A 72,089-nucleotide genomic window follows, 5' to 3' on the forward strand; every position below is an offset into this window, starting at 1 on the left:
GCGGAATTGGCTGATGTTCACTGCATCCTTCTCCTTAGGGATCAGGACCCCGCCTGCCCTACGCCACACTTTGGGTATTATCTTCTTCTGCCAAGCTGTTCTCATAAGCCTCCAGAGGAACCTCAGGACGTCTGGTGTGTTCTTATACACTTTGTACGGGACTCCATTTGGCCCCGGGCCTGATGCTGTTCTTGCCCGTCGAACTGTGTCTTCCACCTCTTTCCATGTCGGAGGGCTGGTCTCAATATGATGTTCCGGGGTTCAATGGGTGGGATATCTGATGGGATGGCCAGATGTTCATGTCGCTTTGAGTCAACGTTTGTTATTCTCAGGTGCTCCTCTAGGTCTTTCTTTGTTGTTTTTAGAGCTCCACTTTTTCTTTTGTGAAGAGACTTTTAAGGAACTTGAAGGGATCTTTATAGAATCGAGTTCTAGTTTGTTCTTTTTTTCCTTCTGCGTTTCCGTAGGTTCTCTGCTCTACGGAGGGATGCCAACCGGGTTTTGATGTCAGCTTGAAGTGCCTCTATGCCCTCCTTTTCCACTTCCGAGGCCTTCTTCCACTGTTTCTTAAGCTGCCGCCTTTCTTGAACGAGGCGCTTGATTTCTTGTTGCCTTCTGGAAACTGGTGGGGTTGGAACCTTTCTCCCGCCTTTTGCCTCTTCCACTCCAAATCTTTCTGTCCCGTACTCATAGATGATGTCCCCCATCCTCTCCAACTTCTTCTCCACTGTGCCTCGAAGTTTCTCGAGGGTCAAGGTAAGGTCAGTATTCACTGTTTCCCACAACTTCTTGTCACTGGCGCCAGGCCACTTCACATACGGTCTGTGCCCTGGTAGTCTCCTCTCGACTGCAGGTCTGGGAGGCTGGGTGAGTTCCACTCCTGTTGTTGGTTCCACCTCAGTTGCTACTTCGGTGCTTGAGTTTACGTCCTCCATGACAGTGGTACTGATGCACTGCAAACTATGGTTTGCGTCCAGTTGCTGTGCTTCATTCGACTGATTTGATCGCTTTCGCAGAAAGTAATCAATGCGAGTTCTCTGTCTCTCTTTACCCAAACACCCCTTCTTCCCCTGGTGGATCCTCAACCCATGGTGTGATGTAACTTTCCTCCAGTCGGCTCGCAGTCGGCATTCCAATTAATCCCAAAGGTGTTCGATGGGATTGAGGTCAGGGCCCTGTGCATGCCAGTCAAGTTCTTCCACACCGATCTCGACATAGCATTTCTGTATGGACGTTGCTTTGTGCACGGGGGCATTGTCATGCTGAAACAGGAAAGGACCTTCCCCAAACTGTTGCAATCAAGTCGGAAGCACAGAATTGTTTAGAATGTAATTTTATGCTGTACAGTTAAGATTTCCCTTTATTGGAACTAAGGGGACTAGCCTGAACCATGAAAAACATCCCCAAACCATTATTCTTCCTCCACTAAACTTTACAGTTGGCACTATGCATTGGGGCAGGGAGCATTTTCCTGGCATCTGTCAAACCCAGATTTTTCTGGCGAGTTTCCACTGCTCCAGAGCCCAATGGCTGCAAGCTTTACACCACTCCAGCCGACGCTTGGCATTGCACATGGTGATCTTAGGCTTGTGTGTGGCTGCTCAGCCATAGAAACCCATTTCATGAAGATCCCGACAAAGAGTTATTGTGCTGACGTTGCTTCCAGAGGCAGTTTGGAACTCGGAAGTGAGTGTTGCAACAGAGGACAGACAATTTTTTACGCGCTACGCGCTTCAGCACTCGGCAGTCCCGCTCTGTAAACTTGTGTGACTTACCACTATGCGGCTGCTCCTAGATGTTTCCACTTCACAATAAACACACATACAGTTGTCCGGGGCAGCTCTAAAAGGGCAGAAATTTGACAAAGTGACTTGTTGGAAAGGTGGCATCCTATGACGGTGCCACATTGAAAGTCTCTAAGCTCTTCAGTAAGGCCATCCTACTGCTAATGTTTTCCTATGGAGATTGCATGGCTGTGTGCTCAACTTTATACACCTGTCAGCAACGGGTGTGGCTGAAATAGCCGAATCCACTAATTTGACTTTTGCATATATAGTGTATGTATTTTTTTAACTGACAAATAAAATCAATTAATCAATCCAAACTGTGCAGCGGCCAATTGATTAATGCAAAGGGACTGTTAAGCACAACGAGCACTTGTCTCTCAAATACATCGTTACAGTTGTTGGTTATCTAGCTAGAGAATTTTTCCATATTGGCATTGACATGAAATCAGTCAAAACACCTCAAAACAAGACATGGTATCAAGAACGAGAAGAAACCACCTGAAACAAGTCACTTAGGATTGCCTTTGTTGGTAGCTATACGGCCATGCAGAATCACAACAACTCACAGACTTCTGCCCCATTGAAGCGTGTGTATTGTTTTTGTGATGTTATCAGGTAACCCATCTACACAGCTTTGGATCCACCCTGCCTATTGTAAACCATTTCTCCATCCCATTCCCACAGTTAAGCAAATGAAGGGGAGAGGCTGTGACTATTACATTTACATTTACATTTAAGTCATTTAGCAGACGCTCTTATCCAGAGCGACTTACAAATTGGTGCATTCACCTTATGAAATCCAGTGGAACAACCACTTTACAATAGTGCATCTAAATATTTTAAGGGGGGGGGGGGTGAGAAGGATTACTTTATCCTATCCTAGGTATTCCTTAAAGAGGTGGGGTTTCAGGTGTCTCTGGAAGGTGGTGATTGACTCCGCTGTCCTGGCGTCGTGAGGGAGTTTGTTCCACCATTGGGGAGCCAGAGCAGCGAACAGTTTTGACTGGGCTGAGCGGGAACTGTACTTCCTCAGTGGTAGGGAGGCGAGCAGGCCAGAGGTGGATGAACGCAGTGCCCTTATTTGGGTGTAGGGCCTGATCAGAGCCTGGAGGTACTGAGGTGCCGTTCCCCTCACAGCTCCGTAGGCAAGCACCATGGTCTTGTAGCGGATGCGAGCTTCAACTGGAAGCCAGTGGAGAGAGCGGAGGAGCGGGGTGACGTGAGAGAACTTGGGAAGGTTGAACACTAGACGGGCTGCGGCGTTCTGGATGAGTTGTAGGGGTTTAATGGCACAGGCAGGGAGCCCAGCCAACAGCGAGTTGCAGTAATCCAGACGGGAGATGACAAGTGCCTGGATTAGGACCTGCACCGCTTCCTGTGTGAGGCAGGGTCGTACTCTGCGGATGTTGTAGAGCATGAACCTACAGGAACGGGCCACCGCCTTGATGTTAGTTGAGAACGACAGGGTGTTGTCCAGGATCACGCCAAGGTTCTTAGCGCTCTGGGAGGAGGACACAATGGAGTTGTCAACCGTGATGGCGAGAACATGGAACAGGCAGTCCTTCCCCGGGAGGAAGAGCAGCTCCGTCTTGCCGAAGTTCAGCTTGAGGTGGTGATCCGTCATCCACACTGATATGTCTGCCAGACATGCAGAGATGCGATTCGCCACCTGGTCATCAGAAGGGGGAAAGGAGAAGATTAATTGTGTGTCGTCTGCATAGCAATGATAGGAGAGACCATGTGAGGTTATGACAGAGCCAAGTGACTTGGTGTATAGCGAGAATAGGAGAGGGCCTAGAACAGAGCCCTGGGGGACACCAGTGGTGAGAGCGCGTGGTGAGGAGACAGATTCTCGCCACGCCACCTGGTAGGAGCGACCTGTCAGGTAGGACGCAATCCAAGCGTGGGCCGCGCCGGAGATGCCCAACTCGGAGAGGGTGGAGAGGAGGATCTGATGGTTCACAGTATCGAAGGCAGCCGATAGGTCTAGAAGGATGAGAGCAGAGGAGAGAGAGTTAGCTTTAGCGGTGCGGAGCGCCTCCGTGATACAGAGAAGAGCAGTCTCAGTTGAATGACTAGTCTTGAAACCTGACTGATTTAGATCAAGAAGGTCATTCTGAGAGAGATAGCGGGAGAGCTGACCAAGGACGGCACGTTCAAGAGTTTTGGAGAGAAAAGAAAGAAGGGATACTGGTCTGTAGTTGTTGACATCGGAGGGATCGAGTGTAGGTTTTTTCAGAAGGGGTGCAACTCTCGCTCTCTTGAAGACGGAAGGGACGTAGCCAGCGGTCAGGGATAAGTTGATGAGCGAGGTGAGTATACTATACTTGATGTAATAAATTACTTTTCCTGTCAATGACTTTATTTGATCAACTTCATTGTGTATGTGTGTCCCTTTTGAAGGTTTAGTAAAACCTTAATTTAGCCCCCCATAAATGTACCTTTTGATGGAATATTCAACAGACTGAACAGTCATGTACCAATTAGATGAATTAGTGGTCATTCAGCCTCATCTAGCCTTGGTATGGGATAACTGACAATTCCTCAGCCTTATGGAATAATTGGGGAAAGAATCAAATCAAATGTATTTATATAGCCCTTCGTACATCAGCTGATATCTCAAAGTGCTGTACAGAAACCCAGCCTAAAACCCCAAACAGCAAGCAATGCAGGTGTAGAAGCACGGTGACTAGGAAAAACTCCCTAGAAAGGCCAAAACCTAGGAAGAAACCTAGAGAGGAACCAGGCTATGTGGGGTGGCCAGTCCTCTTCTGGCTGTGGCGGGTGGAGATTATAACAGAACATGGCCAAGATGTTCAAATGTTCATAAATGACCAGCATGGTCGAATAATAATAAGGCAGAACAGTTGAAACTGGAGCAGCAGCACAGTCAGGTGGACTGGGGACAGCAAGGAGTCATCGGGCACGGTCCTAGGGCTCAGGTCCTCCGAGAGAGAAGAAGAAAGTGAGAATTAGAGAGAGCATATGTGGGGTGGCCAGTCCTCTTCTGGCTGTGCCGGGTGGAGATTATAACAGAACATGGCCAAGATGTTCAATGTTCATAAATGACAAGCATGGTCGAATAATAGTAAGGCAGAACAGTTGAAACTGGAGCAGCAGCATGGCCAGGTGGACTGGGGACAGCAAGGAGTCATCATGTCAGGTAGTCCTGGGGCATGGTCCTAGGGCTCAGGTCCTCCGAGAGAGAGAAGGAAAGAGATAAGGAGAGAATTAGAGAACGCACACTTAGATTCACACAGGACACTGAATAGGACAGGAGAAGTACTCCAGATATAACAAACTGATCCCAGCCCCCCGACACAAACTACTGCAGCATAAATACTGGAGGCTGAGACAGGAGGGGTCAGGAGACACAGTGGCCCCATCCGAGGACACCCCCGGACAGGGCCAAACAGGAAGGATATAACCCCACCCACTTTGCCAAAGCACAGCCCCCACACCACTAGTGGGATATCTTCAACCACCAACTTATCATCCTGAGACAAGGCTGAGTATAGCCCACAAAGATCTCCGCCACGGCACAACCCAAGGGGGGGGGGGGCGCAAACCCAGACAGGACGACCACAACAGTGAATCAACCCACTCAGGTGACGCACCCCCTCAATGTGAAGGAATGGGAGATTCGATATGGGCCGAGAGTTTTTAAAATATTTTCTGGGTCAATGTTTAGCTTTTTCAAGAGAGGCTTTATGACTGCCACTTTTAGTGAATTTGGTACACATTTCTCTGGAAGCTTGCTTGGGAATTTTCTGTATAGTGTATACAAATGTTTTTGTTTTTAGGGGTGCGACTGCGTCTAGGGTATTACGCAAGGTTAAATTTAAGTCCGGGAATTTATAGCACGGCTTTTGATGATCCTTGGTTGGGGTCTAAACAGAGTATTTGTACCAATTGCAAACGTAAAAAATTGGTCGTCCGATAGTCCAGTATTATGAGGAAAAATATTAAGTTCCACAACATTTATTCCAGCTAGGTCCAAAGTGTGACTGTAGCAGTGAGTAGGTCCGGAGACATGTTGGACAAAACCCACTGAGTCAATGATGGCTCCGAAAGCATTTTGAAATGTGTCTGTGGACTTTACTATGTGAATATTAAAGTCACCAAAAATGTGTATATTATCTGCCATGAATTCAATGTCCGACAGGAATTCAGGGAACTCAGTGAGGAACACTGTATACGGCCCAAGAAGTCTGTAAATAGTAGCTATAAAAAGTGATTGAGTAGGCTGCATAGATTTCATGACTAGAAGCTCAAAAGACGAAAACACAGACATTTTATTTGTTTGTAAATTTAAATTTGATTAGTTAATTGACGATAACTGCCTTGGAAGTGAGGGATCTAACATTAAGTAGTTCTATTTTGAGATGTGAGATATCACATCTCTTTCAATAATGACAGGAATGGAGGATGTCTGTGTTCCAGTGAGATTGCTAAAGCGAACACCGCCATATTTAGTTTTGCCCAACCTAGATCGTGGCACAGACACGGTCTCAATGGGGATAGCTGAGCTGACTACACTGACTGTGCTAGTGGCAGACTCCACTAAGCTGGCAGGCTGTCTAACAGCATTCTGCCTGGCCTGCACCCTATCTCATCATGGAGCTAGAGGAGTTAGAGCCCTGTCTACGTTCATTTTACACCAGTGCCTCTACTGTCTTCATTATGGGTAGAGCGTGTGAATGCAGTTTCCAGTTTTAATTATTAATGTGGTGGACAGTAACCAGTGGTGTAAAGTAAAATTAATTGAAAGTTCTACTTAAGTATTTTTTTGGGGGGTATCTGTAATTTTACTTCACTACATTCCTAAAGAAAATTATGTATTTTTTACCCCATACATTTTCCCTGACACCCAAGAGTACTTGTTACATTTTGAATGCTTAGCAGGACTGGAACATTGCCTAATTCACACACTTAATTCACACATCAAGAGAACATCCCTGGTCATCCCTATTGCCCCTGATCTGGCGACTCACTAAACATATGCTTCGTAGGTTAATGTTGTATGAGTGCTGGAACATGCCCCTGGCTAGCCATAAATAAAAAAACAAGACAGTTATGCTGTCTGGTTTGCTTTATATAAGGAATTTTAAATGATTTACACTTTTACTATTGATACTTAAGTATTTTTAAAAACCCAAACACTTTTACTCCAGTAATATTTTACTGGGGGACTCACTTTTACTTGAGTACATTTCTATTAAGGTGTCTTTACTTTTACTCAAGTATGACAATTGGGTACTTTTTCCATCACTGGTAGTAACCCAATGTAGTTGTTACTGACCGAAGTCCAGGGGTCTCCGTGAGAGCAACAGCCAGTTGTATGTTTCAATTCCTCCGCTTTTGTAGCCTTCTCACTTTCATACAGCTCCTGTATTCTTGTAATGACTCTGACACTCGAAGGTAACTCATATGTTGAGTCATTCGATGCTATCCGAATGATATCCCTCAAGCCTTTGTCCTCCAAAATGCGGACATGCCTCCAAGCTGTGGCTATCCACATGGCTGTTGCTTGTGTTAGCTTGCTGCTAGTCAACTTGTCCATAGGCCTCCTGCGCGCACGCTATCCTGCCGAAGATGTCCTCCATTACTACTAGTAACATTACTAGTGTTGCCGGTGTCAACAGTATGTTTCTGTAAGCACCGATGCTGGAGAAGAGAAGCAGGTACGGGGAGTCAACATTTAATTGTAACAGACAGGAAACCAAGACAAGAACAGTGTCAGAACCTGGTAATACACAGACTTCGGTCAATTAATGCAGCAGCGAGGAACAGAGCCAGGTGAATTGACAAATATAGGGGAGGTAATAAACAGGTGATTGAGTCCAGGTGAGTCCAATAAATTGCTGATGCGCGTGACGAGGGAAGGCAGGTGTGTGCAATGATGATGGCAGGAGTGGGTAATGCAGAGCAGCCCGACGCCCTCGAGTGCCAGGGGGGAAGAGCGGGAGCAGGCGTGACAGTTTCGCTTGTAAATGATAACAAAGACTCGATGTACTTCGGTAATAAACAAATGAAGCCTTGCAGTGGATGCAAATTACTTTGGTTTTATCCAGAGAGCCATCTATGAGTGATTTGAAATTGAATTTGCCTTACTAGCATTCTCCATCATTCAGTCATACAAGTTGCTATCTAGTAAAGTGGCTGTCAAACTAGCGCATTGGCTGCCAGACTTGAATTTGAACTATGGATGGTTCAGGGGGTCAAGCTAAAAAGAAAATGCGTTAATTAAAACGTCTTCGGGATCGGTGTCCCTTCCACGGGACGGTTGAGTTAAAGTAGGCTAATGCAATTAGCATGGACGGTTGAGTTAAAGTAGGCTAATGCGATTAGCATGAGGTTGTAAGTAACAAGAACATTTCCCAGGACATATCTGATGTTGTCAGAAAGCTTAAATTCTTGTTAATCTAACTGCACTGTCCAATTTACAGTAGCTATTACAGTGAAAAAATACCATGCTACTGTTTGAGGAGAGTGCACAATTTTGAACATGAAAAGTTATTAATAAACAAATTAGGCACATTTGGGCAATATTGAGGCAAAATTTTGAAAATAAATGAAATTGTTCATTGGATCAGTCTAAAACGTTGCACATACACTGATGCCATCTACTGGCCAAAATCTAAATTGCACCTGGGTTGGAATAATATATTATGCCCTTTCTCTTGCATTTCAAAGATGATGGTACAAAAAAAATACAAAAGAACATCTATTTTTTTTTTTTGTATTAAATTTTACAAGATCTATTGTGTTATATTCTACTACATTCATTTCACATTTCCATGCAGCAGAGGCAACTCTGGGTCTTCCTTTCCTGTGGCGGTCTTCATGTTTTTTGCAACAGTTCTTAAAATTTTCCGAATTAACTGACCTTCTTGTCTTAAAGTAATTATGAACTGTCGTTTTTCTTTGCTTATTTGAGCTGTTCTTGCCATAGTGTGGACTTAGTCTTTTACCAAATAGGGCTATCTTCTGTATACCACCTCTACTTTGTCACAACACAACTGATTGGCTCAAACGCATTAAGAAGGAAAGAAATTCAACAAATTAACATTTAGCATGGCACACCTGTTAATTGACCTAAAACAGGGAATATTTACTGGTATTTAAATGTCAGGAATTGTAAAAAACGGAGTTTAAATGTATTTGGCTAAGGTGTATGTAAACTTCCGACTTCAACTGTGTATATATATATATATACACAGTGGTGGGAAAAGTACCCATTTTCATACTTAGTGAAAGTCACCCAGTAAATTCCTTATATCAAGCAAACCAGATAGAATAATGTTCTTGTTTTTGTTTTTTTTACGGCTAGCAAGGGGCATTTGTGTTTAGTGAGACTGCCAGATCAGATGCAGTAGGGTTGACCAGGGATTTTGTCTTGAAGTGCGTGAATTAGGCAATTTTCCTGTCCTGCCAAGCATTCAAAATGTAACGTGTACTTTTGGGTGTCAGGGAAAATGTATGGAGTAGAAAGTACAATATTTTCTTTAGGAATGTAGTGGAGTAAAAGTAAAAGTTGTCAGAAATATAAAGTACAGATACCCCCCCCCATTTTTTTTTTATACTTAATTACCTTACACCACTATATATATATGCATTGTGTGTTCTTTCTGTTCTGTAACAGAAGGTTTATTGGGTCTACTGGCATCTAAACTACACATCCCAAAATGCCATTCGTGTCTAGTGCGCGTGTATTAGACGTTTGCAGAGGGAGTTGAATTTCACGTAGATAGCTAGGCTAGCTAGCTTGCTATAGTTTGCAGTTGAAGCGCAGTTTGTAATTTTATCCATAACATTCTCCAGATTTTTACAGTATGAGTAACGTTGGTTTTTCGGCTGTACGGGGGAGCACTTCTGAGGGACCTGATAAGGTTGACATGTCTTTAGGTAAGGCCGCTAGCGACACTTGATGTGGTGGTTACCAGTAGCTCGGGTTTGGTTGTTGTAACTAGCCATAGCTAATGTTCGCATGTAAAGTAGCTGGCCAGCTAATCGGTAATAAGGTCATAATATACATTGTTATATAACTAAATATATATATACATTCCACTGTCTATTTCAAAGTCTAAAAGCTCTTACTACTCTGGCAACTTTGTTAGCTAGCTGCGTTCATTCAATGCGACCAAGCCAGCTAACGTTAGCTACAGTAACGTTAAATAGTTACTATTTTGTAGGTCTTATGAGTTGAACATTAAGCTATATGTATATATTTGGCCCATCCAAACGTCAGTGTGAGTAATGAATTTAGCTACAGTTAGCTATAATGTACAAAGTCAGTTCAGACTTCCAGGAGTCAGACAAACTTTCATTCATATGCTTGGCATTTAGATTTTATATTGACTAGAAAAAGAGCTCACTGACGAGTCGATTTATAATATTGTTTTGTTCATCTTACTTCCCTAGATGATATCATTCGTCTGAACAAGAAAGAGCAACAAGCACGGAGGCCAGGCCCGGGGAACCGCAGGCCATTACAGAAAGGAAAGGGCTTTGTGCAAGGGAAACTAGTTGGAGCGAGAGCTGGAGGACAGACTCAAAGAGGTGTGTACAGTAGCTTTGTTTGTGGTGCTCATTAATGCAGCTAGTTTTCTATTGTTGAATAACTTCATACAGTCATTCCTGTGATATTTGAAATTGCAGACTTTAGCTCCACTTATAATACCAATGAACCTGTTTGAGACATCACATTTAGATTGTCCACATGTCATTTCCAGGAGGTGGTGTAGCAAGAAGGGGGGTAACGAGAGTGGGTGTTGGAAGAGGCCGGAAGATTCCCCCTTTGGTTGGTCAAAGCCGGGGTCAAGGGGTTATCACTGGACTGGCGGCCCGGAAGACGGCAGCCGTACAGAAAGGAATCAGTCCACTCAACCGACCGACTGTCAACCAGGTATTAAGGGCTCGTACATCTGGGACATGTTCATTAGGGCAAAATTTTGCACTTAGTTTTGGACCGTTTTCCTGTTTCATGCCTAATGAACACAAACAACCCTTGTTGGGATCGAAGAGGAGGAGTGAGTTAGTTTCCAAAGGAGCCCTCGCTCCTCTGCTCACCATCTCTATTTACGTTTTCCCTCTTAGAAGTCACGGCCCTTCAACAACCAAGCGCGGCCCTTCAACAACCAAGCGCGGCCCTTCAACAACCAAGCGCGGCCCTTCAACAACCAAGCGCGGCCCTTCAACAACCAAGCGCGGCCCTTCAACAACCAAGCGCGGCCCTTCAACAACCAATCGTGGCCTTTTATCCAATCAGCTCAATTCAGACAGACGCAAGGCCAGAGGAGGCCGTACAGACAGACAGACGTACAGAGAGGCCCCAACACGATGACACAGACAAGACCCGTTCAGCTGCGGGGACGGTAACAAAATTACAATTGCAGAATTTACTCCTGGAATAGTCCCCTCCATGGAATATAACCACGTCACACTGTCAGTCGGTACAAATTCGCTATTTACCCCTTCCCCTTGACCTTAACCCTTCAATGTTTGCAGATCTGTATCATTTAAGTAATGTGGAGGAAGCGCCATATCAGGTTTTCCATTAGAAAAATGTGGCGTCAGACATTTGACCGGCAAAATTTGAATTTACCGAACATTTTAGAAATGTACCAGACCCATGTGCATTGGGTGCGTAACCTGATTGCAGCGTCCAGCCGCTGTGCTCAGAATGACAAACCCTATTTAGAATAAGGTAATTCATATTAACAGAACGTGCAAGTCGAGAATGCAACAATGTGCGGTCCTTCTTACCGAATTCTGATTTAAACGTGTTAGAATAACTGTCCACATTTACTTTTCCTCAGCCAACAAGACGATTAACAGGTTATTGTTTGGAATAGGCTATTTCTTTCTCAGACTATGGACAGTTGGGGGACGATAGATCTGAAATTCTTTTTTTTTTTTGGCCTCGGCTAAAAAAAAGTGTTAAAAAATAAACTTTAAACTTTAAAAAGCAATCAGTCTGACAATGCGCAAAAGGCAGTAGACTACGTGCGAATGTTTGTTCCATAATGCAATTAGTGGGAAAACACTGTTTTCAAAAGGGAACTGCAGATGTGAGCAGTTTCTTGTCACAGAGATTACATTTTGAAGCAGGGTAAGATATTGCCTCATAGTATGTATCAAAACATTCAAGTTTCAAACAATTAAGTATATGTTTTCAAAATGCATACTGCCTCCAGTTCATTGCAAAGTGGTGTGTGCCAAGCTGATGAAGCCTCCCTGCCTTCTGTTTCTGTTTGAGTCTGCGTTCAAAACAACTCTGAGCTCTGACTCATGACCACTGGGGAAAACAGAGCTCCAACTGGGCAAAATCGGTTTGATCGGTCATCCAACTCGGGAAGAAGATCACTAATGTCATGATTTGACCTATTCCCCCCTCCCTGAGTTCCTAGTTGTCTTAAAAGCGCCACAAGATGCAACAGCTCTTGCGCTGTCTGACAGATTTTCCACTCAAAGGCTCTGTATGCTGTAGCTCCTACACGTGATAAATGGATTATGCAAATTAAGCTATCAACTAATACAAATGATCAGTCAATGAATGTAGTACATAGACTGATATTTCCATCAGTGATTAGGCTAAAAAGCATTCATTCTCAATGGGATTTTTTCTTCTTTATGTTGGCCAATTTCATTTATCGTCTTCTATTATTTTTGTTGGGGTCAAAAGTCGGCTATTACTGGTTAACGGAAAACCTGCGCCATACTGTATACACACCGTATACGTATCCAGGCCTGTAAAATCTGCAAACATCGAAGGGTTAACTTCAAGGTGAAAGGGTAGGGAACGAATTGGGACTGGCTCAGTCTGACACTGAGAATCAGTGTCTCCTGTTAAGTATTTCCAAGTGCTCTCCAATGTCCTTCGTTTGTGCAATGACGTCATGGATTTTTTTTTTTATCTCCATTCCTGTCTCAACCAACCTTCCATCTTGTGTTCTCCTTGTAGGCCTCTGCCCCCTATCCATCAAACCCAGAGAGAAGCCCGCCAGGCCACGTTTCTCTTCCACAGGGGCCTCAAGGTTTGCTCTCTATTTGTCTGTAGGTGTCTGATCGTAGGCAGCCTTTTTTTTTTTTTTAGAACAGACCCAGTGCATGAAAAGTTGTCTCACTTGTACATTCGTCCATACTGCAGGTTCATGCCCAGGTGCAGAAGCCAGCTCCAACATCTCTACCCCCTACTCCAGTTAGATCTCGCCAGTGAGTATTTGACCTGTGTGTTGATTAGGGCTGTGAATATCCATATTGCAAGAGGCTGCGATTATTTTTTTTAAATGCCACTTAGCTATCTGTAATGGCCATTTTATAAAAAGGCTTTGTTTATTGCTTAATCCCACACACACCAAGCCCCGCCCCCTGTCACTCAAGCAGGCAGTTCCTAATGCTCAAATAGACTGGTACCAGTGGTGGAGTGTAACAGCTTGTTCTTAATCAGAGAGGATAATGTGAAGAGTATTCTAAAATCTTTGTCGCAAGTATCTAAGTATCTCTGGTCTATAATCGCAAGTAAAATCACAATCTCAGATTTTTTTTTACCATATCGTGCAACCCTAATGTGGATGGGTGTGTTTGTGTGTGAGAGAATGAACACACTGACTCACCTCTTGACAGACCACATTCCTCTGTATAATTTGGTGCACCCTCATCATTCTTGAATACCACAAATGTTACCTTTGCTTGTCGTTATCCACAGGTTGTCTTACGCTATGTTTGTCTGTTTGCCTGTCTGTCCACCAGATGGCGCACGTCAACAAACAGCAGTGGGATCCTGACCGTTTCCATTGACAACCCAACTGCCACCATGACGCAGCCTGAGTGAGTCCCATTATGAGCTCACATAGACCACTTTCAGAACAGAGGCTGACTGAGTACACAGGACCAGTAGTTTTTCCTTAACATATGACCTGATCATAATGAAGGGCCAGAGTTTTGCCTGGACAATTCACATAGTCAAGAAATACTCCTGGGCTGAGATAAACAACCACTCACCATGTATTTTCTTCACTGTTCCCCCAGGCCTCCCAGTGCTTGGTCCCTGCACCCCTCGGCACCCATCAGCCCGGCCCCAGTCAAGGTGGAGGAGGAGAAGAAACCAGTACCACCTAAAGGAGTCCCCCTGCAGTTTGACATCAACAGCGTGGGGAAACAGGTGAAAATAAGATAAAAGTGCACAATCACACAGTGGCTGTGTTTACACAGGCAGCCCATTTCTGAGTTTTTGCCCAATTATTGACGAGTCGATCTGATTGGTCAAAAGACAGATTAGTGGAAAAACATCAGAATTAGCCTGCCTGTGTAAATGCAGCCCAAGTGGCTCGGATCTTGTCCTGATGAGCATATACATTTTAAGAACTGTGTTTGAACTAAATAGTCAAGAGTATAACTCTCCCAGGTGGTTCAAAATCAAGGTTTCACCCTGTGAATTGGTGAGTACAGGGTCCTATTCATTAGGGCATGCTCTATCAAAATGTGAAAATGTTTTAAAACATGCAATGCAAAGGTAGACAAGCGTTTGTTATTTGAAATGTTCAGATTGCATACATTTTGTGCCTAGTCAACATGACCCAGTTGTGTGACGTGAATTATTGGTTTTATCCAAACTGTTGTCACAGCAGACGGCGCTGACTTTGAATGAGCGATTCCGCATCCTGAAAGACCAGCGCATCGCCACTGCGCAGACCAGCAAAGGCAGCCGATTCGTCACCGTGGGTTAATCCAACGATACGAAGGAAACCTTTGTGTTCCACTCAGACAGACACGCACTCTGACCCACACTTATCTAATTTGCTGGAACCATTCAAAAGGTCCCTGCACTGATCTTAAGCTGATTCTCCTGAGTGACTTTCCTCATGGAGCAGCAGAATGAGATACAAAGTGCACTACTCCTCAAATGTGAGAACTATATACGGGTGCAGTTATTGTGGAATATTTTTTTTTTTTGTACCATGATAGGACACCCATTATTAATAACAATGTATACTGAACAAAAATATAAATGCAACAATTTCAAAGATTTTACTGAGTTACTGTTCATGTAAGAAAATCGGTCAATTTAAATAAGTAAATTAGGCCCTAATCTATTGATTTCACATGACTGGGCAGGGGTGCAGTCTGGGGAGCCAGGCCCAACCAATCAGAATGAGGTTTTTCCCCCAAAATGGCTTTATTACAGACAAATACTCCTCCGCTTCACCAGCTGTCCGGGTGGCTGGTCTTGGACAATCCTGCAGGTGAAGAAGCCAGATGTGGAGGTCCTGAGCTGGCTTGGTTACACGTTGTAAGGCCGATTGGAGGTCCTGCCAAATTCTCTAAAACTACTTTGGATTGGAGGCGGCTTATGGTAGCGAAATTAACGTTATGTTCGCTGGCAACAGCTCTGGATGACATTCCTGCAGTCAGCGTGCCAATTGCATGCTCCCTCAACCTGAGACATCTTATGGCGTGTTCTGTGACTGCAATTTCTTTTTTTTTCAGCACAAGGTGCACCTTTGTAATGATCATGCTGTTTAATCAGATTCTTGATATGTCACATCTGTCAGGAGGATGGATTATCTTGGCAATGGAGAAATGCTCACTAACGTGGATGTAAACAAATTTGTGCACAAAATTTGAGAAATATTTTGTGAATATGGAACATTTCTGGGATCTTATTTCAGCTCATGAAACGTGACCAATGCTTTACATGTTGCGTTTGTATTTTTGTTCAGTGTACTTAGCTGTTGTCTTCAGGAGCTTCAACATTTGTCTGGACGTAAAGGAAACTCCCTTTTCTCACAAGGAGTGCAGCTGTGGGAGTTGTACTGAAGGACATTGGAAGAATGTTTTTCAATACGGATGTTGCTTTGTGCCAGAAGGAAAGGGTTTTGTTTAGTGTCTTTTATTAAATTCTTTTTTTATTGATGGGACATTTTTTAAATACTTTGTTTCGTTTCAAATAGAAATGTGGGACTTTGTGTCCCTCTCTAGCTAGATTTCCATCGAATTCACGACTGATTTTTCATGCTAATATTCTAAAGTCTACAAAGAAAATACACATTTTCCCACCTGTGGAGTTTTTCCACAAACAGACTTGTTGCAGATAAAAAATCAGGGGTGTGATGACAGTGTAGACAATTTACTTTTAAGTTTTCATGTACCGAATAAAAATCTGAAGTTCATTGTTTTTATCTCATTTTCAACTCTACTGATAGTTTTGACACACTGTTACTTGTATAGACTACATTTCCATCCACAGTTTTTATGTTGAAAAGGGAAGTGCTGAAGTATTTTTGCCCAATACAATCCTTAACCACAGTTCACTTCACCTTTAACACCCATCACAGGTATAACATAACGGAATTTATGTAACATAAATGTGGTAAAAATGTGTTATTTCTTTTGGTTCTGATAAATGTGCTATAGGAAATGTTGTTCCGTGTATCTGTGGCATATTTTTTTGCTACCTTTTCATACCCAAGTAGAGAACTGTAACCAGGTTTCCTTCCAACCTTTTATAAACTCTGCAACAACAAAAAAACATTCTCTGCCAGCTGCGTTTATTTTCAGCAAACTTTGTGTAAATATTTGTATGAACAAAACGAGATTCAACAACCGACATCAACTGAACAAGTTCTCTCCTCATGGACTGCGCCAGATTTGGCAGATTTCGCTCATTCCTTCGACGATAAACGCGAATCCGACCATCACCCCTGGTGAGACAAAACCGCAACTCGTCAACGAAGAGCACTTTTTGCCAGTCTTGTCTGGTCCAGCGATGGTGAGTTTGTACCCATAGGCGACGTTGTTGCCGGTGATGTCTGGTGAGGACCTGCCTTACAACAGGCCTACAAGCCCCGAGTCCAGCCTCAGCCTGTTTTGGACAGTCTGAGCACTGATGGAGGGATTGTGTGTTCCTGGTGTAACTCAGGCAGTTAACATCCTGTACCTGGCCCGCGGGTGTGATGTACCGATCCTGTGCAGGTGTTGTTACATGTGGTCTGCCACTGCGAGGACGATCAGCTGTCCGTCCTGTCTCCCTGTAGTGCTGTCTTAGGCGTCTCACAGTACGGACATTGCAATTTATTGCCCTGGCCACATCAGCAGTCCTCATGCCTCCTTGCAGCATGCCTAAGGCACATTCACGCAGATGAGCAGGGACCCTGGGCATCTTTTTTTGGGCGATAGATGTCATGATCAATGGTAAAATGTGCAGAATATCAGGAAAAAAGCTTTAAAACTGCAAAATATTATCTCATCCTCATGGCAAAATCAGCATGCGATTATCTATAAAACAGCACATTTTTTCTCCGCCCCATGGCAAACTGTAGATTTGCAGGAAATGAGCTGTTTAATACAAAAAGTGGTAGTCCTGCTCCCACTACAATTTGGGAAAGCATGCAGTTTATTAGGCTACAGATTAAATAAATTATGACGAGTGTGTTGAAAGATCACGGTGATGAGCCTGATGCTCTTTGCAATTAATAGCCTATTCGGGTCTTATTCTGGTGACATGATGATCAATGCTCGGCTGCCATTTGAAAATAAAAAGTATCTTACTCTTTTGTACATAATATAACGTAGGTAGCCAGAGGCGTCATGCCCAAAGATTTGTTATTGTTTTTTTTGTTGTAAAACAAAACATTTTGTTTCTCTAATACTGCTAGCCACCTAGTAATTTTATGAATTTGGCTTTAGCTAGCACAGATATATTTCCAAACTCATAACTAGTTACCAACAAGCCATTTCAGCCTACCAATCAAGTTAGAGTAGCTAGCTTGTCTAACTATGCCTGCTGGCAAATTTGGTAGACTTTAGAAAAGCAAGCAAATACTAAATGTACTGAATAAGACTCATTCCTTTCAATCTTTTACCCAGATTTTAGCAGATAAGCGTATTTCGTTTCTTTAAATAAAAAAAACACCAGGAATGCTTAGACATGCAGAATTAAGCATAATGATTATGGCTCTAGATTGCAGGAAAAAGCCATTTTAGATGTTTAAAGTCATTCTACATTCTCCAACTTTCGGACAGGGGCATAGCCCATCTTCGGACCACCCTCACGTACTTTCTGCCCCCTCAGATGTTTTTGGTGCATGACTCCCCTGACGGGAGACTATCTGCTCTGTCTGTAAATTGTTGGCTAGAAGGCACTGACTAGAGTGCACATGCCAAGACCAGATTGGGCACATTTGCTGTATAACGCCAAAAATGTTTATGACAAAACCATCAGTAGAGTTGAAAATGCAATGGAAATCCATTTAACTTGTATGTTTTATTCGGTACATGGGGATTAACCTGAAAGCATTATTTTTATTTACACTATGTCATCACACAGCCTTTTATTTGCAATTAAATCCATTTTTTATTTATGATTAGGCATCGCTCAATACTAACTACAAAGTCATTATTCAGTTGAATACATCCGAAATGAATTTACTTAATCCCGGTAGGCGTTTACCCTCCACTACACCACTGCAACTGAGCAGTGTTAAATACCCAGTGTTAAAAATAGAAAATATCTTCCTTAGTAAAACACCATCCTGTCAGTACCTTCACAGATGCTGTTGTGCTAGGCTAGCCAACTAACATTTGCTACTCAGTTTATTTTAGGAGAGCAGTATGCCTCCAAAAGTTTGGTCGGGATCAAAGAGAGAGAGAAGGGGCATTGGTTGGTTGGCTCCCATTCATATTCTTTAAAAAAATTCTGTAGCAGTTGTTTCTTTGGTCTTGAATGTAACAGAAATGGCAAAAACACAAGACAGGATGTCCCAAACGGCACCCTATTTCCTTTATAGTGCACTACTTTTGACCATAGCCCTGTTGTTACTTTGGCTCAGCATGGCTTATTGCATCACCATGGCATATCATGTGGTCATCATGGGGTAGGCTAGAAAAGGTTCGAACAGCTGTTTATAACTCAAACACCTGTTTTATGATTTTCTGGACAACCTGCTGTTAGCCTACTACTACAGCTTGCCACTTGCTTGTGATCATGTATTGTCATAGCCCAATACCTCGGCTCCCATCTGCAGAGAGCCAAACCATAGACATCCCATCCACCCCAAAAGCCACTTGGGTGACCAGCAGGGACGGATCACAATGCAGCCGCACCAGCCTATGCTCCAGTACCAGCACCGTTGAGTCCTGGCCCTTCTCGGTCTACCCATGGTGCGAGGACATTGTTATCCACCACAAGAGGGTACCATCACTTGAGATGGTGAGAAAGGTGTCCGGTAAGTGCCGGGCCAGGTCGGCCCAATCACTGGGCTCCGGTGCCTCGGAGCAGACCCTCGCCAGCATCCCAGAGGATGCCCCCATCCTGGTCCAACACATCACCCAGGCCGTGCCTGAGGAGACTCCAGGAGGTTAGAGCTGAGCTGGCTGAGGACGCTGCACCTAAACCTGCCAAGAAGTCCTTCTGGAAGAGGCTGCGAGGTTACTTCAAGAGGACGAAGACCCATGCCAAGAAAACTGAGATGCAGCAAGAGGACGACGGACAAAGACGCAGATAAAGATTTGACCAGGGGATGCTGCTTCCCCTACCTGGACTCCCTGAAAAAAGTTATTACTTTTTATTTTTTATAAAACTGTGGAAATGTATACTAGTGTTTTCTTGATAGGCTACGTTATAACAGGTTCTCTACACTTCATGAATTTAAATATTACACAAATTAATTGAAAATTCAGGTTGGGTTATTATAAGTATTCAAGCTCTTCATAAAATGTTAATAAGTAGTGTACAATGTCAGCCGTGTGGAGAGTCCAACTGCTATGACATGGCTAATAGTCAAGTCATGAAGTGAGCAGACAAACGTTTTCAGCAAAATTAATTTGAGAACACTTACAAAAATTCCAACTGAGGGTTTTGTTCTGTACAGGTCACAGGTAATTGCAGAGGAGCCAGGGGCCGATTTGGGATTGGGCATATTTTCAGACCAAATCGTTCAGTAAGGAATGAGTTGCTCTCGACAGGCTGGCAAACCAGTCTTGTAGGAAAGACTTTAGGCCAATTCCAAATCCTCCTGTAAACCCTGCGCCCTATAGACGGGTTGGTTGTTTAGCAACCAAACTGACGAGTGCACAACTACAGGGCAAAACAGACAGGATTGGCTTAGACTATTAATATGCATTCTATATTTAGTTACTAAAAGTTTAAAACAAATACATTTGCACAATGAACATATCCTTTAAATGCATCTTTATAGTCAACTAGTTAGCTAATTTTAGCATAAACATCAGTCAAAACACAGTATCAAGATACAAGCCACCTACGATTCCCAGCATGGCAGATTCTTGTCATTGTTGCTAGCCATCTGACCGTTCAGAATCATAAACACCTTCCAGCCACATAGATGATTTGATTGGTATAAGCAATATGGTGAAACTCTCACCTAGCCTATCAGAGGGCAAGATGGCGCTATTACCAGTTAGATTACACCTGTCAATTCCTCCTAGGTGCAGGGTTTAGGGGAGGATTTGGGATTGGACCCATTAGTCTTCTCTGGTTAAGTGTGTGACGTTTGCTAGAAGCAAACTAATTAGAATGGTACATCCTTTAGGCATTTATGGAAAGACTTTAAAACACAGTGTGACAATTTAAAATACTTCAAGTCTCCTGTGGTTCCTAATGGGTAGTCATTTCACAAAAAGTACTCAGGTTTTCACAAAATTTGAATCGGAAGATTGCATTTATTTAAATAGATACAAATTTGCAATGTAACAAAACTATTGGCATATGAAATTCAAACACCATTTAAATGAAAACATGGCTCACTTCATTTCTTCGCAGCTAGTGTCTAACACTAGTTTGTGTTGCTCAACCAAAACCCTAGCTCTGTCTCCATGTCTTTCCCCCCCATTTACATTGTTCACAGATCTTACAATAAGAGTGCTGAAGTAAAAATGAGGTAAGAAAGTGGTTTGAAGCTTACAGATCATGCAGAACATGCTAAACAGCAACAAAAATATTTTGTTGTGAAGGAGTAAAAAGTAACAAAATACATAGAAGTGTGCAAAAATAATAGAATTACACAGCTTTGCATCTTTGGTTACAAAGTAGGTTTTGAACGATTTCACAGCATTTTTTTGCCCCCATCCCGGAATCAAATGCACAAGACGATATTAGGGTAGGGGCGGGGAAGTATGGCAATAAACTGTCAATTTGAGACAAAGAAACTAGCAATTGGATTGGAAGTTGTCGTCAAAATAGCCTACCGCAGATTCATGTTCAGATTTCCTGTCACAAGAGTTGGTGTTCACCTGTACAAACTTTGCTATGCGCATAATACTTTACACTCTATACAAAATGTACATTCAAACTAGATCTTGACTGATGCGGATAAACAATTTCATTGTTGAACAGCCCATTTAGTGTTAGACGTGTCAGAGTTTCTTTATTATTGCCTACATGTTTGACTGGTTAATGCAATAAACTGCCCATTGAATGTAGGGCCAGTTATTTTTAACACTAATGACAAAAAAAAAAGTAATACAAAAAAAAACAAAAGGCTCAATGTTTATTTTTATATATATATTTTTTTTTTAACATTTTTTTTTTTTTGTGAGACATTGTTCCTTTATGAAAATAGCAGCCCATTAATAAATAAACATTAACAGTAGAACTTTAGAGACTGATGCATGGATTGGACTTATGTCGAAGAAGAAATGGTGGCGCGGCTCCGAAAATAGATCTCTCCCACTTACTTACAACATGAAACTGCAAGGCTAAAAATAAACCCCTTCGACTCGATTCTCTGAAAAAAATTAAAAAATAATCTGGGACACGATGATTTGTCCTCGTGAGTATCCCCTCTCCTCTGTGTGTTGCCCCTGGGTGGGGGTCAGTCAAAGCTCCAGCATGGCACCCCACAAGAAATACCCCCCTTTCTCTCGCTCATACTCTCACGATGATTGCATTAACACTGGGAAGGCCGAACAGCCGGCATACAGTACACACAAACAGACTCAGTGAAGCACTGCTCTTGGTTGTGGAGGTCAAGCTGGTGGCGAACAAGACAATATTGTTTTTTGCTTCGTATGCCAATTTAGAATTGGAGGATGTTTTTTACTTTTTTTTTCTCCCCCCTCTCGATAGGGAGGGAGGGTGCACTTCAAGCGGAGTTGAAGTTGGGCTGCGGTTGCTGCGAAGGCGGGGGCTGGCTGGTGTCAAGCTGGAGCTGGGGTTGAGACAAAGGCTGTAGTTGCTGGGACTGGAGCAGCACTTGAGGCTGGGTTTGAAGTTGCTGGGACTGGGCCTGGAGTGGAGGCTGTGTTTGAAGCTGGGCTTGTGGTGGAGCCTGTAGTTGTAGTTGCGGCTGGCCTTGGCCCACCCCTTGCTGTGGAGTCGTGCTGCAAGAGGAGTTTGTGTCGGCCGGCCGGACAGAGAGCTGAGACAGCTGGTCGCTGTTGGCCAGGGATTTCAGAACGGCGTTCTCCCGCTCCAGCATAGAGTTCCTCTCAAACAGCTCCTTGATCTGCTCCTTCAGCACCTCCACCTCCTCACGCACTGCATACATCAGATGGCTTTTCACCAGGTCCTGAGGAGATAGAAAACATGGGACATGCTAACAGTCATTACAAGAGGACAGCACAGAAAACAACTAGTCCTCGTCATCAACACAGCAACTAGCTCAGAGCAGGAAAACTAGGTGATGGGGTCTCTAGATGGTAACTTATTTGAATTAGTGGCACCTGAGCAAATTAGTTGAGATTCATTCCTTACCAATACAGTAGTTCCATTTCATCAACACTATTTAAAACCAAAATATGATACTATAAAAATGATTATGATTCAATAAAAACCCTTACCATGGCTTGTTCTATTTTATTATCAATGGCAACAACACTGGCTCCAGAGGCACTATAAAAGAAAGAGAATATTAGAATGAAGACAAATCACAGGTGAATTATTTAACCAATCATTATTTTTGAATTGTATTTCACCTTTATTTAACCAGGTACGCTAGTTGAAATAGAAAAAAAAAGAAAGTCTATATACAGTTGTGTGAAAATGGCATGAGGTGGTAAGGCAATAAATAGGCCATAGTAGCAAAGTAATTACAATTGAGCAAATGAACACTGGAGTGATAGATGAGCAGATGGTGATGTGAAGCAGAAATACTGGTGTGCAAAAGAGCAGAAAAGTAAATAAAAACAATATGGGGATGAGGTAGGTAGATTGTGTGGGCTAATTACAGATGGGCTATGAACAGCTGCAGCGATTGGTTAGCTGCTCAAATAGCTGATGTTTAAAAGTTTGTGAGGGAAATATAAGTCTCCAGCGATTTTCAAATTTTTTCCAGTCATAGGCAGCAGAGAACTGGAAGGAACGGCAGCCAAAGAAGGTGTTGGCATTGGGGAAGACTGGTGAGATATACCTGCTGGAGCGCGTGCTACGGGTGGTGATGTTATCGTGGCCAGTGAGCTGAGATAAGGCGGAGCTTTACCTAGCACAGAATAGGTGACCTGGCGCAAGTGGGTCTGGCGACGAATATGTAGCGGATGGCACTGTGATAGACTGCATCCAGTTTGCTGAGTAGAGTATTGGAAGCTATTTTGTAAATGACACCGCTGAAGTCGAGGATCGGTAGGATAGTCAGTTTGGCGGGGGTATGTTTGGCAGCGTGAGTGAAGGAGGTTTTGTTGTGAAATAGGAAGCCAATTCTAGATTTAATTTTGGATTGGAGATGCTTAATGTGAGTCTGGAAGGAGAGTTTACAGTCTAGCCAGACACCTAGGTATTTGTAGTTGTCCACATATTCTAAGTCAGAACCATCCAGAGTAGTGATGCTAGCCGGGCGGGCGGGTGCGGGCAGCGAACGGTTGAAAAGCATGCATTTGGTTTTACTAGCGTTTAAGAGCAGTTGGAGGCCACGGAAGGAGTGTTGTATGGCATTGAAGCTCATCTGGAGGTTAGTTAACAGTGTCCAAAGAAGGGCCAGATGTATACAGAATGGTGTCGTCTGCATAGGAGGTGGATCAGGGAATCAAGAGCGACATCGTTGATATATACAGAGAAAAGAGTTGGCCTGAGAATTGAACCCTGTGGTACCCCCATAGAGACTGCCAGAGGTCTGGACAACAGGCCCTCCGATTTGACACACTTAACTCTGAGAAGTAGTTGGTGAACCAGGCGAGGCAGTCATTTGAGAAACCAAGGCTGTCGATAAGAATACGGTGATTGACAGAGTCAAAAGCCTTGGCCAGTCGATTGTACTGTGCAGCAGTCGGTCTTTTATTTATTATTATGGTCATATGACAGGTCTTTGGCCATGCACACCAATGTGTTCTCCAAATAATGTCATTAGCCTCACAAGGGGAGGGTGCTATAGAGTAGCCTATTGAAAACCGGGGATCCAATAGTATTTTTTTCAGATTATTTGTTAAACATTTTTTCTCTGAGAAATTGTATTAGTATAAATTATTTGTAAAACGTATTTAACAGTATTTCTATTTTTTGCTAATCTTTATAAAGGGATCCAATAATTCCAGACCCCACTGTATATACTGTGCTTTTCACAAGTTGAATGTGCAACGGAAACTGACAAAACTACAGCGAACACATCGTGTGACCCTGTCCATCAAAGTTGAGGACCAGAATGGAAATAAGTCTCAACTTTTTGTATTGCATTGTTTGACGCAAGAATACATTTTAAAAATCTGTCAAATGCATTCATTCATTCAACAGGTGTAATAATTCTGCAATGTGACCTTTAATCGTCTATTGCCCCGTAACTCACATCTGTAATCATGAAGCACTTTAAAAGCTGGTCATGGCACACATCAACACCATCATCCAAGACCCACTCCAATTAACATACCACCCTAATAGATCCACAGATGATGCAATCTCAATTGCACTTCACACTGGAGCTGGGCGATATGGCCAAAATGTCATACTATTTTTCTGAATTCTTCACAGTATGAATTATGTTAAATATATACACTGCTCAAAAAAAGGGAACACTAAAATAACACATCCTAGATCTGAATGAATGAAATATTATTATTAAATACTTTTTTCTTTACATAGTTGAATGTGCTGACAACAAAATCACACAAAAATTATCAATGGAAATCAAATTTAATCAACCCATGGAGGTCTGGATTTGGAGTCACACTCAAAATTAAAGTGGAAAACCACACTACAGGCTGATCCAACTTTGATGTAATGTCCTTAAAACAAGTCAAAATGAGGCTCAGTAGTGTGTGTGGCCTCCACGTGCCTGTATGACCTCCCTACAACACCTGGGCATGCTCCTGATGAGGTGGCGGATGGTCTCCTGAGGGATCACCTCCCAGACCTGGACTAAAGCATCCGCCAACTCCTGGACAGTCTGGATGGAACGATACATGATGTTCCAGATGTGCTCAATTGGATTCAGGTCTGGGGAACGGGCGGGCCAGTCCATAGCATCAATGCCTTCCTCTTGCAGGAACTGTTGACACTCCAGTCACATGAGGTGAGGTAGAGCATTGTCTTGCATTAGGAGGAACCCAGGGCCAACCGCACCAGCATATGGTCTCACAAGGGGTCTGAGGATCTCATCTCGGTACCTATTGGCAGTCAAGCTACCTCTGGCAAGCACATTGAGGTCTGTGCGGCCCCCCAAAGAAATGCCACCCCACACCATGACTGACCCACCGCCAAACCGGTCTTGCTGGAGGATGTTGCAGGCAGCAGAACGTTCTCCACGGCGTCTCCAGACTGTCACGTTTGTCACATGTGCTCAGTGTGAACCTGCTTTCATCTATGAAGAGCACAGGACGCCAGTGGCGAATTTGCCAATCTTTGTGTTCTCTGGCAAATGCCAAACGTCCTGCACGGTGTTGGGCTGTAAGCACAACCCCCACCTGTGGACGTCGGGCCCTCATGGAGTCTGTTTCTGACCGTTTGAGCAGACACATGCACATTTGTGGCCTGCTGGAGGTCATTTTGCAGGGCTCTGGCAGTGCTCCTCCTTACACAAAGGCAGAGGTAGCGGTCCTGCTGCTGGGTTGTTGCCCTCCTACAGCCTCCTCCACGTCTCCTGATGTACTGGCCTGTCTCCTGGTAGCGCCTCCATGCTCTGGACACTACGCTGACAGACACAGCAAACCTTCTTGCCACAGCTCGCATTGATGTGCCATCCTGGATGAGCTGCACAAACTGAGCCACTTGTGTGGGTTGTAGACTCTGTCTCATGCTACCACTAGAGTGAAAGCACCGCCAGCATTCAAAAGTGACCAAAACATCAGCCAGGAAGCATAGGAACTGAGAAGTGGTCTGTGGTCACCACCTGCAGAACCACTCCTTTATTGGGGGTGTCTTGCTAATTGCCTATAATTTCCACCAGTTGTCTATTCCATTTGCACAACAGCATGTGAAATGTATTGTCAATCAGTGTTGCTTCCTAAGTGGACAGTTTGATTTCACAGAAGTGCGATTGACTTGGAGTTACATTGTGTTGTTTAAGTGTTCTTTATTTTTTTGAGCAGTGTATTTTCTGAGGTCTTGGCTGATTTCTTTTGATTTTCCCATGATGTCAAACAAAGAGGCACTGAGTTTGAAGGTAGGCCTTGAAATACATCCACAGGTACACCTCAAATTGACTCAAATGATGTCAATTGGCCTATCAGAAGCTTCTAAAACCAGGACATAATTTTCTGGAATTTTCCAGGCCGTGTCACCTTAGCATATGTAAACTTCTGACCCACTGGAATTGTAATACAGAGAATTATAAGTTAAACAATCTGTAAACAATTGTTGGAAAAAAATGACATGTCATGCACAAAGTAGATGTCCTAACCGACCTGCCAAAACTATAGTTGGTTAACAATACATTTACATTTACATTTAAGTCATTTAGCAGACGCTCTTATCCAGAGCGACTTACAAATTGGATACATTTGTGGAGTGGTTGAAAAACAAGTTTTAATGACTCCAACCAGATATGGATGTGGTTACCTTTACCAGCACAGACCGATTGTAATGGGTTGACATTTGGTGCCATTCTTATCAGTGTGTCAACTAATTGCACCATGTCATGATTAACACTTCAGAAAGCTGTCCTGCACATCCGCTTCTTTTTTGTTTACTCGGGCTCTAATGCTCACACACACGCTCAGAGGTTCCCTCAAAATAAGTGTTGATGAACACGGCGAAGCACAAGACATTATGTTCTTTCACCATCCAAATGTACTTGTCCAAGAGGAGCGGAAGCACAAGGAGATTACCATCAACAGGCTCCTCCAGGGAGGAACGTTCTCCCAGCACTTCAGCCAGTACAGTGACTTTTTGTACCACAAACCTACACTTTGGTCTCGCTGACAAGAGGATGATGGATAACAAAAGCTGAGTAAGACAAAACATTTCACATGCAAGGAGGCAGTAGGCACACTTCCCCAAAACATATAAAGACACAACGTACACACAAGCAAGAGGCAAGCTCAGCGCACACTCACTACACCAGACCTGGATTCAAATATAGTATTTGAAAATATTTCAAGTAGTATCTGTGGTTGATTGAGCTTGCCTGTTGCAATTGAAAAGACTTGAAAAGTATAACCCCCCCACCACCTGGCCCTTCAGGCAGGCTAAAGCGAACGCTCGAAGTATTCGAAAGATTTCAAAACAGTCAAAGAGTTATGTATACCCAGAAAAACAAACCTCACCCTACACTGCTCAAATTTGTTTCAATTAGGTCAGTTCCTAGCGTGCACACAGTCCCTCCTATTAGGTTTCCTGCCTGCTGTGAGTTTTCAAAATGGGCCTGACCCAACGGCTCTCTCCCTCTGTAAAAGCACAGATCTTGTGATGGGCCCCAAGCCCAAATACCTCCAGACTAGTCCTGTGTCAGTATGAGACCAAAACAATAAATCAGTTCAAATGATTCAATCAAATGCATGGGCTAGCCTAAATCATTTGAAGTAGGCCTAGTCATTTTCCTAAACCAAAGCACTTGGTCACTGGTCCTATTGCACTTTAATGACAAGATAATCAGGCTAGTCGTGCATTAATAATATCAAAAACAATCAGTAATAAAACATAAGGCTCTCTAGCGAGCTACTGTACACTAAAACTGCCTAACTGGGGGCGTAAACCGTTAATACCAGCGTTCCGGAATTCAGACACTGGGACAGACCGGAGTGCGTTTATTCATTTTAATTAAAGACAGCTTGAAAAAGACCAATACTAGAGAACACTGGCCTGGTTTACAGGAAAACGATAGAATGGAGTACATTAGTGTAGTTTTTCCATGTTCGATAAAGAGTTTGGAAAAAGCCAGCCACTGGCAGGGCTATGGTGGAACCCCCACCATTTTGGGGTGGATGGTAGAGTAACTACACAGCTGTGGCAGAGTTGAATTTACACTAGACGTGTGACCATGAGGACAGTGACACCTCGGTCAGTTCTGGCCAATAGGCACAGTAAATAGAAGAGACTGTGCTATTCAGTGTAAAGGACATGTGGGGGGGGCAAAAATAGCTGGTGCTGGACCAGAACAGGTGGTATTCAGCACAGGTGAGAGCTGCCACAAACCAGCTGATCATAGATCAGTCTGGGCAGTGCCTACTGCCCACTCAAATTAAGCTACTTTAAGAATTTGTGTTTGGTGAAATCCTACCAATTACATAATCCTTGCACTCCTCAACAGACCAAGAAAAATAACAGAACTAGCTACCAAAGCCAGAATGGCAGCATGAGTGTCTAAAAGTCGTACACAAATTGTCAAACAAACTAAATTACTCCTGAGAGTTGATTTTTTTTTGGTTTAAGGCAAAACAATGTGTGGCCAGGTGGTGTAACAAGCTTCAGTTTTCTCAAGCCCCTTTGAACATGTGACCTTCTCTGAGCCACTGACTCGTTAAAGCCACGTAGGCCTAACTCTTTGCTAAAGCTTCTGGCTTCAAACACGTACAGTACGTAGTGTAAAAGGTACTCCTCCGGCTCTACCTGGGTAAAGGTAAGCGGTGTAAAACCGCCTCTGTTCGTCAGAGCCCACACAGGGCTCAGGGTTGGGTTGAGATCAAACAAAAAGCTGCAATCGTCCATTTTGCGCAACTCTATAAAGTTTAGCTTGTACAATCACTGGACCGAGCTTAACTTCTTATGGTATAGGGGACGCTTGCGTCAGGGAAAATGCTGCGCGGCAAATTCAAATGAAATGATATGAAAATCTAACTTTTATTAAATCACACATGTAAGATACTAAATTAAAGCTACACTCGTTGTGAATCCAGCCAACATGTCAGATTCTAAAAAGGCTTTTCGGCGAAAGCATAAGCAGCTATTATCTGATGATAGCACAACAATAAACAAAGACAGTAGCATATTTCAACCCTGCAGGCGCTACACAAAACACAGACATAAAATAAAACTTACCTTTGATGAGCTTCTTTTGTTGCCACTCCAATATGTCCCATGAACATCACAATTGGTCCTTTTGTTCGATTAATTCCGTCCATATATATCCAAAATGTCCATTTATTTGGCGCGTTTGATCCAGAAAAAAACAGATTCCAAATTGCGCAACGTCACTACAAAATATTTCAAAAGTTGCCTGTAAACTTTGCCAAAACATTTCAAACTACTTTTGTAATACAACTTTAGATATTTTTAAACGTTAATAATCGATCAAATTGAAGACGGGTCTATCTGTGTTCAATACAGGAAGACAACAACCAAGCTACTTTTCAAGTCTTGCGCAACTCTCAGTGTTACGCAGTTCCTAGATGGCTGTACTTCTTCATTGCACAAATGAATAACCTCAACCAAATTCCAAAGACTGGTGACATCCAGTGGAAGCGGTAGGAACTGAAAACAAGTTCCTAAGAAATATCATTTCCCAATGAGAACACAGTGAACAGAGACTCAAAAAAATAAACTGAACGGTTAGCCCCCTATACCCTAAGAAGTTAATGGAGTTTGAATTAGGGTTTGTTGTTACAAACAGAATGACCGAGACGATTTCCGAAACTCAAGGGTTCAAGAGAGAAGAGGAATGTGAATCAAAAGATGCATTAGCCACCAAAGAGTGGACAGTCACAAAGTGCTGCTACATTGACAGGGACTGAGGCGGGAGCAACGGAGTAGGACCCTGGGATAGTTGTCATACCTTGCCCCTGGCCACTGTTGCCATCACTGGGATCAGTAACTTCAGTGAGAGGGAAGCCCAGTTGGGGCCTCTGGCTCAGCTTGGCATATGATAAAAACAGCTCAAAAGCGAGGCCAGTCCACATGTTCAGTATCTGCTGGTGGGCTTGACTGCCGTGACACCTTTGAATGTACCTACCTGCTTCTACCATGAAAGGCATTTCACAAACATGCGTGACTACAAGCAGATGAATTTCGTAACTAGAAGGAATTTGACGGAATGCAAAAGGATACACAAACACACTAGCATTTCTTCATGCAAGAGAACGGGCTATTTGGATATCCATCTTGTTGTTACAGTGCAACAACATCAGGGGGAAACAGTGGAGCATGATGTTGAGAGAGCCCAATTGTTTACCAAATGAGGTCGAATAACTGACCTGAAATACAAACTCAGAGCACCAGGGGCAACATTGAGATCCACAGATGACTTGCGCACAAAGCCTGGCCTGTTTGCCTTTCTGCCATGGAAACAGGCACTCGTGGAAGTGTGTACCCACGGAACACTCTTACAATCAGCACCTCTAAAACAGGAAGTGAAGCGCAACTCCCCTGCCATCCCGCAGTGGTGCTGGTGATGGAAACCAACTAGAGATATGCAGTACATTCCAGGTGCCTGCAGTAACAGTAGTCTCCAAACACAGCACAACTGAAATCTGCATGTACTATTCCAGGCAGAAGAAGTACATGCTGTTACTGCAGCGTCCCAGTTAGAAAGCACTCAGTCAGTGCTCTCGAAGTCAGCCAGTCAGTCAATCAATCGATGCTTTAGTGCGAGTGGGTTTCAGGCACACAGTGTAATTGGCTGGAGGTGGTCGGGTGTATGAAATTACTGCCTGTGTGTACAGTTCTCCTCCCTGGTGTCTGTCAGCAAGGAGTTGCTTTAACAACACACTTTCATTTCCCGTCTGGTGCTCTCCTGTCAGATATAGTTTTATATGGTTCCCTTTTCATTTGTATAGAGGCTTCTCAAGAACGTCCTGCCTCCTGAATGCACACTCAATCTAGCACTCAGAAAGGGCTATGTGAGAGGTCATAATAGACTGGCAAATCTGCTTTGTAAGTGGGAGTGTTAGGGAAAGGTATTGGCTTTGGTATGTTTGATTTAAATCACCCGACTATTCCTATTGATGACTTCATATTATGACTAAAAGTGGCTTGCCCTTTATAGCACCCCTCTGTTCCATGTCATACACTGACCAGCGTGAGTCAGTTGAGGGGAGGTTCAGGGAACAACTGTTTGTTTATGGGCTTTAGTGGGGCTTCATGTTACTGAGAAGGCAGCTATTAATGTAGGCCTATTGGCAGAGTGTGAGGGGTTTGGCTGGCCAACACATCTCCGCTGCCATGCTCTGTTTCCAGCCATGCACATCCACAAAGGAAAGCTCACTACTGCTGCTGAGCTGCAAATGCACTGCACCATAACCACACACAGGCAGGCCTGTCCCATCCAGTCCAGTACCTATCACTGTGGGCCCGCAGCCTGCTGCCAGACTGGAAGGCCTGGTAGAACGCAATGGAGGGGTTCCTGTGCCAACAAAAGTCAGAGAAAACAGGGAGAAAAAGAGAGTGAGGGGGGTGAATCAGAAGACAGACAAGAGAAAGCAAGGCTCGTATTGTAAAATGTCTTGGAGGTAGAATACCCTGTGTGCAAAGCTAACTAGTTAGGAGGATAGACACTAATGTATGCCTAAAAGCCTTTCACTAAATTGAGTTCAAGGTAGCAAACAGAACAGTACGCAATTTACAAATATTCAAATAAAAAATTTGAAAAAAAACTCACTTATGGGGAGTTTCAAAGAACAAAGTGCCTGTAGAGTGAAACACACTGCACTGTACTTGTACCCCTACTTTAAATATTTTGAAAGCAGTTCAGACAACGGAGGCTAAAACTGTAAAAACAATTTAAGTGTTGAGGTCTACAGAGTAAGAAAATTATATTTTGCCAACCGCTGTTGATAGGGGGGGCGAGCTCAGATGGTTAACATTACTGCTTATGCCCTGACTATGGGGCCTTTGAGGCCACAAGTACACCGTTTGATTATGAGACATATGAGGAGAAGGGAAATGGCCCACCCCCAAGCGACTGTTGATTGCGTAAATTGAGGTCAAATGAAAGTAAGAGACTGTGCCTAAGTTTTAATATTAAAAAGAGGACTATGATAAGAACGGTGGTTCGGCCAAATGTAGGCTGTGCGCAACTTGCATGCATTTATTTTTTTATTTAAAACAAAATGTTTCTATCATCATTACTATTATTATTATTATTACTGTAGGCCTATTTAAACCAATTCTTTAAATATTCAAAACGTGTTTTTTTTTCTGTTAAAACATTTGTTGGCTAAATTAAGTTTGATAAGCATTTTTTAATTGTGTGCTCCATATTTAGCTTAAGATAGGCCTGTATTTATATTTTAGATTCTTCAAAGTAGCCACCCTTTGTCTTGACAGCTTTGCACTCTTGGCATACTCTCAACCAGCTTAACCTGGAATGCTTTTTAAAACAGTCTTGAGGGAGTTCCAACATATGCTGGGTACTCTTTGGCTGCTTTTCCTTCACTCTGCGGTCCAACTCATCCCAAACCACCTGAGTTGGGTTGAGTGATTGTGGAGGCCTTTAGAAAAACACATTTTAGTCCCACTAAGCGCAAACCAGATGGGATGGCGTATCTCTGCAGATCACTGTGGTAGCCATGCTGGTTAAGTATGCTTTAAATTCAAAATAAAATCACTGACAGTGTCACCAGCAAAGCACCCCCACATCACACTACCTCCTCCATGCTTCACGGTGGGAAAATGCAGAGATCATCCACTTCCCTACTCTGCGTCACACAAAGACAGAGGTTGGAACTAAAAATCTCAAATTTGGACTCATCTGACCAAAGGACTGAAATCCACCGGTCTAATGTCCATTGATTGTGTTTCTTGGCCCAAGCAAGTCTTTTCTTCTTATTAGTGTCCTTTAGTAGTGGTTTCTTCACAGCAATTTGACCATGAAGGCCTGATTCACGCAGTCTCCTCTGAACAGTTGATGTTGAGATGTGTCTGTTACTTGAACTCTGTGAAGCATTTATTTGGGCTGCAATTTCTGAGGCTGGTAACTCTAATGAACTTATCCTCTGCAGCAGAAGTAACTATGGGTCTTCATTTCCTGTGGTGGTCCTCATGAGAGCCAGTTTCATCACAGCCCGTGATGGTTTTTGCGATTGCACTTCAAGAATCTTCCAATGTTCTTGAAATTTTCCAGATTGACTGACCTTCTTGTCTTAAAGTAATGATGAACTGTCGTATGTCTTTGCTTATTTGAGCTGTTATTGCCATAATATGGACTTGGTCTTTTACCAAATAGGGCTATCTTCTGTATACCACCCCAACCTATTGGCTCAAATGCATTAAGGAAAGAAATTCCACCAATTAATTTAAGGCACACCTGCTAATTTACATTTATTCCAGGTGACTACCTCATGAAGCTGGTTGAGAAAATGCCAAGAGTGTTTAAAGCTGTCATCAAGACAACGGGTGGCTACTTTGAAGAATCTCAAATATATTTAGGTTTGTTTAACACTGTCTTGGTTACGACATGATTCCATAGTTGTTATTTCATAGTTTAATGTTTTCACTATTATTCTACAACGTAGAAAATAGTAACAATGTTATAAAAACTTGAATGAGTAGGTGTCCAAACATTTGACTGGTACTGTATACATAACAAAAATCACAATATCAAACAATTATTCATATCATAATTGGATCAGAGGTAATATAATATTCAAATACATTTTTCATGCACATACATTTTTTTAAAAGCCTACATGTCAAAGTACAGGTGATATGCATATTGTCTACAGCCTTATGTCCAAACTGATGCGGCCATGAGGCGCCAGTAAAAATGTAGCCAAGCTTTATTTGGACTTTTAATTACATAGATATATGCTAAATGAAGGTCGTGTGACAAATTAAGCAACCTAGACTTTAAAACTCTTTATTGTAAAGATCATTGTATTATTACTTAAGGAAATAGTTAAGGTTTGACATTAGCTAGCTTGCTAAAAACGCTAGCTTCAACTTACCTGACCTTAGAATGTCGCAACAGACTTCGCCCCTTCAAGATAACATGCTACAGATCAATTAAAATCAGGCAGGTTTAGACACAGAATAAATAACGAAGCTAGTTAGTAATGTAGAATTATCAAAGTTGTAATTTACAATCAACTATGTAGTTATGAATACAATTGTGGCGGATTTTGTGTATAAGTAACTGTACGCCGGAGCTAATGAGTACTGCTCATAAGAGGTTCACACTACTTCCGATGTTGCTTGATCAGTGGGTAGGCCTATTAGCTGGGCAAAATGATGTGAAAAGTGATCAAAATATATTAACAGTATTGAAGTGATTTTAGCAGTTCAGAATTACTTTTTTTTAATTATAAGATTTTATAAAGCAAAGCAATCGATATCCTATCCTAAACTTGTTGGAAGCGAGAGTCATCTTGCGGTCATTGGTTAGCCAGGTCGCAGTTGTAAATGAGAACTTGTTCTCAACTAGCTTACCTGGTTAAATAAAAGGTGAAGAGTCATTGAGCAGCATCCCATTTCTTGCTAGCTCTGGCCTATAGCCTTAACTCCTGTTAAAGATGTAAAAGCATTGGGCCGGTGTAGATGGTCTACCAATACAGTCTACATAAATGTGGTCATACGCACATCCTTAAAAACATACAGTGCATTTGGAAAGTATTTCAGACCACTTCCTTTTTTCCACAATTCGTTACGCTACAGCCTTATTCTAAAATTGATTTCATAAAAATGTTGTTTTCCGCAATTTACACACAATACCCCATAATGACAAAGCGAACGCGATTGAACATGATTTGGAAAAGGCACACACCTGTCTATATAAGGTCCCACAATTGACTGCGCATGTCAGAGCAAAAATGGCTAGCCATTACATCAAATTAATTGTCTGTAGAGCTCCGAGACAGGATTGTGTCGAGGCACAGACATGGGAAAGGGTACCAAAAAAATGTCTGCAGCATTGAAGGTCCCCAAGAACATTGGCCTCCATCATACTTAAATAGAAGTTTGGAACCACCAAAATTCTTTACAGAGCAATCGAGGGAGAAGGGCCTTGGTCAGGGAGGTGACCAAGAACCTGATGGTCACTCAGAGTGCACCAGAGTTCGAGTTCCTCTGTGGAGATGGGAGAATCTTCCAGAAGGACAACCATCCATCTATGCAGCACCAATCAGGCCTTTATGGTAGAGAGGCCAAATGGAAGTCACTCCTTCCTTACGATGAAGCATGGTGGTGGCAGCATCATGCTGTTGGGATGTTTTTCAGCGGCAGAGACTGGGAGACTAGTCACAATCAAGGCAAAGATGATTGGAGCAAAGTACAGAGAGATCCTTCATGAAAACCTGCTCCAGAGCGCTCAGGACTTCAGATTGGGGCGAAGATTCACCTTCCAACAGGACAACGATCCTAAGCACACAGCCAAGACAAAGCAGGAGTGGATTCAGGACAAGTCTCTGAATGTCCTTGAGTGGCCCAGCCAGAGCCTGGACTTGAACCGATTGAACATCTCTGGAGAGACCTGAAAATAGCTGTGCAGCGAAGCTCCCATCCAACCTGACAGAGCTTGAGAGGATAGGGACAAACTCCAAATACAGGTGTGCCAAGCTTGTAGCGTCAAACTCGAGGCTGTAATCGCTGCCAAAGGTGCTGAGTTAAGGGTCAGAATACTTATGGAAATGTCAATTTACATTTTTTATAAATATGCATACATTTCTAAAACCCCATTTTTGCTTTGTCATTATTGGGTATTGTGTGTAGATTGATGAGGGGGGAAAATTATTGAATCCATTTTAGAATAAGGCTGTAACATAACAAAATGTGGAAAAAGTAAATGGGTCTGAATACTTTCTGAATGCACTGTAGGTTCTGGGATAACAAAGAAGGCGTGCACACTGTTGAAGCTCAATTCACCACTTTATTGACTACGTTTAGAACCAAAACAGATCTTTGTCAGTTCTTTTTTTGGGAGGGGGGGGAATGAGTGCACAGTCGAAAAGGGTTGCATGCACGCTGTCTTCCTGTTTTCTAGTTAGTCAACAATCCTTGAAGCCGACTTCTCAGATAAATAGCGTTGTTGCTTGTTTGATTTTAGCTAGTTGGTTGTCATTAGTCAGACTCTGAGATTCAGATTAACGTTATCAGCCCACCAGTGAGAAACTAATTTGGTCATGTGCTTAAAAAGATGATACATAAAACAAACAATACTTTGAGCAAAACTGCCACTAGGCTCAGAATTACCGGTAATCAAGTATTATACGAGTGGTCCCAACGGGATTGTTTGTCAAATCAGATCATGGATGGAGAGATGAATCTTCAACAAGGGGCAAGCAAGGTATGTTAACCTCTTTTGGGAAGGGGGCAGTATTTTCACCTCCGGATGAAAAGCGTGTCCAAAGTAAACTGCCCGTTTCTCAGGCCCAGAAGCTAAGATATGCATACAATTGGTAGATTTTGATAGAAAACAAAAAGTTTCTAAAACTGTTAAAATAATGTCTGTGAGTATAACATAACTGATATGGCAGGCGAAACCCTGAGGACAAACCATCCAGGGAAATTTATTTTGAGGTCATAGTATTTTCCAAATGTTTTCTATGGGATACCCTTATTATTAGGAACCTGGTTGCAGTTCCTATGGCTTCCACTAGATGTCAACAGTCTTTAGAAATTGTTCAATGTTCTTCTTTTGGGAAATTAAGAAGTAGTCCTATTCATTGCAGGTGTCACTCCAGGTGGACTCGACTGATTTGGTGCGCGTGAACTGGAGCGCGCCTCAGTGTTTTTTTCCGGTATTATAAACAATCTATTTGTTGTGGACCCAAATGATGACCTAGTAGTTTGTGTTTGTTAGAGATCCCTTTGGTTGTTTGTCAGAGAGAGAGAGAGAGAGAGAGAGAGAGAGAGTCAATAATCATGACTCTCGAAATGAATCATTAACATCAATATGAATTATATCCTTCTTGTCTACTGCCATCCGGGCCTTCAACAACAAGGTCCAAAAGGACAAGTGTGGGGGGGGGGGGGTTAGTCATGCCTTGCTGTCTATTTACCACCACAAACTGATGCTGGCACTAAGACCACAATCAAAGAGCTGTATAGGCCATAAGCAAACAAGAAAATGCACATCCAGAGGGATCGTTTTTCGTGGTTGGTGATTTTAACACAGGGAAATGGAAACCTGTTTTACCTCATTTTAACCAACTTCTCACCTGTGCAACTAGAGGCGACAAAACTCTGTCACTTTTACTGTAAGCCATTAGTAAAAAAATATATATATTTTTAAAAAATGAGCCTAGTTGATTGAGCCACAGAAAAATACAGAAATCCTCCCACTAGCCATGATTGGCTGAGAATGAATGGGCTGGACATGAGAGATAAGTTTGGACTGGTCTGCCATGTAGCATGCTTCTGTCTATAACATGAGCTGCTAAGTATGTGTGGATAATCCTGTCTACCACGTCTTTTTTGGAAATGTATGAAGAACTGACAGTTTTGCTACTGTTCTCAACGTTGCTGCCTTGAAGTTATTAGCGCTATCGACAAAGCTAAGTGGCAAAACGTGATGGCCTACTTTCTGGAGGATGATTGTGCCATGCTGACTGACAAAGAGGAAATCCCCGATTTAGGAAAAACATTTTTCATTGAACCAGACATTGTAGAGTCTTCTGATGACAATGGTGGGGGAGAAACAGTGTCGTTGTCATGGAAATTGACTGTTTTGAAATGAGTGAAATGCTCGGTGGAAGGAGAGCGATGATTGCCAAATGCAGAGAGTCCAAAAAGAGAACACAGAAAGAAGGCTGTTTTATAAAAACACCCGTCTCCGGATTACAGTCTGTACTTTTATCAAATGTATTAAAAAAAACACCATTCCAAACTTTGCTACATAGGACCGAATCCAGGTGTTGGGTCACAAATAATACATATGGGCTTCTATAATAATTAGACAGCAGAGAATCCTAAAAAAAAGGCCCAGATTCCTGCATTCAAAAATATATTTTTATTCTGACAGGATATTTTTCACTGCTTTGTTGAGACTCTTAGCTCGGTCTACATTGTTCTCTTGCTTTATGTAAATAAAAATGTATTGAAATAGGCTACAGAAAATAGGAATAGGAATATAGGCAATTTATCCTCTTGTTACAAGGGGGCAGTGCGTCCCTATTGAGCAGTGAATGGGCTATCAACCATATTACATTTTCTACGTATTCCCCAAGGTGTCTACAGCATAGTGACAGTTTTACGCCTTTATGTTGAAGAATAAAAGCGTAAGCGGCTACATTGGTCACCTGATGGCTCGGAGTGATTCTCACGTAAAATACAGAGGTAGCCATTTTCCCCTTCGCTCCTACTGAAAAACCAATGGATATATTATCGAATAGATATTTGAAAAACACCTTGAGGATTGATTATAAACAATGGTTTCCATGTTTCTGTCGATATTATGGAGCTAATTTGGAATATTTTTCGGCAATTTCCAGTCGATTTCTCAGCCAAACGTGAAGAACAAACGGAGCTATTTCGCCTACAAAAATAATATTTTTGGAAAAAAGGAACATTTGCTATCTAACTGGGAGTCTCGTGAGTGAAAACATCCGAAGCTCAAAAGGTAAACGATTTAATTTGATTGCTTTTCTGATTCGTGACCAAGTTACCTGCTGCTAGCTGGACATAATGCTATGCTAGGCTATCGATAAACTTACACAAATGCTTGTCTTGCTTTGGCTGAAAAGCATATTTTGAAAGTCTGAGACGACAGGGTGATTAACAAAAGGCTAAGCTGTGTTTCAATATGTTTCACTTGTGACTTCATGAATAGGAATATTTGTGTGCGTTGCGTTATGCTAATTAGGGTCAGTTGATTACGCTCCAGGACCCGGAATGGGGTGTTACAACAGGTTAATCAATGTCAACCATGCACTGCCTGATCCAATTCTGATCGGAGGAATTGTTTGATATTGTGACTATACCAGGCGGTATCAGAGGACTGCCCACAACATTTTTAGAAGACTCCAGCCACCCTAGCCATAGACTGTTCTCTCTGCTACAGCACAGCAAGCGGTACCAGTACTGCAAGACTGGAACCAACAGCACCCTGAACAGCTTCTACCCCCAAGCCATAAAAATGCAAAACATGACTGCTAAATAGCAAATCAAATGACTACCAGCATTGGCCTTATTTTGCACTGGACTCGGCACACACACACATACAGTCCTTACACTGACACCCCCACTACATATGGCCACACAAACACATTACAGTTGAAGTCAGACGTTTGCATACACTTCGGTTGGAGTCATTAAAACTCATTTTTCAACCACTCCACAAATGTCTCGTTAACAAACTATAGTTTTGGCAAGTCAGTTAGGACATCTACTTTGTGCATGACAAGTAATTTTTCCAACAATTGTTTACAGAGATTATTTCACTTATAATTCACTGTTCCACAATTCCAGTGGGTCAGAAGTTTACATATGCTAAGTTGACTGTGCTTTTAAACAGCTTGTAAAATTCCAGAAAATGACGTCATGGCTTTAGAAGCTTCTAATAGGCTAATTGACATTCGAGTCAATTGGACGTGGACCTGTGGATGCATTTCAAGGCCTACCTTCAAACTCAGTGCCTCTGCTTGACATCATGGGAAAATCAAAATAAATCAGCCAAGACCTAAGAAATAAATTGTAGACCTCCACAAGTTTGGTTCATCCTTGGGAGCAATTTCCAAACGCTGAAGGTACCACGTTCATCTGTACAAACAATACACAAGTACAAACAGCATGAGACCAATAGGCATCATACCACTCAAGGAGACATGTTCAGTCTCCTAGAGATGAACATACTTTGGTGCGAAAAATGCAAATCAATCCCAGAACAGCAGCAAAAGACCTTGTGATGGTGCTGGAGGAAACCGATACAAAAGTGTTTATATCCACAGTAAAACGAGTCCTATATCGACATAACCTGAAGACGCTCAGCAAGGAAGAAGCCACTGCTCCAAAACCGCCATAAAGAAGCCAGACTACGGTTTGCAACTGCACATGGGGACAAAGATCGTACTTTTTGGAGAAATGTCCTCTGGTCTGATGAGGCTTGCAAGCCGAAGAACACCACCCCAACTGTGAAGCATGGGGGTGGCAGCATTATGTTGTGGGGGTGCTTTGCTGCAGGAGGGACTGGTGCATGTCCCAAAATAGATGGCATCATGAGGCTGGAAAATTATGTGGATATATTGAAGCAACAGCTCAAGACATCAGTCAGGAAGTTAAAGCTTGGTCGCAAATGGGTCTTCCAAATGGACAATGACCCCAAGCATACTTCCAAAGTCTTGGCAAAATGGCTTAAGGACAACAAAGTCAAGGTATGGGAGTGGCCATCACAAAGCCCTGACCTCAATCCTAATAGAAAATGTGCGGGCAGAACTGAAAAAGCATGTGCGAGCAAGGAGGCCTACAAACCTGACTCAGTTACACCAGCTCTGTCAGGAGGGATGGGCATAAATTCACCCAACTTATTCTGGGAAGCTTGTGGAAGGCTACCTGAAATGTTTGACCCAAGTCAAACAATTTAAAGGCAATGCTAACAAATACTTACTGAGTGTATGTAAACTTCTGACCCACTGGGAATGTGATGAAAGAAATAAAAGCTGAAATAAAAATCACTCTACTATTATTCCAGACATTTCAAGTTATTGAAATAAAGTGGTGATCCTAACTGACCTAAAACAGGGAATTTTTACTAGGATTAAATGTCAGGAATTGTGAAAAACTGAGTTTAAATGTATTTGGCTAAGGTGTATGTAAACTTCCGACTTCAACTGTACTTTTGTGTTCCTCATTTACTCAAGTGTTTCCATTATGTTGGCAGTTACCCGATCACTTAAACACTGCTCACCTAAATGCTGTGCATAAATAGCCCTTGGTGACGTACAGTAACAATACTTCGTACAGTAACAGTACTTCCCCATGAAGGAACCGTTTAGCCAGTCTATTATTAGGTAGCGAAGCGCTGACATGCCTTCCTCTCCAAACAATGGAGGGCCTCTGTACCTGGAGCAGAGTTGATGACTGAGGAAGAACCTAAAGACGGGGACAGGCAGAGTGGGTCCGCGGAGAACAATACACCTTTCTTTAGAATAGCATTCAAAAAGGCAGATGGGACTTAAAAACACAAACCACAAGCAGTTAAAGGGAGTTCAAAGCAGTGCAAAAGATTACCGGGTGGTAGGCTAATTCTGTTCACCTGTTTTAGCCAAACGAGCCCCCTTGCCTGCTGAATGGTAACAAAGTAAAGCGTATGGGGCTGGATGTAGACTTATGCCTTCATGTACAGGTAACTGCCAAAATCAAGGAACCGCCTACATAAAGTTTCTTGATAGGGCGTTGGGCCACTACAAGCTGCCAGAACAGCGTCAGTGCGCCGAGACAGGCAAGATTCTACAAGTATCTGGAGAAATTCCATCATTTGGTGTTTGTTTTTTTTTGGTGGTGGAAAACGCTGTCCCAGGCACCACTCCAGAATCTCCCATAAGTGTTTAACTGGGTTGAGATCTGGTGACTTTAAACCCCATATGCTCCTGAGACCCTCCTTTTTTAAAGTTACTGAGATCTCTTCTTCTAGCCATGGTAGCAAAAATAAAAGGGCAACTGGGTATTTTTATTCATGGCCTTCTGCATAATGGGATGTTAATTGCTTAATTAACTCAGGAGTCACACGTGTGGAAGCACCTGCTTTCAATATACTTAGTCTCCATCATTTACCTAACTGTTTCCTATATTTTGTCAGTTACCTGTATGTACATTGCTACTCATTTACAGGAATGTACCCAGAGCTGTTGCCAGAGAATTACATTTTTATTTCTCTACTATAAACTACTTCCAATGTAATTTTAGAGAATTTGGCAGTACTTCAAACCAAAACCGCAGACCACAAACAAACACTCCAGGCCAGGACTTCCACGCTTCTTCACCTGCGGGATCGTCCGAGACCAGCCACCTGGACAGCTGATGCAACTGTGGGCTTGAACAACCAAAGAATTTCTGCACAAACTGACAGAAACCGTCTCAGGGAAGCGTATCTGCGTGTTCGTCCTCCTCACCAGGGTTATGACCTGACTGCAGTCCGGTGTCATAACCATCTTCAGTGGGCAAATGCTCACCTTCAATGGCCACTGGCATGCTGGAGAGGTGTGCGCTTCATGGATGAATCCCTGTATGACGTTGTATGGGCATGCGGTTTGCTGATGTCAATGTTGTGAACAGAGTGCCCCATGGTGGGCAGGCCTAAATTGCAAAAAACAAACAATTGTATTTTAAATCGATGGCAATATAAATGCAGAGACATCCCGTGACAAGATTGTGATGCCCATTGTCGTGCTATTCATCTGCCACCATCACCTCATGTTTCAGCATGATAATGCACGGCCATCAAAGATTTTCAGCTTCGTGGAAGCTGAAAATGTCCCAGTTCTTCAAAGGCCTGTATACTCAGACATGTTTGGGGTGCTCTGGATCAAGGAGTACGACAGCGTGTTCCAGGTCCCAGTAATGTGAAATCCATCGATAACAGCATAATGAATTCACTTCAATTGACTGATTTCCTTATCTGAACCTCTGTACAATCTTTGTTTCATGTTCAGTGTATATTTTTGTAAAGCATCAAAATTGTAACCTAAATGTTCTGATCTGTTGCATCAGCATCATTGCTTTAAAAATGTTTTTAAATATACGTAGCCTAGGCATATTGGTTGTATGAATTTGGGATCTATTGTCCCACAACTGTCCCAGAGTCCGTTTGGAATAGGCAATTTCTCTCAACCAACTGACCAATAGAATAGGTGAACTTTTCTACTATTGGGGGATAGTAGATTGACATAGGTTATATAGTGTCCAACCTGTAACACATAGGCTAGTGATTTTGCTGTTCGTTAATCATCTTGTTGGCTGAGGAAAAGTAAAATGTGAAGTTGATCTAACATCTTCACAGTTTGCAAAGTAATTCGGAGAAGACGCACGTCGTTGCATCCTCGAGTTACAATGTACTTTTAAGATGAATTACCATAATCGACGTGTGATTTGTTATTCTGAGCACTGTGGGTAGACACCCAAATCAAGTTACGCACCCAAAGCATACAGGTCCAGTAAATTTCTCAAAATGTCCAGTCATTTACATAACGGAAACCATGGTCAAGACCGTGATCATACCCCTCTTCTCACTCTCTGGTGAGCAAAACAGGAAACAGCAGGATACCCGAGGCCGATTGTTGTCACAGAGACACTCAGGAAATACACAAGACTTCCCTTAACACGACTGTTCTATTCAAAAAAGTGAATCCCCACCCCCATCTTCCCCCACCTCCTTGTCCACCAACACATACGGGCACATTTCAGTGTCAATCACTCCTTCACTTCTACTACCCCCCCTCTACTAACCCCCAGTTTGGGTTCCGTGTAAGGCATTAACAGATGTAGTCACTGCGACAGCAACAAGTCAGACACCTAATTTTACCAACACCGCTGATGACATTTGCTAACTATATTGTGAGAATGGGAAACCTACAACTGGTTAGGCCTGGATGTTACCAAGGGAGATACGAGCTATGTACTAGGCCTATCACTACCCTACGCACTCATCTGGGACCATTATATCAAATATGACTGTGGATCTCTACTCACTCTGTGGCTTCCTAGAGTTCTAGGAATACCTCAGTCACAACTGCCAGTTTGCCTTGCCTCTCTATGCCGGGCAGTCAGTCAAGGGGCCTGGCTCTAGACACTGCAACAGAGGACGTTCCCAATGGCATGAAAGACACAGAGGTGGAACAGACGCAAAGTTAGGCAGGTCTCGACAGCCAGTGCGGTTTTGATTCCGGACAAGGGGAGGTGGGTGACAATGACGAATTTCGATTATGTTTCAGGCAGATATTGAGAGAGAGTGAGAGAGAAATATATGGCAGATAGTGTAGTGACTGACGTCCGACACACCACGTTGACAGGGCCTTATCTGTAGAATGGGGGCACGGTGGAAAGACCACTTCGCTGCCTGATAGGGCTGCTGCTATCATGAGACCCCCACTCGAATCATTTGGAGAGAGAGTTTTAATTCTCACGAGCCTGGGACAAGCAGCTGCTTGCTTCACTCACAACAGCTAAAAGAATATAGGCAGTCACTTTGTTGCAAGGCGTGAATCATTGCCGTTTTAAACACAGCAACTTAGAAATCGCAAAACTGAAAAACTAAGTGGCCTATATTCAAACGCACTACTAAATAACTTTAAAAAGCAAGTTAGGCTCATGAAATCAACAAAGGGCAGAACCAGAGCCTTCAAATGGCAAAAGCCTGTGCTGCAAAAACACTAAACAACTTTCTGAAAAAGCTTATAAGGCAAGTCACAGCCAATCTGTAAATAGCACACCCAACTACCTCATCCCCATATTATTACTTACCCTCTTGCTCTTTTGCACCCCAGTATCTCGACTTGCACATCTATCACTCCAGTGTTAATGCTAAATTGTAATTATTTCACCTCTATGGCCTATGTATTGCCTTAATCTCCCTACTCTTCTACATTTGCACACATTATACATACATTGTTCTATTGTGTTATTGACTGTACGTTTGTTTGTGGAACTCAGTGTTGTTTTTGGTCGCAATGCTTTGCTTTATCTTGTCCAGGTCGCAGTTGTAAATGAGAAGTTATTCTCAACTGGCCTACCTGGTTAAATAAAAGGTGAAATAAAAATAGCTTGAAAAAAAAAAGTATGCTTGTAAAACAAAAAAAGGGCTAAACTAGGCCTCTAGGCCATATGTCACCGAACGCAAAATGCCTGGGCTGTTGCATAGGATGCCGGGTCTATATTTGTCTATAAAACCTGTATATGGAAATTACCAACAGATTCAAGCCATTTTACCATTTCCTCTCACGCTTGCCAACTCAGGCAAGCGCTCAGCTCAGGAACTGAAAGTTTTAGCGTTTGAAAAGGAAGTGTGAGCGACACCTCTCAACCAAATCTGTAGATTAACATATGCACTACGATTCTGTGTAACGTTAGTCTAAACTGCATATCTACACTAAAGGACTGTTTTCAGTCAAGGTTTAGTATCTGTAACTTATGTCAGAATAGAGTTGTTCCATGTCATTTCAGCAAGCCATGACACCCACCATCTTAGATGGTTCTGAAAGCGTTTCTGTAGTTAGAAACCGAGAAGATTAGCATTCCTACAACATTATTTTGTTGAAACAATTTGATCTGAGAAATTAAGATAATTGATTGCACCCCCAAAAAAATTGGCCATTTTAATTCATAGGATTCTTAGAATATTCAATAAATGTAGTACCGAACATACGATTTCTAACAATAAGACATGAGGAATCCAAAAGAGACTCACCCTCCCCCACCCTACGCCAATCCCATCCTAACAATGACTATACAGTATCAATTCTCCCCCTTCCATGACATGTAAGCAGTTTATGAACAAGGTATAACACCAACCTGTTTGGTTGTTTACCTGGCCAGTTTCAAATGCTAACTTTTTAGCATTTGTGGCACAAATTCAATGCAAGTCAATGGTACCTATAATTAGCATTTGAGCATCATATCCACAGCTAGAAGAAACATCCGAGTTACACAATAAATGTGATACTTCAGGATGATTTGGACATGAAGCGTGAAAATGCCAACATACTGTAGGTACCATCGACTTGCGTTTAATTTCTGCCACAAATGAAACAGTGGACAACAAAAAACCAACACATGGATTGCGGTCATATCTTGTCCATAGACTGTTTAGATAACCAATATGTAATTTTGTATTTTGGGGGAACTCTTTGTAATATCAGGATGTAGGATTGGACCTTACAACTTCAATGTCTAATTTCTCTGGACAGGGGGGGGACACACCATTAAATTCACTGGGAATACATTACAATACTCTGAACCGCAGTGCCATACTACTTGTAAGACATAGCGAACTGAGACTCGTTGTTGGGGTGGGAGGCTTTTGACAATTTCTTTGGATTCCTCACTCATTGCTAGGTACTATACTTATTGAATATTATTTGAATCCTATATATCAAAAATATGACCAATTTGGGTGCAATCAATTAGCTTAATTTCTCAGATCAAAATATATTTCAGGAACAGTAATTTGATCCATTTCTAGTTTGGAGTGGAATATCAGGGACATCAAAAGCTGCTGCCCCTCAAACAGCTGGTTTCTGCTGGAGTGCAATCATTGTGCAACAATTCTAAAAAAAAGAGTTTAAGAGGATACCAGCTTTAATGCTACTATTTGTATCAACTACTATTTGAAGTGTGTCCTCCATTCGAGTGCATAGGCAATCCAGTATCAACGAGGGACCCACCACCTCGCAATCTGAGCTGGAGGTATTTTGAAAACATATACTTTAAATTGTTTTAAACCTGGACATTTTAACTCATGAGGCATGTCTTACCTTGCTTCCAAGTAGCCTAGCCAAATGCCGACTATAGAAACTATTTTATATAGACTTCCTATTATGCCATTGAAACCAGCATCTCTCCTCCTCTATTGGTTTTCATATCAACTTTATTTTGTTGTCCAGAAGCCAAAGGCACAATCCAAGTCATATTAGCAACCCACCGTAGTTCTTGCATCTTTCGATTTTCCCTCTAAATTTGAGATTTTAATCTCTGTGTGTCTTTAGAAGTGTATTCCCACAAATTGTATTTTGGAAAATTATTTACAATGAAGTTTTACATTAGCTGCTTCATTACAGGAGTTGCATGTATAAGAAAATAGCATTTTGGCTGTGAAACGTAGCTGTGCTATTCTTGTATTTTTCAATTAAGCTCTTAAATGAAAAATTCCATGTATGCATAGTATTTTCTGTTGATGAAGTCATTTTGCTGTTTGAAAGAATTTGAACCATTTGTTAACGGTTAATGAGGGTCGATTAGTCTACAGCAAAATTGACCAAAATTTGCAGCCCTACTTCCAAGATGTCATACTTATGTTTGTAGGCCGAGCTTATCCCCAAACTTGACTCCTGTATCAAGTGTATACATATCATACAGACTAACCACAGTTCTTGAGAAATCCACTTGGCAGCAACCACTTCTAGAATCATGCACCAACTCCTGGCCCATCTTCCCAGAACATTTTCCTAAGGGGGAGGTCTACTACGTGAATATCATCAGGCAGCTAGGTTCCCGGGACAAAAACCCTTTGCTATACTGGAGCATGAGTACAGGACAATACAAGGCTGTCCAAAAAAAAGTGATCAATTATTTCAGGCCCGGCACCGTCGCTGGAACGCGGCTGTGAAAGACTCAGCAGGCTACTGGCATTACACAGCTGGCTAAAAGACTACTGTAGCTCGGTTGGCATATCTATAAAAGTGAACTTTGACACCTTTTGGAAACAGAAGATGCTTTACAGGAATGACAGAGTCCATCCAAATCATTTTGGCTCCTGTCCTAGCATTTAAAGGCTGCTTTGAGACAATGACTTATCAGTGACATTGTCCCAGGGTTGTTGGCAGTCATAATGTAAATAACCTAATTTATGTCCCTCCAACTCCCCTGAATGCCTCGGGCCATCCTACAGCTATTGTATGCAGTAATCATGAGCCTGAGTTATACTATTACCACTGAGACTGTTTGACCTAGTTGGAAGTCCACTAGGTGCAGTTCACCCTACACTATCAGCTCAAACATAAATATCAGTGTCATGTCTACTTCTGATAAGCCTCCCAGTAAAGCAATAAAAACAAGTGCTAAAAATAGCCCACATTAACATGTAACCTAGGAAACAAGTTTCATGAAATCGATAATTTGCTAGAAGATAACGTTCATATACTGACTCTGTCTGAAACTCACTTAGATAATACATTTGATGATACAGTGGTAGCAATACATGGTTTCAACATCTTCAGAAGAAACCAGAAGAAACAGGAATGCCAATGGTGGAGGAGTTGCTGTTTATGTTCAGAGTCATATTCCTGTAATGCTTTGAGGATGTCATGCCAAATGCTGTTGAAGTAATATGGCTACAGGTTCACCTGCCCCACCTAAAGCCCATTCTTGTGGGAAGCTGCTATAGACCAAGTGCCAACAGTCAGTATCAGGATAATGTGTATGAAATGCTTTATCAACAGGTGACCAAATATTAACTGGCTTTCATCAAGCTGCCCACTCAGGAAAAAGCTTTAAAACTGTAACGTTATCAGTCAACCTACTAGGGTTATCAGTCAACCTACCACATGAATTAATGGAATCCTCTCCAACATAATCCAGTTAGAATCAGGCATTCCCCAGGGCAGCAGTCTAGGCCCCCTTTTTAAAAAATCTTTACTAATGACCTACCACTGGCTCTGAGTAAAACCTGTATCTCCTGTAAATATTGTAATGAATAATGTAGAAATTGTGCAAGTTGAAGAGACTGAACTCCTTGGAGTAACCTTGGATTGTAAACTGTCATGGTCAAACATATTGATGCAACAGTAGCTAAGGAAAATAGCTAAGGACTTAGGAAAATTGCAATTGGCCCAGAAAAGGGCAGCATGGCTGGCCCTTAAAATGTACATGAGAGCTAACAATAATATGTTTATCTCTCCTGGCTCAAAGTACATGAGAGATTGATTTCATCACTGCTTATATTTGTGAGAAGTATTGACATGGTGAATGTACCGAGCTGTCTGTTTAAACTATTAGCCCACAGCTCAAAAACACATGCATACCCCACAAGACATGCCACCAGGCCTCTTCACAGTCCCAAAGTTGATCAGCTTTAATATTGCAGATGGATTGTAGCCTCCATCAAAACATACACACAGTATTTAGACCCCTTCCCTTTTTTCCACTTTGTTACATTACAGCCTCACTCTAAAATGTATTAATGTTCATCTACACACAATACCCCATAATGACAAAGCAAAAACAGGTTTAGAAACCATGGAAATCTGCTCCAGACTGCTCAGGACCTCAAACCGGGGTTCACCTTGCAACAGGACAACGACCCTAATAAAAACAGCCAAGACAAGGCAGGAGTGGCTTCGGGACAAGTCTCTGAATGTCTTTGAGTGGCCGAGCCTGGGCTTGAACGTCTCTGGAGATACCTGAAAAAAGCTTTTGCAGTGAAACTCTCCATCCAACCTGATAAAGCTTGAGAGGTACTGCAGAGAAAAACCGGAGGAACTCCTCAAAAACAGTTGCGCTAAGCTTATAGCATCATACACAAGACAACTCAAGGCTGTAATCTCTGCCAAAAGGTGCTTTAACAAAGTACTGAGTAATGAGTCTGAATACTTATGCAAATGTTATAGTACTTCATTTAATACAAATTGGCAAAAATGCCTAAAACCTGTTTTTGGAACATCATTTTGGGTTATGCATTTATCACAGGTGGACTCCAATCCAGTTGTAGAAACATCAAGGATGATCAATGGAAACAGGACGCATAGCAAAGGGTCTGAATACTTGTCAATAAGGTAAATATTTTTTTATCAATTTGCAAAAGTTTCTAAAAACCTAGTTTCACTTTGTCATTGTGATTGTGTAGATTGCTGAGGATTTTTTTTATTTAAACCATTTTAGAATAAGGCTGTAAACGTAACAAAATGTGGAAAAAGTCAAGGGGTCTGAATACTTTCCGAAGGCACTATACACAATCTTTAAGATATATTTTCCTATATTTTCCACTAACCCTAATACCCCTCCCCTAATTGGAGTAAACTGATGAACAGCAGCACTTAGGCTTTTACCTCTAGCTTATACTTACTAAATACATTTTACGAACAATCTTTTGTTTGTTTTTACTCCTATCCTTCCTCTACCCCTCCCATCCATTTCTAAAGACCATCCAGTTTAACTGTGTTGTGATGTTTCACAAAAGTTCTGAACCTTTCCAATTCTCAGTTTCTATAGATTGTAAATTAAAGAAAATATAATACTTTTAGCAAAATGTTATTGATCGATTGACTATGACTTTTCAAAATCACCCAGCCGTGCCAACTGCAGAGTTAGAGCCACGTAAATGTTGCAATTCTTCAGCCATTCCTGGACCTACGACCAAAAACAATCTTCATATGAACAGTACCAAAATAAATTATCTAATGATTATCTAACCATTTGCCTCATGCAGCGTGACACATCTCCTTAGCATAGAGTTGATCAGGCTATTGATTGTGGCCTGTGGAATGTCAAGCCACTCCTTTTCAATGGCTGTGCGAAGTTGCTGGATATTGGAGGGAAGTCGAACACGAGGTCATACGTCGATCCAGAGCATCCCAAACATGCTCAACGGATGACATGTCTGGTGAGTATGCAGGCCATGGACGAACTGGGACATTTTCAGCTTTCAGGAATTGCGACATGTGGCCGTGCATTATCATGCTGAAATGAGGTGATGAATGGCATGACAATGGGCACCAGAATCTCATCACGGTATCTATGCATTGAAATTGCCATTAATAAAAGGCAATTGTGTTCATTGTCCATGGCTTATGCCTCCCCATATCATAACCCCACCGCCACCATGGGGCACTCTGTTCACAATGTTAACATCAGCAAAGTGCTCGACCACACGATTCCAAACATGTGGTCTGCGGTTGAGGCCGGTTGGCAGCACTGCCAAATTATCTAAAAACAACATTGGAGGCTGCTTATGGTAGAGAAATTGACTTATCTAGCTACAGCTCTGGTGGACATTCCTGCAGTCAGCATGCCAATTGCGCGCTCCCTCAGAACTTGAGACATCTCTGGCATGGTGTTGTGTGACAAAACTGCACATTTTAGAGTGGCCTTTGATTGTTCCCAGCACAAGGTGCACCTGTGGAATGATCTTCTTGACTTGCCCACAACTGCCAGGTGAATGGATTATCTTGGCAATGGAGAAATGCTCACCAACAGGGATATAAACAAATTTGTGCACAAAATGAGAGAAATAAGCTTTTTGTGCATATGAAAAATGTCTAGGATCTTTTATTTCAGGTCATGAAACATGAGACCAACACATCAAGTTGTGTTTATATTTTTGTTGCGTATAAAAGTGGACACCCATTCAAATTAGTGGATTCGGCTATTTCAGCCACACCCATTGCTGAAGGGTGTATAAAATCGAGCACAGCCAAATTTGTAAATTTTTCCCCTGCTAGATCTGCGCTGGTCAACTGTTATCGCCGTTATTGTGAAGTGGAAATGTCTAGGAGCAACAACGGCTCAGCCACGAAGTCCTCGGTTGCAACACTCACTACAGAGTTCAAAGCTGCCTCTGGAAGCAACGTCAGCACAATAACTGTGTCGGGAGCTTCATGAAATGGGTTTCCATGGACGAGCAGCCGCACACAAGCCTAAGATCCCCATGCCAAGCTTCTGCTGGAGTGGTGTAAAGCTCGCAGCCATCGGCGCAGTGGAAATGCGTTCTCTGGAGTGATGAATCACGCTTCACCATCTGGCAGTAGACGGACGAATCGGCGTTTGGCGTGAGTAAGCTACCTGCCTGAATACATAGTGCCAACTCTAAAGTTTGGTTGAGGAGGTATAATGGTCTGTGGCTGTTTTTCATGGTTTGAGCTATGCCCCTTAGTTCCAGTAATGGGAAATCCTACAGCATACAATGACATTCTAAATGATTCTGTGCTTCCAACTTTGTGGCAACAGTTTGAGGAACACCCTTTCCAGTTTCAGCATGCCCCCATGCACAAAACAAGGTCCATACATAAATGGTTTGTCGAGATCAGTGTGGAAGAACTTGACTGGCCTGCACAGAGCCCTGACCTCAATCCCATCGAACACCTTTAGGATGAATTTGAGTGCCGACTGCGAGCCAGGCCTAATCACCCAACATCAGTGCCTGACCTCACATGGAATGGAAGCAAGTCCCTTCAGCAACATTCCAACATGTAGTGGAAAGCCTTACCAGAAGAGTAGAGGCTGTTATAGCAGCAAAGGGGGACCAACTCTATATTAAAATGGCCATGATTTTCAAATGAGATGTTCAACAAGCAGGTGTTCACAAACTTTTGCTCATGTAGTGTATATCTAACTTAAGCTAATGGTGATCCACAATAAATACAAAGTCTGATAACATGAAATGTGGCAATATACAAGCCAAGGGTCGCATTAATGCAGAATTCCACAAAATAATTCATTACAAAACGCTTAACAAATATCTTGCTGCATTGTCAATGCAGATCTAAAATGCTTCTTATTGTAATTTCTGCTTGGCATCAGACTAATTTTCTGCTCAGTTGCACTTCTACACTTGGATGAGAATACATGTTTAAGTAGATAGCACTGACTGATGTGTAGCTACATTTCTCAGGTAAAACACCAGTTTAACGTCAAGCAAAACATTGTGAAATGTAGCTGGCTGCATTCCTTCAATGATCAACAGAAATAAAAAGTCCAGCCAAATAGCGTTGCACTTCTGTTGTCATCTGATGAAAATGAAGCTATTTTCTGCCGAATGTGGTGCAATAATGCATTTTCTGTGAAGGAATACGGTCGGTGCATGTAAGCTGTCCGACCAAAAAAATAAAAATATTGATGACCAAAAGTCGTCTGTTTTTCAACCAATTGATTGGCCAACATGTAGACACACCCTTCATGTGTAAATAAAATCCACTATATGGGCTGAGCTTGTCTGATGCTTTAAGCGCACTGTTAGATTAAATATTTAAGACAAATAACTAGAGGGAGTGAGATTTTTGGTTGGTGGTGGTGACTGTGCTTTGCTGGTAACACTGTCAGTGATTTATTTAGAATTCAAGGCACCCTTAATCAGCATGGCTACCACAGCATTCTACAGTGGTATGCCATCCCATCTGGTTTGCGCTTAGGGAGACTATCATTTGTTTTTCAACAGGACAATGACCCAACACACATCCAGGCTGGTAAGGGCTATTTGACCAAGGAGAGTGATGGAGTGCTGCATCGATGACCTGGCCTCCAACAATCCACCGACCTCAACCCAATTGACATGGTTTGGGATGAGTTGGACCGCAGAGTGAAGGAAAAACAGACAAGCGCTTAGCATTTGTGGGAACTCCTTCAAAGACTGTTGTAAAAGCATTCCTCATGGAAGCTGCTTGAGAGAATGCCAAGAGTGTGCAAAGCTGCCATCAAGGCAAAGGGTGGCTACTTTCAATCATCTCTTTTTTGTTACTACATGATTCAATATATGTTATTTCATAGTTTAGATGTCTTCACTATTATTCGACAATGTAGAAAATAGCAAAAAATAAATAAAAACCCTTGAATGAGTAGGTGTCCAAACTTTGGACTGGAACTGTATATTGATGACTTAAAGTCAGGCACATTTAACAGTTAGGCTATTGATTAGACCTAATTAAGTTGGGGTTTATCCCTCTCCTCACTTTTCTTAGACAATTAAGGAAAGAGCTGTTTTCCTGTCTCCTAATTCTACTGCAGCCTCCGCCGCATTGTTCTCAACACCAAAATACTGGTTAACTTCGCTATTATGCACATAGCAACATGAAAAAGGCACCAATTCAACAGCGCACTGGCGTTTCAGAACCATGGACAGCGACCGCTCTAAAGGCAGGAGAAAGCACGATATAAAATTATATTTTTATTAGTTGCACCATTGTTCTAACATAATATAAACATATACAATTTCAGTAGCACAAAAGTGCTACTTGTTTCTCAAACTTTATAGCAAGTCAACCTAGCTTGCACTGCAGAGCAGCTAGCTAGCAAGCTAAAAGAGATGCTAGGTTGAAGATATCATTGTAGCTAGAGAGCAATTGGGGGAGAAGGGTCTTGGGTCAGGGAGGTGACCAAGAACCCGATTGTCACTGTCAGAGCTCCAGAGTTCCTCTGTGAAGATGGGAGAACCTTCCAGAAGAACAACCATCTCTGGAGCCCTCCACCCATCAGGCCTTTATGGCAGAGTGGCGAGGCGGAAGCCACTCCTCAGTAAAAAAGGCACATGACAGCTCACTTGGGGTTTGCCAAAAGACCCACAAAGGACTCTCAGACCATGATAAACAACACTCTCTGGTCTGATGAAACCAAGATTGAACTATTTGGCCTTAATGCCAAGTGTCACGTCTGGGGAAAAAACATGGCACCATCCCTACGGTGAAGCATGGTGGTGGCAACATCATGCTGTGGTTATGTTTTTCAGCGGCAGGGAGACTAGTCTGGACCGAGGGAAAGATGAACGGTGCAAAGTACAGAGAGAGACCCTTGCTGAAAACCTGCTCCAGAGTTCAGGACCTCAGACTTGTGCGAAGGTTCACCTTCCAACAGAACAATGAACCTAAGCACACAGCCAAGACAACGCAGGAGGGGATTCAGGACAAGTCTCTGAAAGTCCTTGAGTGGCCCAGCCAGAGCCCGGACTTGAACCCTTTGATGTTCTCATCTTTGGAGAAACCTGAAGATAGCTGTGCAGTGACGGTCCCCATCCAACCTGACAGAACTTGAGAAGATCTGCAGAGAAGAATGGGAGAAACTCCCCAAATACAGGGTGTACCAAGCTTGTAGTGTCATGCCCAAGTAGACTCGAGGCTGTAATTGCTGCCAAAGGTGATCAACAAAGTAAAAGGTCTGAATACTTAGGTTAAAAAAAAAACTATTTTTCACTTTGTCATTATGGGGTATTGTGTGTTGATTGAGGGAAAAAAATTATAATACATTTTTGAATAAGGCTGTAAAGTAACAAAATGTGGAAAAAGTCAAAGGGTCTGAATACTTTCCGAATGCACCGTGTGTCCAGGGAGCTGGCTGCCACATAATTTCAAGACAGACCCTCCCCCATGTGAACACACACACACTTAAAGTTCCCACACCCCCTGCACTTTATAAAACCACTTCACAGCTGCAATGTTGTTATTCAACACTGATATAAAAACCTGCCAACTGTACTGCATACAGAGAGAAAACGGTACCAAAATGATTTATACCTCAACCAAGGAGATTGAGCTATTGTTTCGCTATAGCTAATAAAATCACATTTTATTTTTAACATAAATACAACAGGTGTAGTACAAATGCTTGCCTACGAGCCCTTCCCAGCGACGCGGTTTAAAAATAATTAAAATAAAATAGTGACACGAGGAATACAATTAAATGCACAAGAATGGATATGTATACCGGGAGTACCAGTACCAGATCAATGTGCAGAGGTAAAGTATTAGAGACAGATATGAAGGCAAGGTAAAGTGACTAGGCATCAGGATAGATAAGACTAAAATAAAAGAACAGAGTAGCAGCAGCAAATGAAAGTGTGTGTGTGTAATGTGTGCATTTGTGTTGTCGGTATGAGTGTGTGGGTGTATGTAGTGTATTTGAATGCGTGCGGGTTGTGTGTGGGAGTGTCAATGTAGTGTGTGTGAGTGTGTATACATAGTCTAGTGAGTGTCCATAAAGGCAGTGCAAGATGGAGTCAGTACAGATAGTTTGGGTACCATTAATTGACTATTTAGCAGTCTTATGGCTTGGGGGTAGAAGCTGTCTCAAAGCCTGTTGGTCCATTTGCCGGATGGTAAAAGAGTGAACAGTCTATGGGTTGGGTGACTGGAGTCTTTGGCAATTTTAGGCTAGGCCAAAGTCATGTATCGGATTGGCTCTGCCCCTGAGAGTCCATAGTATTGTGGCCTGACAGCATTTAGTTGACTTTCTAGCTAGGCTATTCCATTCTATGGTGAACTGTAACAGAGTGAACGATGGTGGTGGGGCCTTACCTGTCCTCGTCCCAGTCCATTTGTATGGGTATTCCAAACAGGCTGTTCACAGAGGGGTTGTCAGCCTGATGCAGGCCCTCTGGGGTCTTCATCAGGTTTTTCTCAGTGATGGCGGGATGCTGGGCCGTCGCGAGGCCCTCCACCTTCCTACTGCCCTCCTCCACCTGGTCAAACCCGGCAGCCAAGAGGTCCTGCACCCCTCCGCCATTGCAGGCCGTGGGGGCCTGTTGCCCGGGCAACAAGAGGGCGGTCAGGTTTGACATGGTGGCAGGGACTGCTGCAGCAGTGTTGGAGGCACTGGGCACAGTGGTGGGCATGCCGGCGATGCTGGTGGTCACGGCTACGACGGCGGTAGGCACGTTTTGGGCACTGGGGGGCATGGAGTGGAGCCCGAGGGGAGGAGGCATCCCTGTGGGGGCATACTGACACACAGGCTGCTGCAGAGTAGAGGCTCTGCCCAGCAGTATGGAGGCCCCAACACCAACAACTGCACCCATCAAGCCTGGAGCTGGCTGACTAAGGGGTAAAGGGACTCCTCCCTCCGCTGCTGCCAACTCCCCTACCTGGCCCTGCATCGGCACCCCGGCGGCAGGAGTCATGACCGGCGATGGGCCCTGACCCATAGGTTGTCCCATGGAGAGGCTGGTCATGGAAAGGGTCTGGCCAGCCGACACCACTGCCTCCATGACAGGTTGGTGGTGTTGGTAGTAGTCCGCCTGGTTCTGGGGCAGGCCTGGGGGTTGGTTGGATAGATGTTGTCCCAGTGGAAGATGCTGTAGAATGGGTTGCTGCTGCTGGAGAGGGTAAGCCAGCGGCTGGGTCTGGGCTGCCGGGGGCACGCTATGAGATTTCTGTATGTGGATGCCAGTTTGAGGCAGACCGTTGAACCCCACAAGGAGGTTCTGGGGGGCAGCGGGTTGGATAGTGCCCGGCGCTGGCTGCTGAACTGAGACAGCCACGGGTTTGTTGGTGGGGAAAGCGTTGGCTGTGGCTGTTCCAGGCTGCCCCATGTTGTAGTTTTGGTGGTGGAGCTGCTGCTGCTGCTGTAGCAGTGTGTCCACTGGGTGAATGTGCGAGGCACTAAGTGCAGCAGCATCCACTAGAGAGTCTAGGCCCTGGCCTGAGAGAGTCGCCGGTGCGACCACCGAACCACCTGTCAACCCCAGCCCGCTGTCCCTGTCGGCGCTGGGGTCCAACGCATTGGCATGCCTAATGTTATCCGCAGTCCTGTTAACCACTGTGTTACCCTCCGAGTCTTTCTCATAGAACTCTGTGCAAGTCCATCGGCCCCTTCTGAAGGGCTCTCCAGTACCATGATCAAGTTTGATGACCCTGAAGCGTGAACTGCAACTTGTTGTCGACGTCGTAGAAGTAGGGGTTGAACTAGTTACTACTGGCTGAGATGTGCTCACTGACACGTTGGTAGCCACCCCACTGGTCAGTGGGGCAGGCTGTTGCACGAGCCTGGACTGAGAGATGGTAGGGAGGCCGCTTGAGGAACCAGTTCCCAGAGAGCCTGCCACTCCCACCTTTCGAATAGCAAAACCCTCATTTGGGGGACCCAACATTGCAGGTAGCTGCCCAACTTGAGGTATAACGCCAGGTGCCTCTTGCTCCCCTACATGGTTTAGGGTTTCCTCAGATGAACTTCGATCACATACCTCCGGCTCGTAGTCAGCCCGGGACATGTCGAATATTTCCGAAGACACGTCTTCAGTCCGTGATTCGTCTGGGTCGTCCAGGCTCTCTGTGTCATCCGTGGCACTGCTGGCCGCCACCTGAGCCTGTGTCACACTTGTGATCTGAAAACAGCTCTTCTTTTTAGCCGGCATTTTAGACATTTTGAGAGCCTGCGTTTACAACTCCAGTCTAAATATTCTGCGTCAAACGCGAGTGGGCTAGTATCAGCTGACAAATGGCTATCTGAAACAGCGTATTTGCATCGATTTCAGTTATTCTATTATCAAGACGAGTATGTCATCCTACCTCCTCTCCTGTTGCATTTTACGAGTTCATAACATTGAAGACCGACCCTCTCAATTCAAGCAATGCGGCGTTTGCCAATAGAATTAGCTAGCAATTAAATAACTGATCCAAAGCTTTGATCCGTCAGAACCGGCCTGCCCAGTAAGTAATGTCCCGACTCCGTAGTTGTCAGATGGCCGCTGTCGCAGAGAGAGCTCCCCAGCTGCAGGAGCTACTTTAGTCTGAGGCGGGCCCGTACCCCTCCACTCCACTCAAAGTGCTAACGTTGGCTGGCTAGCTTGCTAGCTGCAACACTCCTCTACGTTGGGACAAGTACGTAAGACATCATGCGGATCAAGTCTCCTCTCCCCTCTTGACTTGCGAATTAAAAATTATTCAATACTAACACTTGTTTAAAAGGTAATTGAATCACATTTCCAAGAATACACTGTCACTATTTCCCACTTCATGGAACTGACATTCCAAACAGCGCCTGCCTTACTCTTGTCAAGAAGATGGCTAGCCAGTTATATCAGAGAGGAAGAGGCAAAGCGAGAGGGTTTACTCCGCCCAAAATCTGTCCACGAAAATAAGACGACCAATGAGAAATTGTTGTAAGGAAGTCAATGACAAGTGTCGAATTTGGTCAATTGTTTGATTGTCACGAACGCACTGATATAAGTAGACGCACATGAGATTTCAGCAACTTAGAAAAAACAACTTTATATCGGAGTTGTGACTGTTGTTCACACGCGTATTTGCACTCTTATTAGCTAGAATGGTCCCACAAGATATCTCTCTTTTCGCCTGCCTTCCATCTTCATGGACATGTATTTCCATTGTTGGAGCAGTCACTCGACTGTCTTGTCAATATAATATAAAATATTTGGTTACGTACAATTGCACTGCATCGTGGGAAGCGGGAACGCAACCATATTTAGGTACATAATGATTGAGAATTTAATTTCTCTCTCTCGATATATATATTTACTACACTTTTAGACTATTTATCTTGTTTATTTTTCGACCACTTTTATTATTTGAAAGGGAGACTAAAATTCAAAACTAAAACTCTGCCATGGACCCCTGGTGGTCTTTGTATCTTTGGACCCCTGGTGGCCAATGTATACAAATCTTAAAGTATTCCCTCGAAAATAGACTATATATACAAAAGTATGTGGACAGTATGTGGAAGTTTAGTGGAGGAGGAATAATGGTAAAACATTACGTATCAAAGGGAATATGTGGTTTAGAATATGTATATAGTGGACTTAGCAGTATAGTTATATACACAAATCCAATTTACATCCATATAGCACAAAGGGAATGTTCTTTACAAATTTCCTAGAAACTTGTCATGTTTTGTATACTTGGGCATTTTAAAGGTAAAACTTTGCATACATTTTACATAAACTCAGCCAAAAAGGAAAAGTCCCTTTTTCAGGACCTTGTCTTTCAAAATCATTCGTAAAAATCCAAATAACTTCACAGATCTTCATTGTAAAGGGTTTAAACACTGTTTCTCATGCTTGTTCAATGAACCATAAACAATTAATGAACATGCACCTGTGGAACGGTCGTTAAGACACGAACAGCTTACAGACGGTAGGCAATTAAGGTCACAGTTATGAAAACTTAGGACACTAAAGAGGCCTTTCTACTGACTCTGAAAAACACCAAAAGAAATATGCCCAGGGTCACTGCTCATCTGCGTGAACGTGCCTTAGGCATGATGCAAGGAGGCATGAGGACTGTAGATGTGTCCAGGGAAATATATTGCAATGTCCGTACTGTGAGACGCCTAAGACAGTGCTACAGGGAGACAGGACGGACAGCTGATCGTCCTTGCAGTGGCACACCACATGTAACAACACCTGCACAGGATCTGTACATCCGAACATAACACCTGCGTGACAGGTACAGGATGGCAACAACAACTGCCCGAGTTACACCAGGAACGCACAATCCCTCCATCAGTGCTCAGACTGTCCACAATAGGCTGAGAGAGGCTGGACTGAGGGCTTGTAGGCCTGTTGTAAGGCAGGTCCTCGCCAGACATCACCGGCCCCCACGTCGCCTATGGGCACAAACCCACCGTTGCTGGACCAGACAGGACTGGCAAAAAGTGCTCTTCACTGACGAGTAGTGGTTGTCTCACCAGGGGTGATGGTCGGATTCACGTTTATCGTCGAAGGAATGAGCATTGCACCGAGGCCTGTACTCTGGAGCAGGATCGATTTGGAGGTGGAGGGTTTGTTGTCATTGCAAGCAATCTCAACGCTGTGCGTTACAGGGAAGACATCCTCCTCCCTCATGTGGTACACTTCCTGCAGGCACATCCTGACATGACCCTCCAGCATGACAATGCCACCAGCCATACTGCTCGTTCTGTGCATGATTCCCTGCAAGACAGGAATGTTAATGTTCTGCCATGGCCAGCGAAGAGCCCGGATCTCAATCCCATTGAGCACGTCTGGGACCTGTTGAATCGGAGGGTGAGGGCTAGGGCCATTCTCCCCAGAAATGCCCGGGAACTTGCAGGTAGGTGTGTAGTGTGTTGTATTGAATTTGCCCCAAACATAGCACTTTCTATTCAGGACAAAGGTTGGTATTGTGGAGTAACTACAATGTTGTTGATCCATCCACAGTTTTCTCCTATCACAGCCATTAAACTCTATAATTGTTATAAAGTAACCATTGGCCTCATGGTGAAATCTCTGAGCGGTTTCCTTCCTCTCCGCCAACTGAGTTAGGAAGGATGTCTGTATCTTTGTAGTGACTGGATGTATTGATACATCATCCACAGTGTAATAAATACCATCACCTTGCTCAAAGGGATATTCATTGTCTGCTTTTTTATATTTTTTACCCATTTACCAATAGGTGTCCTTCTTTGCGAGGCATTGGAAAACCTCCCTGGTCTTTGTGGTTGAATGTTTGTTTGACATTCACTGCTCGACAGAGGTACCTTACAGATAATTGTATGGCTGGGGTACAGGGTCGGGGTAGTCAAAAATCATGTTAAACACTATTATTGCACACAGTAAGTCCATGCAAGTTATTATGTGACTTTATAATCACATTTCTACCCCTGAATGTAGGCTTGCTATAACAAAGGTGTTAAATACATTTTTGACTCAAGAAATTTCAACTTTACATTTTTTTACAATTTGTAAAAATGTCTAAAAACATAATTCCACTTTCACATTATGGGTTATTGTGACTAGGTCAGTGGGGGAAAAATCTCAATTTAATCTATTTTAAATTCAAGCTGTAAAGGTTAAGGGGTGTGAATACTTTCTGAAGGCACTGTAACATTACACATATTACTTTGATTATAACTCATCTGTCAAACAGTCGTTTTCTTTGTCATGTAATGTCTTTGTTTGCTGTTCCTTTCTCAATGCTGCAGTGTTTGATCTGATGCATTCTGGGATTTTATTTATTTATTTATTTCTGACATGAAAAAACATTACGATAATTATTCATTACAATTAAACAACCCACAACATGGGTTGTTTGTAATTATTTAAAATAGTTTTTACAACCTTATGCTACATGGTATTGGTAAAAGGGTTGCAAAGGGAGGGTATATTACTGGAAACTTTCGAAGTTTGCCAGGAAACTACCAGAATTTTGGCAACGTTCAAATGTTGGGGGGACTTTAGATTATCATATAAAATAATCAAATACGATGGTTTTTAAATACAACATTTAATGACAAAGCTGTAAAACATTATCCTAAATATAAACAATAAACTTGCATACCATTGGTGTTTAATATGAGGGTTTTAGTATGAAATATATATTATTTTTTTTTACACACTTATTTATTTTACTATGTCAATATGTCTTGTTGCAAATGTTTTGGCCCTAAACTGGAGGCAGTTTTGAAAAAAAGTCAATAGTCGGAAGAGTTGCAGAGTTAATTGAAAATAATGCCATTGTTGATTCTATGCTTTTTTCATTAATTAGGCTATTTTCTCTTTATCCATATCGTCTTTCCACTAAAAACTCATGGACATTGTGGACACATATGGAATTAATACTATATATGAAAGTTATTCAGGTATAAATTACCAAAGATACAATAGATTGCCATAGATTACATGTTAATTACCAAAGATTCTTGTAACTTTTTGTAAATGACCAGTAGCTTTGAAGCTTTAATGATGTCAAAATAAATATTTCTATGGTGATGTGTAGAATAATTAACCCATTTGAATATCATTAAATTCAATTCTACTTCCTTTAATTGAAATTCAATTGAAATTCAATTGAAATTCAAGAATTTAATTGGAATTTAAGAGTAATTTGCAACTTAATTCAGAATTGACCCCCAAACCTGTTCGTTATAAGACGGATTGTCATTCTCATTTCTGTCCTGGTCTCTGACATATTTTATAGTGAGGCGACTGCTAAGGTACCTAAATTGGACCATTTGACAAACAAAATGCAGAACTACTATACCCACCAAATAATTATATGCCGGTCCATAAAACATACTATGAAAATGACTTGTTTTATGCTCCTCCTTCTCCTCATTATGTTTGTCTTGCATTTCCATATTGTATCTTGCAAAGTAATGTGGTTTGGTTAGACAGAGGTCTCACTGCAGACCTTTACCACCACACCAAAAGGAATGCAGGAAGCGTCTCTTCAGTTCACTTGAAAAAGGGAAGAGGGACTATTATTTTGTATAATTACAGAGACAATTTTGAAAAGGTGTATGCTTTTCATTGGGGCGTACAGTTTTGTATTCAGTTTTGGTATAGGCTAAATAAAAATTACAGTTCACACTTCAAGGCCCACACAGACTGTACGATTTTAGAAGTCTTAAGCCACGATTTTGCTGTCCCAGATAAAAATTCTTAGGTTGTATACGATAGTCGAAAGTCTTGGCTCGGTCAGTGTGACAGGGTCTAAGTCTGACGACGTGTGGTCATAGGTGTCATGTTTGTCATTTATTATCATGTCTTGTCCCTGTGCTCCCCATTCTATTCGTTTCCCTCTGCTGGTCTTATTTGGTTCTTTCCCTCTTTCTATCCCTCTCTCTCCCCCTCCCTCTCTCACTCTCTCGCTCTCTCTTCTCTCTATCGTTCCGTTCCTGCTCCCAGCTGTTCCTATTCCCCTAATCATCATTTAGTCTTCCCACACCTGTTCCCGATCCTTTCCCCTGATTAGAGTCCCTATTTATTCCTTTGTGTTCCGTTCCTGTCCCGTCGGTTCCTTGTTTAGTATTCACCATGCTGTGATTGTGTATCGCCCTGTCCTGTCGTGTTTTGCTGTGATGGTGTATCGCCCTGTCCTGTCGTGTTTTTGCCTTCATCAGATGCTACGTGTGAGCAGGTGTCTCTGTCAACTACGGCCTGCGCCTACCCGAAGCGACCTGCAGTCTGTGGCCGCTTCTCCTGTTATTCCCCTCTACAGACTAGAGGATTTCTGTTATTCCCTGTTTGGACTTGAATAAACTCTGTTTCTGTTAAGTCGCTTTTGGGTCCTCTTTCACCTGCATGACAGAAGGAACCGACCAAGGAATGGACCCAGCGACTTCAGACGCTCGTTACACTGCCGTCGAGATCCAAGGAGCCATGCTCGGCAGACACGAGCAGGAATTGTCTGCTGCTCGCCATGCCGTGGAGAACCTGGCCGCTCAGGTTTCCGACCTCTCTGGACAGTTCCAGAGTCTACGTCTCGTGCCACCTGTTACTTCCTGGCCTGCCGAGTCTCCAGAACCTAGGGTTAATAACCCACCTTGCTACTCCGGGCAGCCCACTGAGTGCCGCTCCTTTCTCACGCAGTGTGAGATTGTGTTCTCTCTCCAACCCAACACATACTCTAGAGAGAGAGCTCGGGTTGCTTACGTCATTTCACTCCTTACTGGCCGGGCTCGAGAATGGGGCACAGCTATCTGGGAGGCAAGGGCTGATTGCTCTAACAAGTTCCAGAACTTTAAAGAGGAGATGATTCGGGTTTTTGACCGTTCAGTTTTTGGTGGGGAGGCTTCTAGGGCCCTGGCTTCCTTATGCCAAGGTGAACGGTCCATAACGGATTATTCTATTGAGTTTCGCACTCTTGCTGCCTCTAGTGAGTGGAACGAGCCGGCGCTGCTCGCTCGTTTTCTGGAGGGACTCCACGCAGTGGTTAAGGATGAGATTCTCTCCCGGGAGGTTCCTTCAGATGTGGACTCTTTGATTGCTCTCGCCATCCGCATAGAACGACGGGTAGATCTTCGTCACCGGGCTCGTGGAAGAGAGCTCGCATCAACGGTGTTTCCCTGCTCCGCATCGCAACCATCTCCCTCCTCTGGCTTTGAGACTGAGCCCATGCAGCTGGGAGGGATTCGCATCTCGACTAAGGAGAGGGAACGGAGGATCACCAACCGCCTGTGCCTCTATTGCGGAGTTGCTGGACATTTTGTTAATTCATGTCCAGTAAAAGCCAGAGCTCATCTGTAAGCGGAGGGCTACAGGTGAGCGCAACTACTCAAGTCTCTCCATCAAAATCCTGTACTACTTTGTCGGTCCATCTACGCTGGACCGGTTCGGGTGCTACATGTAGTGCCTTGATAGACTCTGGGGCTGAGGGTTGTTTCATGGACGAAGCATGGGTTCGGAAACATGACATTCCTTTCAGAGAGTTAGAGAAGCCTACGCCCATGTTCGCCTTAGATGGTAGTCATCTTCCCAGTATCAGATTTGAGACACTACCTTTAACCCTCACAGTATCTGGTAACCACAGTGAGACTATTTCTTTTTTGATTTTCCGTTCACCGTTTACACCTGTTGTTTTGGGTCATCCCTGGCTAGTATGTCATAATCCTTCTATTAATTGGTCTAGTAATTCTATCCTATCCTGGAACGTTTCTTGTCATGTGAAGTGTTTAATGTCTGCCATCCCTCCCGTTTCTTCTGTCCCTACTTCTCAGGAGGAACCTGGCGATTTGACAGGAGTGCCGGAGGAATATCATGATCTGCGCACGGTCTTCAGTCGGTCCCGAGCCAACTCCCTTCCTCCTCACCGGTCGTATGATTGTAGTATTGATCTCCTTCCGGGGACCACTCCTCCTCGAGGTAGACTATACTCTCTGTCGGCTCCCGAACGTAAGGCTCTCGAGGATTATTTGTCTGTGTCTCTTGACGCCGGTACCATAGTGCCTTCTTCCTCTCCGGCCGGGGCGGGGTTCTTTTTTGTTAAGAAGAAGGACGGTACTCTGCGCCCCTGCGTGGATTATCGAGGCTGAATGACATAACGGTTAAGAATCGTTATCCGCTTCCCCTTATGTCATCAGCCTTCGAGATTCTGCAGGGAGCCAGGTGCTTTACTAAGTTGGACCTTCGTAACGCTTACCATCTCGTGCGCATCAGAGAGGGGGACGAGTGGAAAACGGCGTTTAACACTCCGTTAGGGCATTTTGAGTACCGGGTTCTGCCGTTCGGTCTCGCCAATGCGCCAGCTGTTTTTCAGGCATTAGTTAATGATGTTCTGAGAGACATGCTGAACATCTTTGTTTTTGTCTATCTTGACGATATCCTGATTTTTTTCTCCGTCACTCGAGATTCATGTTCAGCACGTTCGACGTGTTCTACAGCGCCTTTTAGAGAATTGTCTCTACGTAAAGGCTGAGAAGTGCTCTTTTCATGTCTCCTCCGTTACTTTTCTCGGTTCCGTTATTTCCGCTGAAGGCATTCAGATGGATTCCGCTAAGGTCCAAGCTGTCAGTGATTGGCCCGTTCCAAGGTCACGTGTCGAGTTGCAGCGCTTTTTAGGTTTCGCTAATTTCTATCGGCGTTTCATTCGTAATTTCGGTCAAGTTGCTGCCCCTCTCACAGCTCTTACTTCTGTCAAGACGTGTTTTAAGTGGTCCGGTTCCGCCCAGGGAGCTTTTGATCTTCTAAAAGAACGTTTTTACGTCCGCTCCTATCCTCGTTACTCCTGACGTCACTAGACAATTCATTGTCGAGGTTGACGCTTCAGAGGTAGGCGTGGGAGCCATTCTATCCCAGCGCTTCCAGTCTGACGATAAGGTTCATCCTTGCGCTTATTTTCTCATCGCCTGTCGCCATCTGAGCGCAACTATGATGTGGGTAACCGTGAACTGCTCGCCATCCGCTTAGCCCTAGGCGAATGGCGACAGTGGTTGGAGGGGCGACCGTTCCTTTTGTCGTTTGGACAGACCATAAGAACCTTGAGTACATCCGTTCTGCCAAACGACTTAATGCCCGTCAAGCTCGTTGGGCGTTGTTTTTCGCTCGTTTCGAGTTTGTGATTTCTTACCGTCCGGGTAGCAAGAACACCAAGCCTGATGCCTTATCCCGTCTGTTTAGTTCTTCTGTGGCTTCTACTGATCCCGAGGGGATTCTTCCTTATGGGCGTGTTGTCGGGTTAACAGTCTGGGGAATTGAAAGACAGGTTAAGCAAGCACTCACGCACACTGCGTCGCCGCGCTTGTCCTAGTAACCTCCTTTTCGTTCCTGTTTCCACTCGTCTGGCTGTTCTTCAGTGGGCTCACTCTGCCAAGTTAGCTGGTCATCCCGGTGTTCGAGGCACTCTTGCGTCTATTCGCCAGCGCTTTTGGTGGCCGACTCAGGAGCGTGACACGCGCCGTTCGTGGCTGCTTGTTCGGACTGCGCGCAGACTAAGTCGGGTAACTCTCCTCCTGCCGGTCGTCTCAGACCGCTCCCCATTCCTTCTCGACCATGGTCTCACATCGCCTTAGACTTCATTACCGGTCTGCCTTTGTCTGCGGGGAAGACTGTGATTCTTACGGTTGTCGATAGGTTCTCTAAGGCGGCACATTTCATTCCCTCGCTAAACTTCCTTCCGCTAAGGAGACGGCACAAATCATTATTGAGAATGTATTCAGAATTCATGGCCTCCCGTTAGACGCCGTTTCAGACAGAGGCCCGCAATTCACGTCACAGTTTTGGAGGGAGTTCTGTCGTTTGATTGGTGCGTCCGTCAGTCTCTCTTCCGGGTTTCATCCCCAGTCTAACGGTCAAGCAGAGAGGGCCAATCAGACGATTGGTCGCATACTACGCAGCCTTTCTTTCAGAAACCCTGCGTCTTGGGCAGAACAGCTCCCCTGGGCAGAATACGCTCACAATCGCTTCCTTCGTCTGCTACCGGGTTATCTCCGTTTCAGAGTAGTCTGGGTTACCAGCCTCCTCTGTTCTCATCCCAGCTTGCCGAGTCCAGCGTTCCCTCCGCTCAAGCGTTTTTCCAACGTTGTGAGCGCACCTGGAGGAGGGTGAGGTCTGCACTTTGCCGTTACAGGGCACAGACGGTGAGAGCCGCCAATAAACGCAGGATTAAGAGTCCAAGGTATTGTTGCGGCCAGAGAGTGTGGCTTTCCACTCGCAACCTTCCTCTTACGACAGCTTCTCGTAAGTTGACTCCGCGGTTCATTGGTCCGTTCCGTGTCTCCCAGGTCGTCAATCCTGTCGCTGTGCGACTAAGCTTCTTCCGCGACATCTTCGTCGCGTCCATCCTGTCTTCCATGTCTCCTGTGTTAAGCCCTTTCTTCGCACCCCCCGTTCGTCTTCCCTCCCCCTCCCGTCCTTGTCGAGAGCGCACCTATTTACAAGGTACATAAGATCATGGACATGCGTTCTCGGGGACGGGGTCACCAATACTTAGTGGATTGGGAGGGTTACGGTCCTGAGGAGAGGAGTTGGGTTCCGTCTCGGGACGTGCTGGACCGTTCACTCATCGATGATTTCCTCCGTTGCCGCCAGGATTCCTCCTCGAGTGCGCCAGGAGGCGCTCGGTGAGTGGGGGGTACTGTCATGTTTGTCATTTATTATCATGTCTTGTCCCTGTGCTCCCCATTCTATTCGTTTCCCTCTGCTGGTCTTATTTGGTTCTTTCCCTCTTTCTATCCCTCTCTCTCCCCCTCCCTCTCTCACTCTCTCGCTCTCTCTTCTCTCTATCGTTCCGTTCCTGCTCCCAGCTGTTCCTATTCCCCTAATCATCATTTAGTCTTCCCACACCTGTTCCCGATCCTTTCCCCTGATTAGAGTCCCTATTTATTCCTTTGTGTTCCGTTCCTGTCCCGTCGGTTCCTTGTTTAGTATTCACCATGCTGTGATTGTGTATCGCCCTGTCCTGTCGTGTTTTTGCTGTGATGGTGTATCGCCCTGTCCTGTCGTGTTTTTTGCCTTCATCAGATGCTACGTGTGAGCAGGTGTCTCTGTCAACTACGGCCTGCGCCTACCCGAAGCGACCTGCAGTCTGTGGCCGCTTCTCCTGTTATTCCCCTCTACAGACTAGAGGATTTCTGTTATTCCCTGTTTGGACTTGAATAAACTCTGTTTCTGTTAAGTCGCTTTTGGGTCCTCTTTCACCTGCATGACAATAGGCTCTGACAAACTTCTATTTATCCCTTATCGTGTAGTGTGGCTGGTGTTACGAGCTGATCCCAGTGACTGACTAATAGGAACATGGCTGGCAATGACAACATGCTGGTTTCTGGAGACAAATCACCGCCAACATCACAGCAACAGCATGTTGTTGTTCTTTCGATGCCATGCTTGATATGTCCAGTTGATGTAGCCTTGCAAGCCAAACACAGAATGTGCCGCTGTAACAGTTCTGCTTCCATCCTTCTCCTTGCCCCAACCTGGGTTTGAACCAGGGACCCTCTGCACACATCAACAACTGCCTCCCACGAAGCATTGTTACTTATCGCTCCACAAAAGCTGGAACCCTTGCAGAGCAAGGGTAACAACTACTTCAAGGTCTCCGAGGAATGACGTCAACGCACACACCTAACTAGCTAGCCATTTCACACCAGTTACACTCACCCCCCTTTGACCTCCTCCGCAGCAACCCCAGCAGCTGGGCAGAGCCCAACTGAGTGATCCTGGGCAACAGCATCAATGTAACAGTGTTACTTCTATCCCTATCTTTGTCCAACCTGGGCTCAAACCAGGGACCCTCTGAACACAACAACTGCCTCCGACGAAGCCTCTTGATCGTTACCTATCGCTCCACAAAAGTCATAGCCTTTGCAGAGCAAGAAAAACAACTTCTTCAAGGTCCCAGAGTGAGTGACACCCCTGAATGAAATGATACTAGCGCGCACAGCTAACTAGCTAGCCATTTCACACCAGTTACACAGGCAGAATTGAAGCAAATCGTAAACAATCAAGATTTTAATTTGTGGGCCTCCCGAATGGTGCAGCGGTGTAAGGCACTGCATCGAGGAGTCACTACAGACCTGGGTTCGATCCCAGGCTGTGTCACAGCCGGCCATGACCGGAAGACCCATGAGGCGGAGCAAAATTGGCCCAGCATTATCTGGGTTAGGAGAGGGTTTGGCCAGCCGGGATTTCCTTGTCCCATCGCGCTATAGCGACTCCTTGTGCCGGGCTGGGCACCTGCAAAATGACTTCGATTGCCAGTTGGATGGAGTTTGACAAATTGGTGGGGCTGGCTTCTGGGTTAAGCAAGCAGTGTGTCAAGAAGCAGTGCGGCTTGGCAGGATCGTGTTTCAGGGGACGCATCACCTCTCCCAAGTTCTTATGGGATTTGCAGCGATGGGACAACTACCAATTGGATATCATATTTAAAATATATATATATATATACAGTGGGGCAAAAAAGTATTTAGTCAGCCACCAATTGTGCAAGTTCTCCCACTTAAAAAGATGAGAGAGGCCTGTCATTTTCATCATAGGTACACATCAATTATGACAGACAAAATGAGAAAAAAAATAGAGAAAATCACATTGTAGGATTTTTTATGAATTTCTTTGCAAATTATGGTGGAAAATAAGTATTTGGTCACAAGCAAGAATTCTGGCTCTCACAGACCTGTAACTTCTTCTTTAAGAGGCTCCTCTGTCCTCCACTCGTTACCTGTATTAATGGCACCTGTTTGAACTTGTTATCAGTATAAAAGACACCTGTCCACAACCTCAAACAGTCACACTCCAAACTCCACTATGGCCAAGACCAAAGAGCTGTGAAAGGACACCAGAAACAAAATTGTAGGCCTGCACCAGGCTGGGAAGACTGAATCTGCAATAGGTAAGCAGCTTGGTTTGAATAAATCAACTGTGGGAGCAATTATTAGGAAATGGAAGACATACAAGACCACTGATAATCTCCCTCGATCTGGGTCTCCACGCAAGATCTCACCCCGTGGGGTCAAAATGATCACAAGAACGGTGAGCAAAAATCCCAGAACCACAAGGGGGGATCTAGTGAATGACCTGCAGAGAGCGGGGACCAAAGTAACAAAGCCTACCATCAGTAACACATTACGCCGCCAGGGACTCAAATCCTGCAGTGCCAGACGTGTCCCCCTGCTTAAGCCAGTACATGTCCAGGCCCATCCGAAGTTTGCTAGAGAGCATTTGGATGATCCAGAAGAAGATTGGGAGAATGTCATATGGTCAGATGAAACTAATCTCGTCATGTTTGGAGGACAAAGAATGCTGAGTTGCATCCAAAGAACACCATACCTACTGTGAAGCATGGGGGTGGAAACATCATGCTTTGGGGCTGTTTTTCTGCAAAGGGACCAGGACGACTGATCCGTGTAAAGGAAAGAATGAATGGGGCCATGTATCGTGCGATTTTGAGTGAAAACCTCCTTCCATCAGCAAGGGCATTGAAGATGAACCTGGCTGGGTCTTTCAGCATGACAATGATCCCAAACACACCGCCCAGGCAACGAAGGAGTGGATTCGTAAGAAGCATTTCAAGGTCCTGGAGTGGCCTAGCCAGTCTCCAGATCTCAACCCAATAGAAAATCATTGGAGGGAGTTGAAAGTCCGTGTTGCCCAGCAACAGCCCCAAAACATCATTGCTCTAGAGGAGATCTGCATGGAGGAATGGGCCCAAATACCAGCAACAGTGTGTGAAAACCTTGTGAAGACTTACAGAAAACGTTTGACCTCTGTCATTGCCAACAAAGGGTATATAACAAAGTATTGAGATAAACTTGTGTTATTGACCAAATACTTATTTCCCACCATAATTTGCAAATAAATTCCAAAAAATCCTACAATGTGATTTTATGGAATTCTTTTTTCATTTTGTCTGTCATAATTGAAGTGTACCTATGATGAAAATTACAGGTCTCTCTCATCTTTTTAAGTGGGAGAACTTGCACAATTGGTGGCTGACTAAATACTTTTTTGCCCCACTGTGTATGTTCATTTGGTCATACCAGTGTGACATGTAATAATTGTTAATAATCTGATGAACAGTGTGGGAAGGCCTTGAGAAACCATATCTTTCAATGATGCAACTTGAAATAAGTGACATTTAAATGTGCCCCTAGCTTCCCTATGTGGAAGCTAGGGGAATTGCAACAGCACTAGGATGCATTCAAAACAAACCCCTCCCCGCATCCTATTTCCATATAACATTTGGAGACTCGCTGAGCCTTTTACCTTCGGTTTAGGTCCACCAGCTTCAAACAGCTGTAAAAAATATATTTTTGTTATTAAAAATATATTTCATAGCGATTTAGATTGTACAATGATTCTCTACACTATTCAGTGATTGTTTTCTCACATAAAGCGTGTAGAATTTAAGCAACCAGGAAATTACGATATCTACATTGGCCACTTGACTCCATTTACATTAAATAACACAGCCACAAAGTCAAAACGTAATAATATTATGGCGCTGGGGGGAATAGCAGCCGTTTCATGGATTGCTGACCAATTGTGCTATTTTGTGTTTTTTTGTGCTATTTTGTGTTTTTTTTGCTCTGATCTTAACTGTTCTTGTTCATAATGTTTCCTCCATCATTCCTATAACTGAAAATAACTTCTGGAAATTAGAACAGTGTTCACTAATCTCGATTTGGATGAGGATTCTACTTCAATGAGTCTGAGTCGATTTGGAACGGAAATGGCGCCACACCAAACTGGAAGTCTTCCGACTAGCTTGGAAGGACGGTACCGTGTAGTACAGAAGAGCCCTTACTGCTGCTCGATCGTCCTATTTTTCTAACTTAATTGAGGAAAATAAGAACAATCCGAAATTCCTTTTTGATACTGTGGCAAAGCTAACTAAAAAGCAGCATTCCCCAAGAGAGGATGACTTGCACTTTAGCAGTGATAAATTCATGAACTTCTTTGAGGAAAAGATTATGATTATTAGAAAGCAAATTACGGACTCCTCTTTAAACCTGCGTATTCCTCCAAACCTCAGTTGTCCTGAGTCTGCACAACTCTGCCAGGACCTAGGATCAAGAGAGACGCTCAAGTGTTTTAGTACTATATCTCTTGACACAATGATGAAAATAATCATGGCCTCTAAACCTTCAAGCTGTATACTGGACCCTATTCCAACTAAACTACTGAAAGAGCTGCTTCCTGTGCTTGGCCCTCCTATGTTGAACATAATAAACGGCTCTCTATCCACTGGATGTGTACCAAACTCACTAAAAGTGGCAGTAATAAAGCCTCTCTTGAAAAAGCCAAACCT

At 43.4% G+C, this 72,089-nt stretch overlaps 2 protein-coding genes across 4 annotated transcripts; one reads left to right on the forward strand and one right to left on the reverse strand.

Moving 5' to 3' along the window:
* The first annotated feature begins 9,487 nt into the window (after positions 1 to 9,487).
* On the forward strand, positions 9,488 to 15,961 carry LOC124010122 (UAP56-interacting factor-like). 2 transcript variants are annotated; one of them, XM_046322483.1, is made up of 9 exons: positions 9,488 to 9,695; positions 10,212 to 10,349; positions 10,523 to 10,695; positions 10,887 to 11,164; positions 12,754 to 12,826; positions 12,940 to 13,004; positions 13,542 to 13,619; positions 13,821 to 13,953; positions 14,417 to 15,961. In XM_046322483.1, exons 1-9 carry the CDS (start codon positions 9,623 to 9,625, stop codon positions 14,516 to 14,518), a joined length of 1,113 nt encoding a protein of 370 aa, XP_046178439.1. In that variant the 5' UTR covers positions 9,488 to 9,622; the 3' UTR covers positions 14,519 to 15,961. The 2 variants fall into 2 exon arrangements, with proteins under 2 accessions (XP_046178439.1, XP_046178440.1); XM_046322484.1 differs by having other exon boundaries at positions 14,420 to 15,961.
* A 4,479-nt stretch (positions 15,962 to 20,440) lies between these two features.
* LOC124009554 (TSC22 domain family protein 2-like) lies at positions 20,441 to 58,454 on the reverse strand. 2 transcript variants are annotated; one of them, XM_046321445.1, is made up of 4 exons: positions 55,674 to 58,454; positions 31,379 to 31,444; positions 22,590 to 22,641; positions 20,441 to 22,318 (listed from the first exon to the last, which is right to left on the reverse strand). In XM_046321445.1, exons 1-4 carry the CDS (start codon positions 57,512 to 57,514, stop codon positions 21,893 to 21,895), a joined length of 2,385 nt encoding a protein of 794 aa, XP_046177401.1. In that variant the 5' UTR covers positions 57,515 to 58,454; the 3' UTR covers positions 20,441 to 21,892. The 2 variants fall into 2 exon arrangements, with proteins under 2 accessions (XP_046177401.1, XP_046177402.1); XM_046321446.1 differs by lacking the exon at positions 31,379 to 31,444 and having other exon boundaries at positions 55,674 to 58,453.
* Between the last annotated feature and the right edge of the window lie 13,635 nt (positions 58,455 to 72,089).

Source organism: Oncorhynchus gorbuscha, linkage group LG22 (genome assembly GCF_021184085.1).
Source record: "Oncorhynchus gorbuscha isolate QuinsamMale2020 ecotype Even-year linkage group LG22, OgorEven_v1.0, whole genome shotgun sequence".
In the NCBI taxonomy this organism is placed as follows: domain Eukaryota; kingdom Metazoa; phylum Chordata; class Actinopteri; order Salmoniformes; family Salmonidae; genus Oncorhynchus; species Oncorhynchus gorbuscha.

Bases quoted from the DNA above. Each gene is read 5' to 3' on its own strand.
- LOC124010122 (XM_046322483.1), top strand. From the start codon at position 9,623: ATGAGTAACGTTGGTTTTTCGGCTGTACGGGGGAGCACTTCTGAGGGA. The intron at 9,696-10,211 runs GTAAGGCCGCTA...TTACTTCCCTAG, and splicing joins TAAGGTTGACATGTCTTTAG to ATGATATCATTCGTCTGAAC. The intron at 13,005-13,541 runs GTGAGTATTTGA...TCTGTCCACCAG, and splicing joins ACTCCAGTTAGATCTCGCCA to ATGGCGCACGTCAACAAACA.
- LOC124009554 (XM_046321445.1), bottom strand. From the start codon at position 57,514: ATGTCTAAAATGCCGGCTAAAAAGAAGAGCTGTTTTCAGATCACAAGT. The intron at 31,445-55,673 runs GTAAGGCCCCAC...TTGTTGGCACAG, and splicing joins ATGGACTGGGACGAGGACAG to GAACCCCTCCATTGCGTTCT. The intron at 22,642-31,378 runs GTACTGGACTGG...TTTCTTTTATAG, and splicing joins CTGCGGGCCCACAGTGATAG to TGCCTCTGGAGCCAGTGTTG.